Source organism: Triticum urartu, chromosome 7, assembly GCF_003073215.2.
Source record: "Triticum urartu cultivar G1812 chromosome 7, Tu2.1, whole genome shotgun sequence".
NCBI lineage: Eukaryota > Viridiplantae > Streptophyta > Magnoliopsida > Poales > Poaceae > Triticum > Triticum urartu.
In genome coordinates, this window is record NC_053028.1 from 586,270,971 (window position 1) to 586,343,059 (window position 72,089).

Sequence of the window (72,089 nt, forward strand, 5' to 3'; positions counted from 1 at the left end):
TTGCAGCATAAGTTGCCTTTCTCTTTGCACTTAACTCCCCCTTCTCTTTGCTGCATGACCTCCATTCTCACAGTTTGTTATTTTTTCTTGAAGATCGATCGTTCCATCTTCCACTTGTTTCCGATATGTTGCTCACCTCCGTGTGTTTGATTGCTCCATTTGCTCAGGAGTTAAGTTACATTTGCATTCCTTATCACGTTGCCTCCTAGCTGGGTGGTTATCATGAATGACATCAGGCAATACCGCATCATCTTGTCACAATGATGTATAGCTGGACCTAGTTGGGTTGGCTGGTTATACAACAGTGTAAAAACATAATCAGATCTGAATTAATTGGTTATTGATACCGAAGGTACCAGCATATTATATACCTATATATGTAATGCTATGTTGAATCTGACTCCTTCCGTCCATTTACATAAGGTCTATTTATCTTATCAAAAGTCAAACGAGTGAACGATAAACCATTTTCTTTGAAAAAATAACATTATCGACAAAGATTCATATGAGATCAGTTGAATGAAAATATATTAACCATATTCTACGAAACAAAGGGAGTATGTACTATAATCGCAGTGCTGAAACATAAAACATTGTTGATTGTTATTGTGAGGGCAGCCAGATTTTATTTATCATCAACAAAAAAATCGACAAAGGTTCCAAAGTTTGACTTGCATGAACACTTATTAACCAGATGTAATCTGAAACATTATGACTATAAACTATAAAGGTGAGCTGAATCATAAAGCATTCTAACCTGATATCATAAGGGCACGATGATTTTCATCTTGGTGCTTGATGTCTACTACACAACCTTCTTCTTGTAGACGTTGTTGGGCCTCCAAGTGCAGAGGTTTGTAGGACAGTAGCAAATTTCCCTCAAGTGGATGACCTAAGGTTTATCAATCCGTAGGAGGCGTAGGATGAAGATGGTCTCTCTCAAGCAACCCTGCAACCAAATAACAAAGAGTCTCTTGTGTCCCCAACACACCCAATACAATGGTAAATTGTATAGGTGCACTAGTTCGGCGAAGAGATGGTGAAACAAATGGTATATGGATAGTAGATAAAGGTATTTGTAATCTGAAATAATAAAAACAGCAAGGTAACAAGTGATAAAAGTGAGCGTAAACGGTATTGCAATGCGTGGAAACAAGGCCTAGGGTGGATACTTTCACTAGTGTAAGTCCTCTCAACAATACTAACATAATTGGATCATAAAACTATCCCTCAACATGCAACAAAGAGTCACTCCAAAGTCACTAATAGCAGAGAACGAACGAAGAGAATATGGTAGGGTACGAAACCACCTCAAAGTTATTCTTTCCAATCAATCCGTTGGGCTATTCCTATAAGTGTCACAAACATCCCTAGAGTTCGTACTAGAATAATACCTTAAGACACAAATCAACCAAAACCCTAATGTCACCTAGATACTCCAATGTCACCTCAAGTATCCGTGGGTATGATTATACGATATGCATCACACAATCTTAGATTCATCTATTCAACCAACACAAAGGACCTCAAAGAGTGCCCCAAAGTTTCTACCGGAGAATCACGACGAAAACGTGTGCCAACCCCTATGCATAGGTTCCCAATGTCACGAAACCCGCAAGTTGGTCACCTTAACTTACATCAAGTGGCACGTGGTATCCCATTGTCACCACAGATATCCACGGCAAGACATACATCAAGTGTTCTCAAGTCTTTAAAGACTCAATCCGATAAAAATTACTTCAAGGGGAAAACTCAATTCATTACAAGAGAGAAGAGGGGGGAGAAACATCATAGGATCCAAATATAATAGCAAAGCTCACGATACATCAAGATCATATCATCTCAAGAACACGAGAGAGAGAGAGAGAGAGAGAGATCAAACACATAGCTACTAGTACATACCCTCAGCCCCAAGGGAGAACTACTCCCTCCTCATCATGGAGAGCACCGGGGTGATGAAGATGGCCACCGGAGAAGGATTGCCCCCTCCGGCAGGGTGGCGGAATGGGTCTAGATTGGTTTTCGGTGGCTACGGAGGCTTCTGGCGGCGAAACTCCCGATCTATGTTGCGTTCTGGAAGTTTTAGGGTATATGGAGTTATATAGGCAGAAGAAGCACGTCAGGGGAGCCACGAGGGCCCCACGAGGCAGGGGGCGCGCCCCCTACCCTCGTGAGCCCCTCCTTCCTTCCTTGACGTGGGGTCCAAGTCCATCGGGTGGCTTTCATTCCAAAAATAACTTCTCTAGTTGATTTCGCTCTGTTTCGACTCCGTCTGATATTCCTTTTCTTCAAAACACTGAAATAGGCATAAAACAGCAAATCTGGGCTAGGCCTCCGGTTAATAGGTTAGTCCCAAAAATAATATAAAAGTGGAAAATAAAGCCCAATATTGCCTAAAACAGTAGATAATATAGCATGGAGCAATCAAAAATTATAGATACGTTGGAGACGTATCAAGCATCCCCATGCTTAATTCTTGCTCGTCCTCGAGTAGATAAATGATAAAAAGATAATTTTTGATGTGGAATGCTAGTTGGCATAATTTCAATGTAATTCTTCTTACTTGTGATATGAATATTCATATTCAAGACAAAAGTTCATATTGACATAAAAATAATAATACTTCAAGCATACTAATAAAGCAATTATGTCTTCTCAAAATATCATGGCCAAAGAAAGCTATCCCTACAAAATCATATAGTCTGGCTATGCTCCATCTTCACCACACAACATATTTAAATCATGCACAACCCCGATGACAAGCCAAGCAATTGTTTCATACTTTTGATGTTCTCAAACTTTTTCACTCTTCACGCAATACATGAGCGTGAGCCATGGATATAGCACTATTGGTGGAATAGAATGGTGGTTGTGGAGAAGACAAAAGGGAGATGATAGTCTCACATCAACTAGGCGTATCAACGGGCTATGGAGATTCCCATCAATAGATATCAATGTGAGTGAGTAGGGATTGCCATGCAACAGATGCACTAGAGCTATAAGTGTATGAAAGCTCAACAAAAGAAACTAGTGGGTGTGCATCCAACTCGCTTGCTCACGAAGACCTAGGGCATTTTGAGGAAGCCCATCATTGGAATATACAAGCCAAGTTCTAAAATGAAAGATTCCCACTAGTATATGAAAGTGACAACTCAAGAGACTCTCTATATGAAGAACATGGTGCTACTTTGAAGCACAAGTGTGGAAAAGGGAATAGTAGCATTGCCCCTTCTTATTTTTTTATTTTTTTTATTTGGCCTTTCTTTTTTTTGGTCTTTCCTTTTTTATTTGGCCTTTATTTTTTTTATTTGGCCTTTCTCTCTCTCTCTCTCTCTTTTTGGGACAATGCTCTATTGAATGATGATCATCACACTTCTATTTACTTACAACTCAAGAATTACAACTCGATACTTAGAACAAGATATGACTCTATATGAATGCCTCCGGCGGTGTACCGGGATGTGCAATGATGCATGAGTGACATGTATGAAAGAATTATGAACGGTGGCTTTGCCACAAATACAATGTCAACTACATGATCATGCTAAGCAATATGACAATGATGAAGTGTGTCATAATAAACGGAACGGTGGAAAGTTGCATGGCAATATATCTCGGAATGGCTATGGAAATGCCATAATAGGTAGGTATGGTGGTTGTTTTGAGGAAGGTATATGGTGGGTTTATGGTACTGGCGAAAGTTGCGCGGTACTAGAGAGGCTAGCAATGGTGGGAGGGTGAGAGTGCGTATAATCCATGGACTCAACATTAGTCATAAAGAACTCATATACTTATTGCAAAAATCTAGAAGTTATCAAAGCAAAGTATTACGCGCATGCTCCTAGGGGGATAGATTGGTAGGAAAAGACCATCGCTCGTCCCCGACCGCCACTCATAAGGAAGACAATCAATAAATAAATCATGCTCCGACTTCGTCACATAACGGTTCACCATACGTGCATGCTACGGGAATCACAAACTTCAACACAAGTATTTCTCAAATTCACAACTACTCAACTAGCATGACTCTAATATTACCATCCTCATATCTCAAAACAATTATCAAGTATCAAACTTCTCATAGTATTCAACACACTCATAAGAGAATTTTATTATTCTTGAATACCTAGCATATTAGGATTTTAAGAAAATTACCATGCTATTTAAGACTCTCAAAATAATCTAAGTGAAGCATGAGAGTTCATCTATTTCTTCAAAATAAAATTACCACCATGCTCTAAAAGATATAAGTGAAGCACTAGAGCAAACGACAAACTATTCCGAATGATAAAAGTGAAGATCAATGAGTAGTCGGATAATTATGCAACTATGTGAAGATTCTCTAACATTTAATAATTTAAGATCTTGGTATTCTATTCAAACTGCAAGCAAAGCAAAATAAAATGACATTCTAAGAATGGCAAACATCATGTGAAGAAGCAAAAACTTAGGATCAACCGAAACTAACCGATAATTGTTGAAGAAGAAAGGTGGGATGTCAATCGGGGCATCCCCAAGCTTAGATGCTTGAGACTTCTTGAAATATTATCTTGGGGTGCCTTGGGCATCCCCAATCTTGAGCTTTTGTATCTCCTTAATTCCTCTCATATCACGATCTCCCTAAATCTCAAAAGCTTCATCCACACAAAACTCAACAAGGACTCGTGAGATAAGTTAGTATAAACCATTGCAAAAACCTTATCATACTCTGCTGTATCAAATCACTAAAATTATTATTCAACATTGCATACTAAGTGCCTCTGCATATTTAATAGTCCTATCATCAAACAGAATCATTAAAGAAGCAAACATATGCAAATAATGCAAACATAACAGCAATCTGCCTAAACAGGATAGTCTGTAAAGAATGCTGCAACATCCATACTTCCCTAACTCCAAAAATTATGAAAGAAAATTCCCACTGTAGTAAATTTATCAGAGCTTAATATTCAAAAGGTTTCAACATTTTATCACATTCTGACTTTTCTAGGGAATTATTGCAACAGCGGTAAACTTTATGTTTTCAAACAGCAAATGAAGACTTGTAAAATAGGCATTGTAAAAGCTATTAATGCCACTTTTATTGGAATAAAAGATGCAAAACATTGTTCTAAATAACAGTAAGCAAATCCTAACAAAATAAATTGACGCTCCAAGCAAAACACAAATCATGTGGTGAATAAAAATATAGCTCCAAGTAAAGTTACCGATGAACGAAGACGAAAGAGGGGATGCCTTCCGGGGCATCCCCAAGCTTAGGCTCTTGGCTATCCTTGAATATTACCTTGGGATGCCTTGGGCATACCCAAGATTAGGCTCTTTCCACTCCTTATTCCATAGTCCATCGAATCCTTACCCAAAACTTGAAAACTTCACAACACAAAACTTAACAGAAAACTCGTAAGCTCCGTTAGTACAAGAAAATAAATCACCACTTCAAGGTACTATAATGAACTCATTATTTATTTATATTGGTGTTAAACCTACTTTATTCCAACTTCTCTATGGTTTATAAACTATTTTACTAGTCATAGATTCATCAAAATAAGTAAACAACACAAGAAAAATAGAATCTGTCAAAAACAGAACAGTCTGTAGTAATCTGGATCAAACGTATACTTATGGAACTCATAAAATTCTCAAATAAATTTCTGGACCTGAGGAATTTATATGTTAATCATCTGCAAAAATAATTAACTAAATAGCACTCTCCAAATAAAAATGGCAGTAGTTCTCGTGAGCGGTAAAGTTTCTTTTTTTACAGCATGATCAACAAGACTTTCACCAAGTCTTCCCAAAGGTTCTACTTGGCACAAACACTAACTAAAAGCATAAAACCACATCTAAACAGAGGCTATATGAATTATTTATTAATAAATAGGAACAAAAAGCAAGGAACAAAAATAAAATTGGGTTGCCTCCCAACAAGCGCTATCGTTTAACGTCCCTAGCTAGGCATGATGATTTCAATGATGCTCACATAAAGGGTAAGAATTGAAACATAAAGAGAGCATCATGAAGAATATGACTAGCACATTTAAGTCAAACATACTTCCTATGCATAGGGATTTTGTGAGCAAACAACTTATGGGAACAAGAATCAACTTGCATAGGAAGGGAAAACAAGCATAGCTTCAAAACTTTAAGCACATAGAGAGGAAACTTGATATTATTGAAATTCCTACAAGTATATATTCCTCCCTCATAATAATTTTCAGTAGCATCATGAATGAATTCAAATATATAACCAGCACCTAAAGCATTCTTTTCATGATCTACAAGCATGCAAAATTTACTACTCTCCACATAAGCAAATTTCTTCTCATGAATAATAGTGGGAGCAAACTCAACGAAATAACTATCATGGGATTGAAAATTGAAATCAAGATGACAAGTTTCATTGTTATTATTATTCTTTAAAGCATACATGTCATCACAATAATCATCATAGATAGGAGGCATGCTTTCATCATAATAAATTTGCTCATCAAAACTTGGGGGACAAAAAATATCATCTTCATCAAACATAGCTTCCCCAAGCTTGTGGCTTTGAATATAATTAGCATTATGGATATTCAAAGAATTCATACTAACAACATTGCAATCATGCTCATCATTCAAATATTTAGTGCCAAACATTTTATAGATTTCTTCTTCTAGCACTTGAGCACAATTATCCTTTCCATCATACTCACGAAAGATATTAAAAAGGTGAAGCGTATGAGACAAACTCAATTCCATTTTTTTGTAGTTTTCTTTTATAAACTAAACTAGTGATAAAACAAGAAACTAAAAGACTCGATTGCAAGATCTAAAGATATACCTTCAAGCACTCACCTCCCCGGCAACGGCGCCAGAAAAGAGCTTGATGTCTACTACACAACCTTCTTCTTGTAGACGTTGTTGGGCCTCCAAGTGCAGAGGTTTATAGGACAGTAGCAAATTTCCCTCAAGTGAATGACCTAAGATTTATCAATCCGTAGGAGGCATAGGATGAAGATGGTCTCTCTCAAGCAACCCTGCAACCAAATAACAAAGAGTCTCTTGTGTCCCCAACACACCCAATACAATGGTAAATTGTATAGGTGCACTAGTTCGATGAAGAGATGGTGAAACAAGTGGTATATGGATAGTAGATAAAGGTATTTGTAATCTGAAATAATAAAAACAGCAAGGTAACAAGTGATAAAAGTGAGCGTAAACGGTATTACAATGCGTGGAAACAAGGCCTAGGGTTCATACTTTCACTAGTGTAAGTCCTCTCAACAATACTAACATAACTGGATCATAAAACTATCCCTCAACATGCAACAAAGAGTCACTCCAAAGTCACTAATAACGGAGAACGAACGAAGAGATTATGGTAGGGTACGAAACCACCTCAAAGTTATTCTTTCCAATCAATCCGTTGGGCTATTCCTATAAGTGTCACAAACAGCCCTAGAGTTTGTACTAGAATAATACCTTAAGACACAAATCAACCAAAACCCTAATGTCACCTAGATACTCCAATGTCACCTCAAGTATCCGTGGGTATGATTATACGATATGCATCACACAATTTCAGATTCATCTATTCAACCAACACAAAGGACCTCAAAGAGTGCTCCAAAGTTTCTACCGGAGAATCACGATGAAAACGTGTGCCAACCCCTATACATAGGTTCCCAATGTCACGAAACCCGCAAGTTGGTCACCTTAACATACATCAAGTGGCACGTGGTATCCCATTGTCACTACAGATATCCACGGCAAGACATACATCAAGTGTTCTCAAGTCTTTAAAGACTCAATCCGATAAGATTACTTCAAGGGGAAAACTCAATTCATTATAAGAGAGAAGAGGGGGAAAGAAACATCATAGGATCCAAATATAATAGCAAAGCTCGCGATACATCAAGATCGTATCATCTCAAGAACACGAGAGAGGGAGAGAGAGAGAGAGAGATCAAACACATAGCTACAGGTACATACCCTCAGCCCCGAGGGAGAACTACTCCCTCCTCGTCATGGAGAGCACCGTGATGATGAAGATGGCCACCGGAGAAGGATTTCCCCCTCCGGCAGGGTGCCAGAACAGGTCTAGATTGGTTTTCGGTGGCTACGGAGGCTTCTGGCGGCGGAACTCCCGATCTATGTTGCGTTCTGGAAGTTTTAGGGTATATGGAGTTATATAGGCAGAAGAAGCACGTCAGGGGAGCCACGAGGGCCCCACGAGGCAGGGGGGTGCGCCCCCTACCCTCGTGAGCCCCTCCTTCCTTCCTTGACGTGGGGTCCAAGTCCATCGGGTGGCTTTCGTTCCAAAAATAACTACTCTAGTTGATTTCGTTCCGTTTCGACTCCGTTTGATATTCCTTTTCTTCAAAACACTGAAATAGGCATAAAACAGCAAATCTGGGCTGGGTCTCCGGTTAATAGGTTAGTTTCAAAAATAATATAAAAGTGGAAAATAAAGCCCAATATTGCCTAAAACAGTAGATAATATAGTATGGAGCAATCAAAAATTATAGATACGTTGGAGACGTATCAGTGCTTCACGGTAGCTCGCCTTTGAGCCTTTATCTGCTCCTTTTTACCATCAAGGAGCATAGAGGATGGTTGTTCCCCATTAGTGATATCACTGAGAGCGCTCCGTGGAACACTTTGCATATCTGCTTGACGATTGTAGGTGTTGTACTCATTTATCTTCCGATAACAATCATATAGTTGGCAACAAAGGGATTATATACATTCGTCGTAGTGCTGAAATATAGAATATTCGTACCTGATATGTTAAGGGCAGGCAGATTTTCATTGAGATGCTTGACGACGACGTCCTCATTTTTCTTTCGATAACCACCTCGCCTCGGAGCTTTTATCTGCTCCTTGTTTTCGTCAACCTCCTCTTTTTTCTTATGATAGGTTGCCTGCCTCCGCGCGTTTATTAGCTCCCTCTTGTCCTCTACTCATCGAATGAGCAAGATGTGAGTAGTCAATGCAGGAATGCAAGTTGTATTAATTGTTCATCGTATTGATTAAAGCACAAACAATCATACCAGACATTGTAAGGGAAGGTTGATATTCACGCTGTAGTTTTTCTGCCTCCTCTTTTTTCTTCTGATAAGCAGCTCGCCTCTTAGCGTTTATCTGCTCCCTTTTTTCGTCAGACAAGATACCTTTTTTAGTTTGCTTGGAGACATTCATGACAGATCCTGTAGTCATGTACTCGGATGTTGAATCGGATTGGGGTAAAACTTGTAAGGCATCAGGAGTGTTGAATATATTGTGTACGTGTATATTGTGTTTCGGGTCCACCTCCTAGTTTCTCTGTATAGTTGAGGTTGTGGCCCCTTCTGTACTCATATATACGTGTCGGGTGCACCGATCAATGTATTGTGTTGTACAGCCTATTCTTTCCCTTTCACATGGTATCAGTTTTTTAGGTTTCTTTCTCGCTTTCGCCCCCGCCCCCGCCGCCGCGCGTCTCCTCCGCGCCGTCGCCGCTGTTCGCGCGCCTCCGCGCCGGCCGTCGATCCCGCATCTCCCTGCCTCACGCGCGTAGCCGCCAGCTGCCGCAAGCCCTGATCGATCTTGCCTCGCGCGCGTAGCCGCCGGCTGCCGCAAGTCCCGATCGATCGTGTTGTCTCCTCCGCGCCGCCGCCGCCGTTCGCGCGCCTCCGCGCCGGCCATCGATCCCGCTAGCCAATTGCTTGATCGATCTGGCTAGCCTGCCTAGTGCGTATGCCTGCCTAGCTTAATCTCTTCATTTATTCTACTACTACTACACCACGGTGCTACTTCTTTCCCTACACGTTTACAAGCATAGTCTATCATCTACTGGAGTTCTTGCTGGCACGCCGCTCGCGCGTTGGCCCGCTTCGCTCTCCAGGCAGCATCGTCCGCGCCCGCTCGCCAGATCGTCCGAGCCGCCTCTAGCCGCCGCCGCTGCTGGTCCGTGCCGCCGCCGCCGCCGCACCGGGCCGCCGCTGCCGCTGTCTGTGCCGCCGCTGCTGTGATGTCTTCTGCCACGTTGTCTCTTTTTGGCTACATGTACGCAGACGCGCCAGATCCCTTCACCATGCCGCAGATTTTTCCGGCAGGTCATCCGGCCTACTTCACCGTGCCGCAGCAGCCGGCCAATGCCGGCTCCGCGGCTCTGCTCGCCACGCCGATGGTCGGCGGCCATGCTCCGCCTGCCCCTGTTCAGCCCTACGGTGGCTTCACCTCGCTGCCGATCTCACCGCCATGGGACACCACTTCCTTGGCCGCCTTGCACTCGGCCCCATCACCGGCGGCGCTTGGTACATGGACTCGGGCGCCACCGCGCACATGACATCTCATCCCGGTACTCTAACATCCTCCACTCCGGTTCATACTCCTACTTGCATCACCGTTGGCAACGGTTCCTCTTTACCTATCACACATGTTGGTCGTGCTTCGTTTCCTTCCACATCTGCACCTATCACTATGTCTGATGTTCTTGTGTCTCCTGATTTAGTTACGAACCTTGTATCTGTTCGTCGTCTTGCCCGTGAGAATTCCATTACCGTTGAATTTGATGATGTCGGTTTTTCTATGAAGGACGCCCGTACTCGGATGGTCCTTCACCGTTGCGATAGTCCTGACGAGCTCTATCCGGTGCACTCCTCCACCACCCCAGTCGCCCTCGCCACGGGTGTCGACCTTTGGCATGCTTGTTTGGGACACCCGAACTCCACCACTTTGCGTCAAATACTTAAGAGTTTTTCATTCTCATGCAATAAGATCGACGACCATACTTGTGAGGCTTGTCGTCTTGGCAAGCACGTTCGTCTTCCCTTTAGCGCATCTACCACTATTTCCACTTTTCCGTTTCAGTTATTGCATAGTGATGTTTGGACATCCCCGGTTGCAAGCAACACGGGTTACCTATACTATTTGGTGATCTTAGATGATTTCTCTCATTATGTGTGGAAATTTCCTCTTCGTCGCAAGTCCGACGCCCTTGCCACACTCACTGCCTTTTATTCCTACGTCACCACACAGTTCGGTCGTCCTATCCTTGCTTTACAAACTGACAATGAAAAAGAGTTTGACAACGCCGCTGTTCGTAACCTTCTAGCCTCCCATGACACTATCTTCCGCCTCACTTTCCCCTACACGTCCCAACAAAATGGTCGTGCCGAGCGTATGCTTCGCACTCTTAATAATTGCGTCCGCACGTTACTCTTTCACTCTAACGTGCCTCCCCGGTTTTGGCCGGACGCTCTTGCCACCGCCACCCTCCTCATTAACATCCGCCCGTGCCGCCCATGCTGGAACTATGCCCCTCACCATCTCCTCTTTGGTGCGCCCCCATCTTATGATGGCCTTCGCATCTTTGGCTGTCTCTGCTATCCCAGCCTTGCCGCCACCGCGCCTCGTAAGCTTGCACCTCGCTCAGTCGCTTGTATCTTACTCGGCTACCCACCTAGAACCAAAGGATACCGCTGCTACGATCCCGTCTCACATCGTGTATTCACCTCCCGGCACGTTTACTTTGATGAGACGATGTTTCCATTTCAGCAGGTACCTCCCGTCGCCCCGTCGCCGTCGGCCACCGGCGGCCCTCCAGCGGCCCCGTCAGGTGGACAGCCCCGCTCGATTCTTGGACCGCCCCCGGGCTTCGGCGGTCCTCCCGCCGTGGGACGAGTTGCGACTCACGCCCCCACGACGTCCTCGCCGACTCCATCAGCGGCCTCGGCATCGCCCGCCTCGCCAGCATCTTTGCCGGCAGCCACTGCGTCGCTGGCCTCTTCGCTGGCATCTTCACCGGCCGCCCCGTCGCCGGTAACTTCACCGGCCACCTCGGGCGCCGCCCCGTCGCCGGCTGTCTCGGCCGGCCCAGCCGCCTCGGGTGCCTCAGGCGGTGCCCCCGCCTCGCCCGCCCCCCACGCCTCGGGCGCTTCGGCGGCCTCAGGCGCCGCTTCTTCACCGGCCGTCTCGCCGGCGGCTTCGCCGGCCACCTCGCCGGCTTCTTCGCCGACCACCTCGCTAGTCGCCGAGTTGCCATCTCGCCCCATCACTCGGGCTCGAGCCGGCGTTCATCGCTCGAGCCTACGGTACTCCAGCGACGAGTATCTTCTCGCCACCTCCACCAGTGAGCCGTCACCGATCCCTGCGTCCGCTCGTGCAACCCTTCGTGATCCTCACTGGCTTGCTGTGATGCAGAAAGAGTTCGGTGCTCTTCAGCGGAACCGTACCAAGACACTGGTTCCTCGGCCTTCTCGCGCCAATGTCATCAGCGGCAAGTGGGTCTTTCGCCATAAGACCCGCTCGGATGGTACACTTGAGCGCTACAAGGCTCGCTGGGTGGTCCGTGGTTTTCGGCAGCGCGCTGGAGTTGACTTCACCGAGACGTTTGCCCCGGTTGTCAAACCAGGCACGATCTGCACGGTTCTCCAGCTGGCAGTTTCCCGAGGCTGGCCGGTTCATCAGATGGATGTCTCCAACGCATTTCTTCACGGCCATCTTGAGGAGCAGGTTTACTGTGAGCAGCCGACCGGTTTCATCGACGCATCTCTTCCTAGGCATGTGTGTTTGTTGTCCCGGTCTCTCTACGGGCTCAAGCAAGCACCTCGCACCTGGTACCAGTGTATGGCCGGGTTCCTTCAGACACTTGGCTTCAGTGTCACTCGCTCGGATGCCTCGTTGTTTGTCTATCACCGCGGCGACACGATTGCATATTTTCTCCTCTACGTCGACGACATCATCTTGACGGCCTCCTCCGCATCCCTACTTCAGCAGATTACTCTCCGGCTGCGTGATGAGTTTGCCATCAAGGACCTAGGCGCTCTACATTATTTTCTTGGCATTGAGGTCGTTCGGCGACCCGGTGGCTTCTTTCTTCATGAGTAGAAGTATGCGCACGAGCTACTTGAGCGTGCCGGCATGCTCAACTGCCACCCTGTTGCTACTCCTGTTGACACGAAGGCCAAGGTTTCTGCTCTCGAGGGCTCTCCCGCGTCAGATGCTCCGTTCTACCGGTCTATTGTTGGTGCTCTTCAATATTTGACTCTCACCCGGCCGGATTTACAGTATGTTGTTCAGCAGGTGTGTTTGCATATGCACGCCCCTCGTGACTCCCATTGGACCCTCGTGAAGCGGATTCTCCGTTACATCCGTGGCACGATGGCTTTTGGGCTTACTCTCACGGCGTCCACTTCTCTAGAGATGGTGGCCTACTCCGACGCGGACTGGGCCGGCTGCCCCGACAACCGTCGGTCCACCTCTGGTTACTGCGTTTACCTCGGTCCTTCACTCGTCTCGTGGTCATCCAAGCGACAACCTATGGTTTCACGCTCTAGCGCGGAGGCTGAGTACCGAGTTGTGGCTAACGCCGTCGCCGGGTGCACCTGGCTACGACAATTACTTCAGGAGTTGCATCATGACGTCTCCCAGGCTACAGTTGTCTACTATGACAATGTTTCTGCGGTGTACCTTTCCGCCAACCCCGTTCATCATCGCCGGTCTAAGCACATTGAGCTAGACATTCACTTTGTGCGCGAGCATGTGGCCCTTGGACGTATTCGGGTCCTCCATGTTCCGACTGCACAACAGTTCGCCGATGTGATGACTAAGGGACTGCCGAATTCAACCTTCGAGGAGTTTCATTCCAGTCTCTGCGTCTTCGCCCGCTTCGACTGCGGGGGGGGGGGGTTGAATATATTGTGTACGTGTATATTGTGTTTTGGGCCCACCTCCTAGTTCCTCTGTATAGTTGAGGTTGTGGCCCCCTCTGTACTCATATATACGTGCCAGGTGCACCGATCAATGCATTGTGTTGCACAGCCTATTCTTTCCGTTCCACAAGGAGCAGTTGCATTAATGTACACATGTCTTCCTCCATCTATATGAGACACATCTAGAGCCTTTGGAACAACACAAAAGCAATATGATTCTTGAATATCTGCAACACAACCTCTATAAGCATGATATGGTTCACATCAAAAGATGAATCAGGTAATACCATTTACACTTTGTGCTACGTCTGTGGCACACTCGTGTGTGAGACAACTGAGAGGCACAAATGAAGCTTCATTTAATATGAACTAGATCGGGAACGCGCCTTGGCGTGAGGGTGTCGGTCCCGACGTTATAATACATCTATAGTACACTAACTTGCGCTGCGGGTATAATTTCACATAAAAAACTTGAAAATTGGACAAACCATTCACTAAACATGTTTTGCGGGTTCACTTGTACATAAATTGGGTCCGCAATTGCCACATTGGACGCCACATTGGTCATAGTCCCATCCACACCCCAGCAATATTTGCAGAAAAGTCCCCTTTTATATATTGAACTAACTGAAACTAAAAGCACTCTATCTGACAGTAGCCTAATTGAACTAAAAGCACCTAACTGAAACCAAAAAGAGAGCTCAACACTTCACGAGCACGAACAGAGCAGAGCATAGCACGGCGACGCTCCATGCCTCCGCGTCATGCGCCCTCGATGGCCTTGTGTCCTCTGCTGCCACAACCTATGCAGCGTATAGCCGGCGGCAACATGCACTCCTCTGTTGCCGCAGCCAGTCGCCGATGCAGCATACGGCCGGTGGTGAAGACGCCGCAAAAAAAATTAACAGCAAGACATCCTATGTTTTAGCATTATCTATTTTTTAGATCACAGAATACAACAAAACTTTCCAACAACAACATTCCCACGAGCACAGAATTCAGGCATAAGTCATAGGAAAATTATGACATAATTCATAGCTAAATTCAGGAGCTGCAGGAAGTGGTTCAGACAAGATTCAGACCAAACAAAGAATTAAGGTTCAGGCTAAATCTAGAGCAAGCCAAAAGACATGTTTAGATTAGAAACAAACCAACACAGTGCAGGATTTAGAGCATTACAAAATATAAAGTTTATTCACCGTGTGTTGGCATCACAATAGTATTACTCCTCTTGAGTGCTTCAACAAAATGTCCTTCTATCATCCAGCCCACGGAATATGACATTTTGTTCAAACACCGCTGTAAAGAAATTAGAATTTTCCCCTGCAAGTAGAAGTGCACAATTGTTACTTGGCACAAAAAACGCTAACTACTGTTAATGAAAATGCATATTATTTACTGTACAATATTTTACAACAGCACTTCCAAATCTGCACCTAACCATATATCAAGTATTGTTCCTAAACAACTATATTACAGTCCATTCTGAACCTATATCAAACTACACTACACTAATTTCTGAACCTATATCAAACTACAGTACAATATTTTCTGAACCTATATCAAAACTAAAATACAGTATTTTCTGAACGACTGAACCTATATCAAACTACAGGACACATTGATCATAACAGGATAATGCACAGGGGAGCGCACAACGACATCACACATTGATCATAGGCCCAAGCAGGCATATTTACATGGATGAGGTTCATGAGCACATCAGACGATAGACTACAGAGCATGAACGACCTCGGTCGTACTTAATGGGAACCGTGTAACTAAGAAACCTGTGTCCAGCTCAAGTACTACTTTCAACTACCTATATGGCCAATAGTTGTTAAATCTGACTACCTAATCTACAACAAAAATGTGTACAATCTGGAAATTCAACCACTTTCAATACAATTTTCTTTAGGTTTTCTTGTTTTTCTTAGGAGAAAACAAGTAACACAAGTGAACAAATCGAATCAAAGGGGATTAAGGGCTGCTGTAGTACAAGGAAAGACCGAAAGAGAAGAGAGGAGTAGAGGGAGGGGGCAGACCTCCATGGACATGCACATCACCCCATCTCCCTTGCCCTTCTTCTTCTGGTCCTTCTGGTCCTTGCTCATCCATCCCCTTCCTCTCCTTTTCTCTGCACATGGAATTGACATACTAATTCAGGAATTTTTCAAAGAGGAGAGCAATGAACTTTTTTTTGGAGCCAAGTTGATCTTTACGGAAAAGAGTAAAAGTATATTACTTTTTTGTTAGTGAGAGAACCCATAGAAAGTGCTAATGGTAGGGTAATGCATATTCAGTTCTAAATAAAATGTATTTGCCTTGTCAAAACTACATACATAAGTTAGAATCACAAGGCTGGAGCATTATTCATGAAATTAAAGAAATCACATGATTTGTCCATGGGCACATGTCCTTTTAACTCCATATATATACACATAGCCAGGGTGTCCACACACAGTGAGAGAGAGGGTGGTAAAAAATTAGCAGACCTGGATGAACGGTGATCAGGTGGAGTATAGGCAAAGTGGCAGAACGAATCTCCCAGCGTCACCTTGGAAGTCCAGGAGCAGTCAGAGCGATTCCAGTATTTTACTCTGCTAGCACAATCACACTCCTTCCAGAGCTGCCGCAATAAGCAGATTGTCAGGTATGCACGCATATACAAATCATCGACTTTCTATTAAAGATAATGGCATACAAAATAATTTGTTTCCTTCCTACACATATCCACATCTCAGATAGGTTCAGATTGGGGCGAGGACAAATTAGAGAACAAAAGATAGTGGAACCTAGGTGTTGATTCACCTTTGTCGCGACAGGCGCTGAGGATTGACTGTCGAAGCCGCTGGTGTAGGCGGTGCCGAGCAGAGAGAGGAGCCAGGGTTTCGGTTTGGGGATCTAGGTCAAAGATTAGCATCCTGATTATATACTTTACTGAACTGAATATATATATGATGGATTTACTTCGGTTTTTCAGCTGTTGTGGTCAAAAGTTCTAAACTTGGCTGATATTCTACAAAAATATTTACCAGATGTGATCCAGTGTGTTGTTGTAAATACAAATAAATATACTTTTAATCAATATTTGCACATCCCAAACCTCTACGCTCCAGCCATGATGTACTATGTAATTACGAAGTTCTTAGCTTTCTCATCTTTTAGAATTAGAACATGACACTACTTAGATATATCTCCTTGACACAGAGATCCTAAAAAACATCAGGCACATAAGCCTAAACAAAATAGTGGTGGTTACCTTGGAAAAAAAAGCACTTTGACCCTTGTCTTTCTCCATCAATCAATGATCCAAATTCTACTATAGATGGCCACAGATTGCCCATTCATTATAAAATTAGATACTGCAACCATGAATCTCACTCTCGTTCCAAAGTTAAACTAAAGATGAGAGCTAATTATATATGCACAAGCACAAGGCATCCAGAGAATTGAGCTGATTGTTCATAAAGTCAAAACCACTATATATTGATTTGACCAAGCATGATTCAAATCATACTACCCTTCAACCTCCGTCATAGGACCTATTGAGATACAATGATATAATGGCAGAACAAAAGGAAAAGAAAACCAAAAAAGTAAAATCGTGGTAAGAGCATCGAGTTCATATCCTAATCCACGGAAGCATCATGCATACAAAGTCTGTGCATGATGGAAATGTAGAGACTATATATCTCACCTGCTAACGTCCACAGAGTGGCGGTAGAAGAAGCTCGCCGGCTAACATCACCACAAGGAGGAGCTCAGGTTGGCCTTGGAACAGCCTGGTGTCACCATGGAAGTCCAGAAGCAGTCCAAGCGGCGTTGTCACTATGACCTTTTACTCTGCAAGCAGTGGATGTCAGTGAGTACACCACAGGTAATCCTAGAACAAAATGCTGCATTGTGCACGAGAAAGACTTGACTATATAGTAAGCTGGTGACCAGGTCAATTATACTATTCTCAACTTAGAATTAAACGAGTTACAGAGTTCCAACTAAAGGAATCTAGCTGTTGAACCTATTTGTAACAAAGCTATATATATATATGCTGCTGGTGAGCATTGAGAGAGTGCTACTACTACTAAATGGGATTTTTTTTAAATAGAGATCCAAGACACTTCCAAAAAAATTGCAGTTGCACACACTGGAATCTCTTAAACAGTAATTCGCAGATAAAAGCAGTGTCTATCTTGTCTGTCCTGTTTGGCACCTATTGGGCAATCTGCATAACTACAAGGGACATAAATTCTTATCAAACAACAAAAATAGTTTTAGTCACTAAAGATGACACGACACGGTGAGAAAATCCCTTATAATTTTTTAACAAGTACATAATTATAATAGCAATGAAACATAGAGATGCAGACTTGCAAGTAAAAAGTATATAGAACAGTACACCATGGATGCTGAAGATGTTCAGTTATACTCAGAAAGCAAAACACGTGTTCAAACGAGTGCTGAAAAAAGGATCTCACCTTGTTCCAATAGAACATGTAGTGATCCACAAACATAGTTAATGTTCTCTGTATTCATTGGTTCAGATCTCATGGCTCCATAGGATGGTGATGCAAAAGAACACTACTCTTTTGTGAATTTAGTAGCAAACCTGCAATGCACAAAAAAGATGAAATGGTTAATAAATGTGCCAATCATTCTGAAGCTAGCTATCATGCAAAGATAGAGAAGGAAGGTGACAACGGGTAAGGAATGCTATCATGGTCTGAAATAAAATTAAAAACCCTTTGGAATCTCAGAAACTATTATCATAGAGATTAGCTAGCTAACATGCAATAATTTTAGAAAACGAGAGGTATAAGCAATGTGACACAGAAAAGCAAGACAATCATTGACCATGAAAGAAATATATCGGTAACATCTTCCTTATAACATGTCTATTTCTAATGATAAGATATGAACAATAATAACATGTAATGGCGCAATCGTCACCACGATCTACTTCCACACCTCCTCCACACCGCAGAAGGAACACTGGAAGATCAGAATATGATGGCAGCCTGACAAAGCTATAGCCCACCCAAATAGGAGCAAGATTGGTGCCCAACATCAATTGACCTGTCAGAGAAAGGCAAAAAAGACTAAAGTGATAGCCTGACTATAGATGCTAGAATTATGGATCGAGGAATAACCTGAGTTTTATTGACCCTTGACCCCGACAAAGTGGTAGCAGCAGCAACCACATGACCCTAACAAAGCTCGTCCAGATAGGAGCAACTGACCCTGTCCATAGATCTAGATGTAAGAACACTGCAACCACATGAAGCATAGACCGATAATATCTAATAATCTGTAAATCACACTTGCTATTGTATAATTTTTAAGAGATGCATGTGATCTGATTGAGAAAAACACCTTATGTGGCCATTCTGCTTGTGTGGCCACCCCGGCTCCTCACTAATGCAAATATTGATTAAACCATAATTGCTATTCAAGATTTGGAAACTCAGATCATGGCACCCCTGCCTCAGTTATTGTTGAAATCATAGGAGCACAGTAAAAAGAAACAATAAATAAAACAACAAATAAACAAAACCACCAACATTCCATGCACAAAGGTGAAAGGACCAACAATCATAGGCCCTACCAGGATGCAGACAAGGAACAAAAGACATATAATTAGACTCCACTAAAAACAAGCAGTGAAGACAGGAAACCACCAACATCCAATGCACAAAGACATAAATACTTTTGGCTTTTACCGAAAAAGACATGACCGACAATCAGAACAGAGGCGAGGCCAAAAATGCATATTGCCATACAATCCTACACCTAGGTATGGAAAGAAGAGGGGAAAGGAGGAGAAGAGGGGTTGATCTGAAGATCCGTGGAAGAGGATGTGTGAGGCTGCTAATAGATGACGTGCACGCACAGATCGAAGGAGGCGCCTACCAGGGGTTTGACCAGAAGGACGAGAATCAGGTAATTGTGGACCAATCTGCATGAAAAAGAAAGCAAAAATCAAAGATTAGCAGCAGCCAATGACAAAGAACAGAACAAAATAGACACATACCTATGGATCCCTGGACGTGCTGGAGAGGAGGCAGGGGCTGGCCGTCATTGCTCCTTTGGCCGCTCTCCATGGTTTGGGCGGCGCCAGATCGAAGGGGGTGGAAGGAGGAGGACGTGAGGGGAGTTGGTCAGGCGGTGGTGGGGAAGGAGGCAAGGGCGGTGGCGCTAGGGGCGAGAGGAAGAGGAGAAGGAGGCCGGGCGGCGGCATGGAAGGAGGCAGGGGCGGCGGCGCTAAGGGAAAGAGGAAGAGGAGAGGAGGCGCGCGGGAGGGGAGGGGAACGAGTGAGAGAGGGAGAGGATGCGTTCGGGAGCGAGCCGGCTAGGTCATCTCCACGCGAGCCATGGCCTTTTATACCCCCTGCGAGTGAAATGACGAAAATGCCCCCGGCGGGGCAGGCTACTTACGCGCGGTGGCACGAATGAGACGGTAACTATTTTTTATCCGACGGACGAGGTCATCCAGCGGGTCGATCCGACGGCCGAAAATGCATCAAGCAGTACGATCCGACGGCCAAGAGTGCCTGAGCTTTGAGGAGGCTCGGTGGAACATTCTTCTCTTATCTCTTGATGAGGTTGCTGGGTTGTGTGCTTCTCTACTACTATTAAACAAGCAAACATATTCATTGCTAAGTGCACCCACACTAATCTACACAGAATAGTACGGACCAATTGCAGCCTCAGATCAGGATCATTTAATTTAATCTAACGATTAAGATTACACTAAGCCTCACCCCAAACTGTGTTTAGCGATTTTTCTGGGCGGACGAAAACTCTGGCGCCCGCATTGGTTCAGCCATACGAGGAAAAAAAGGCAAGATATGATACAGGAGAAACAACACGATCGGGGAGGCGACGCATCTTCGGAGAGGATAAGAGGACAGTGGAGGAGAAGTAAGGCCTGGTGGCTGCTAAGGAGGTGCTCGCCAGCGAGCGGGCTCCGGCGGCCGCCTAGCGCGCGGAGTTGGATCGGGGCGCATCCCCGCGGCCGTGGTTGTACTCGCTACGCCGCCTGCCCAAAAGAACCGGTGCTCCCCGCCGCCTGCCTCTCTTACCCACGTGAAGCTACCACTCCCTTCCTCCTCCGCCAGCCCCAAGAGTGCCCACCCCGTTGCCCGGTCGGCTGCACCAGCGCCCTGCCGGTGGCGCTCGTCGGCCCTCCCCGCCGGCCCCGCGCCGTACCTGTCGTCTCCTCAATCTGTTGTCAGGGGACATGCCAGGGCCCTCCCAGTGGCCCTCGCCGACCCTCCCCGCCGTCCCCGTGTCGTATCCGCCATCTCCCCAATCCGCAGCTAGAGGACACGCCAAGAAGCTTCAGTCATGAGGCCGTCGCGCCGGAGGTCTTCCATCTCAGATTTGTTTTCTTTACGGTATTTCCTCAGTGATGTGATGCTTCAACTTCTCTTCCAGTGCTTCTCAAATTGATGTAACCAAGAGTATGTCGTGGATCACCATTTTAGATTCTGAAATTTATTGTCATCTACCCGTCGTTCTGAACTTCATTTGTCATTTTTCAGTGATGCACATCTTTACTGTCAGGTTTATAGTCATCAAGCAGTCCTAAATTTTAAGGTTATATCAACATTTATATTCTTGATTACAGGGTGTTGTCAAGAATTTCATCATGGCCACTGCTTTCCCACCGAGGTATTTGCCGCATGCAGCCATGCACAAGTGTCGTCACTTGCATCTCCTCTGTGCGTTCCCGTCATTCCATGCCGCACGAGGCTGCAGTCACCACACCCTTGAGTAGGTAATTCATCAATTGATAGTTTTTGTCCCTGCCGTGACTTGCATCTTTCTACCTTGCTTCAAATTTAATTTGATTGAATGTCAAATAAAGATCAACTTTATCTCTAATTGATTCATGGAAGTGCAAGCTGAATTATATTCAGGATATTCTGATTATTACTTCCAAGTTATATTCTAACACAATGTCTTTGGTTTAACAACTTGCAAGTGTTTCTTGTACTGATGTTAACCTCATAAAAAAGACTCCCAGGTGGACATCTGCTATAAATAATCAGGTACTGCTTTCCATTATCAAATTCAAATGCTCAGTGAAACTATCCAATGGATGGACTGGTTGTTTAACACTGAATCATCAACACTTTATTCTCATCTTATCTCCTCTTCCATTCACTGAAACATCTGCAGTGCACGCTTGTTACTTCTTTGACTGCTTGAACATAAATATTGAGAAAACTCAATTTTCTATGGGCATGAATAATCTTTCGATTCATACATAAAATCAAAATGTGGTTCCAGTTCCAGGAGGTATGGCATGATTTCTCTGCTGGCGTGTGTGTGTGTTGCTTGTTTGTCTGTTGCCGGCTGGATTGCATAGCGGCGATGCCGGGAGCCGGGGGTCATTGGAAAAGTGAGATGCCGACGTCACTCAAAACGATCCTTGCATGGTATTGACAGAATCATCCACAAATTATTTGATGGCATTGACCCTTGCTTGGCATGTGCTTGGCATTGACTGAATCCTACATTGGCGAGCTTGTATCCCGACCAACCTCTTTGTCTTCATTTTTTAGAAGCTAACTCACTTGGTTTGTGCGCTCCAATTTGCATATAGAGAGGTTCAGATGTCTGGCCAGCTAGGCACTGCCTATTTCTCTAAACCTGAAAATTCAAAAATCACTTTAGTTTTCACTAACACAGCTAGGGCCAACACCTGCTATCAAAAGAGCCTCAACAGTGGACGGGGTGGCGGAGTAGTCACGTACCAACAATACAGTAACTGCTAGCTATACTTCTGGAGCAAATTCTTTGTCGTAGTCATCAGGCCGCAGATGGCGTTGCCGGGATACACGCCCACCAAGGTCTCCGGCCATATAGGCCCGTGAGGGATCCAGGGTGTTGCTCTATGCAGCATCATGACCACAATGGTTACTTTGTTTTGAAAATACTATTTGAATGGCATCACAACATTGAGTACACATTTTTTTTCAACAGTTGCTTTATTTTTATACCATGTGAATCTCCCTGGGTTAGAGCTTGAGACGTGCGTTACACACGGTTAATTTTTCACGATTTATTGTTGTTGCTATTTCCCACGAGGTACTTGATAAAAAGTGTTCGGCGTGTGGTGCTCTTCAATGACTTGTTCTCTTTTGAAGAGCAAGCAGTAGAGCATGAGAGTGCCGTGATCCTCCAAATTCCTGCTCGCTTCTATACCCGTATATCTGTTATTTTTGACTGATTTTATTCCCTTGAATGCTACATAAGAGGTGTCTTTGCAGAGCTTAAGAACAATTTATTTGGTTGGAGCTAACTAATACTGTATTGCAAAGGGCCAGACAGCCAACCAACTACAAATGGACTGCCCGAATTTATCCATGTGTTGGAATAGATGATATTTGATGATTTGAACCTTGCAACGGTAGGGTTTCCACATGTATCTACCTCAATTTATTTGGTGATACTTGTTGAAAGGTATTTCTAATACTTTAGTGCATGTGATATATTATTTTAGATAGTAGTACTACTTTAATGTGGTGTGTTACATTTTAGCTGGCAAATGGGTTAAATTCATCTACGCATCAGGTCATCAGCACTTAGTATCTCTGTGTTCTTGACATACAAAAACTATACGTGTGTGAACTCTTGAAGTAAAATACCATATTGTCTGCTTGATTGTTATTGTAGTTAACAAAATGTTTAAAAATTTAGCAAAAACATACAACATCCAATAATATAGTACTTATTAGCATCTATCGTGATTATCAACATTTATATTTGTAAGACATGTGTTGCACATGCATGTTTATACTGTTTTAAGTTTTCAACTGCAGGGGTGTGAGACTTTAGCATGCTCTGTACATAAGCAGGGAGTTCAGGGGCAGAACTGAAGGTAGACTCGGGTGCAGTTATCCACTCCTACTTGCTTTCACTAGAACAACATATTACACTGTGAAAGCAAGATCATGCACTGGCATCGGTTTTATTACTCCACAGATGTGGGTCATCGGCCATGACAAAATATGGGATAACAAATATTATGGATACAAGATGGCAACATAAACTTCGCAATTTTATCATTTGTGATCTCGTAGATTTTTGCCATGCGGAGGACAAATGATTCTGGCTATATGCACTGGAGTTTAATCCATGTATGTGAACTAATTAGATATCGATCTATGTAAATTTGGAGAATCATATGTGTTTGAGATGATTTGAGAGTGCCCTTACCGGCCGTGTAGGTCCACGGTAATTCGATTGTTCTGATTTGTGTTCCATTTTTACTTAACGGAGATGTATTTTCACTATTAAGTGTAATAATTAATAACTATTGGATGTGTTCCGCAACGCGATACACGATGAGTGGGATTTTCCTTGGCATGAGCGGAGATGCCTTCGAATTACTAAGTTTTATTTGGTTGTCTGTTTCATGTGTTAGTTCTGTATTATACCAATGTTCATTCAAATGAAAATGCAAGGTACTACAATGATGAATGTATGATATTTCCATAAAATTAATAAAATATAGGACATTGAAATGTAGGGGTTGAGGTTTAGAGGTCTGCTGGAGTTAAACAAATTGTAAGTGAGGATCTTTATAGGTGAGTCCCTATGCGTTGATTGATGGGAAATGTTTTAGGGGACCTATGAGAGTTTCTCTGACTCCGGTTCATGACTCCTTGGAAATCCTCCCAACCATTCCTGTTTACACTAAAAAACATATTTTGTTACCCTTTTAATTATTATTTTTAAAAATTTCTTTAGTGAATTCAACTTCATCATATAACCGAGTTTTGCTTTGAGCACGCATGACGGCCACACGACAAGAGCTGGGAAGGAGGCAGAGTTCATAAAGTACATGTTCGACCGTGACAACCCCAAGCATGTGTCCGCGTACTTGATGATGAGGTGACCAGGTGAATACGACTCATGAGAGTGCGAGCTTTGAAAGAGGATAAGTAGAACACATATTAGTCGCGAGGGAACGCAAGAATTTTGTTTCTCCTGTTGCAACACACAACACACGAACACATTTACTTGATTAAACGTAAATAAAATTAATAAAACCTTTTTTATATTTGAGAGTCGTGCGTTGCACGTGCATGCTTACTAGTGATGTAAAAATGACCGGTAGTGGACATAACGAGTCAGTTTACTGCTAATCGGAGAGCGTCAATTATTCATTATGTTTGATACTCACATGAGATCAGATGGGAAGGCCGCTGAACATTTGTGATAGGGCCGTACTAGGCGCCGGCGCGCCGGCCCAAATTTGGGCCGGTCTGCCTGCAGCCGTACGATATCGTGGATCTGGATTGTAACCGTCCGATGCACTGCATCTTCTCGCCAATACGAAGGATTCTCGCATCTCGTCTATCCCTTCATCTCGCCGGGGCACACGCTCTATGGATGTCTCCCTCGCCGGCCATCCTCGTCGCCTGTCGCGGCCCTCGCCGGCCGTCCTCGTCGCCGGTCGCGGCCCTCGCCGACGTCCTTGTCGCTTGCTCGTCGCCCCAAGCTGTCTCCCGCTTGCAGGTCTCGTCGCCCCAATCAAGATGAGATTGCAACTGCGCACGCCGACGCAGCTCGCCATCGCCGAATGCCGACGCAGCTCGCCGGTAAGCAAAAAACTCGCCACCGTCGAGGAAACCTAACAGCCGGATGCAGCTCAAATTGTAGCAAAAAATCATGTCGATGGAAGCTTTTGCGGGTGTCAGTTGCAAGTTGCAACAAAAATTGCAGAAACGCTCAAACAGCTTCTGGTCCAGCTCGGGGCTTCGCCGGTAGTAGCAAAAATCGACAATGGTTACAACAAGAAAAACATAGTCATGATCCTCGGTATCCTCATGAAAAAGGATGTAGCAAATGAGAGCGTCAGTAGTAGCAAAACACAAAACTATTGTAGCAAAAAGTGGTACACAAGGTTCCAGCAAACAAGCAAAGCAACAAAATTTTGGTTAGTTCTAGCAAAAAACGAACATGGTGGTAACAAATTGCTATACTAGTTCCAGCAAAAAAACAAACGTAGTAGCAAAATCTGGCTTGATTCCAACAAAAAAATCAAATACAATGGTAGCAAAAATTAGAGCTGGTTCCAGCAAAAAGCCTTCGTGGTTCCAGCAAAAAAACTCGCCGGATCTCCAGCACTTGTCGCCGCCTCCACCTCCGGCAGCTGCTGGTTCCAGCATCGTCGGACTCTGCTCCAGCACCACGGCCCGCCCCCTGATGCGGCAGTCGTCGTCTTGAGCAGTTGCGGATGCAGCTGAGAGAGAAAAATGAGGGTATGGTGCCGGGTCGATGGTTCACTTTGTGGTGCTCATGGGAGGAGAAAATGGGCGAGAGAGACAGAGAAGAGTAGGAGATAGCTCAGGCAAACAGAGGAAGAAGAAAAGTGAGTGGACGAGAGTGATTTGCGGGAGAAGATAAGGCAGAAGGAGGAGCGGTTGCTGGACCCACAAAAAAGCGGTGCGTTTCGTTCGTGTACAGACGTGCGATCTGTTTTGATCGAACGCGCCGTGGGACCGGCCGAACGCTCGGCCGGCGCGCCGGCAGCAAACGTTTCCCTTTGTGATATCACCATCAGTGGGTTGGGGAACAACCGGTTGTGCGGCCTGTTCAGGTATGGACCGATCTAAAGTTGGTTCATACAAGTAACAGAGATATAATTCATCACATAATGAGAATAAAATTATGAGTACTCTCTCCGCACAACCTCATACCTGTACTAATAGGGTAATTATCATCAACGTTTGTCCCCTCCATCTGATCCGCAACAACTTCAGTACTCACAATCTCATTATGCGGATCACCGTCAGTGCATTGGGGAACAACCGGTTGTTCGGCAGGTTCAAGTATCAACCGTTCTGAGGGTTATTCCGCAAAAAAAAAACCGTTCTGAGGGTTATTCATACAAGTCAGTGAGATATAATTGATCACATAATGAGAATTAAATTATGATTATATCCGCATAGCCTCATACCTGGCAAACTTGGGTAGTTCTCATCATCATTTGTCCCATCCAAGATCTGCAACAACTTCAGTACACGAAATCACAATCGGGATGGTGCTTGACATGTATAGCAAGTTTTATAGACGAACATATACCTGGAGGTACATCTAACAATGTCATACGTTCCGCTGCTTTGCTTTGTGGATTCCCCATACGTACCTATAAGTACAGATTTTGAACTCTTAGCGATGGCTTGTGAACTTATTATGCGAATTAACTTGGTGAACTGCTTTTGTCAAGCAGATAAGTACAGATTGCTAAGTTTCTTCACGTTTGATTTTTGGATTCATTTTTGGTGTTTTACTGGAGCAGGTTGAGATTTCGTGTAGATGTGATCAAGTTTCGCGTATGGACAACAGGGCTGAAGTAGGGTATTGCTACATGAGAAACATCTTAAACTCCAAGACCGGTGGGAGTGGAACCACAAGTACTCCCTCCGTCCCAAAATTCTTGTCTTAAATTTGTCTAAATATGGATGTATCAAGTCACATTTTAGTATTAGATACATCCGTATCTAGGCAAATCTAAGACAAGAATTTTGGACGGAGGGAGTACGTATCAAGGCTTATTGTATTGGGAGGTTTACTGTACACAGATACCACATAAGTTGTGATCATACTTTTTTTGGTGGTTTGTTATGAGGCAAAAGCACTTGTGCCCCTGTTTTTTTCTGTTACATTGGGTTATTTGAGTCTGCTTCTTGGACAGGCTGCAGACCTACAGTTCTGGCAAAGTAAGAAGAACAAGCAGCACACTAAGCAGGTCAAGTGAGAAGAATAGAGGCTGTGAATGTTTCCAACAGTGAGCAAGCCAAGTAAGTACAAGCGTGCATGAAGTTGTATGGCAACTTTCATAAACAGTTCGTCATGAAGTTGATGTATGGAATTAGCAGCTCCTAAGCGGTTCCGTGCCAACTTTCTTAAACAGTTATTTCTTGTCATTTTCAGTCTGGGTGTGCCTCAGTTGCTCCGAGGAAGGAAGTCCTGAGGTTGAATTAGCAGGTCCTAAGCGGCTCTGTTCAAAGACGAATGGGTCTTTCTGTGCCAACAGTCGAAAGATGTAGTAATAATTCTGGATGTATATGCACACTAAGCGGATATGTTGGATCCCTAATTTGAGCTCTGTTCTGGATGTAGTGGCAGGTATTTGAAGATAGTACTGTGTGATTATTCCGGATGTATATGAATTCGTGCGATTGTTTCTAATTTGAACTCATGCGATTATTCCTGGATGTAGTGCCAGGTATTTGAAGATAGGTATGAACTTGCAATACCTGCTCCTGAACGGGATCGCCGTCGGATCCTGGGTGTGATCGGCGGCTCCTCAACGAGGATCAGCGCCTGCGCAGGGGATGGGCGTGCGTGTCCAGAAGGGGATCGCTGTCGGATCCTGGGCGTGATCGCCGGCGTCTCCTAAACGGGATCGCGGCGCTGTCTCCTGAAGCGGATCATACGATGGACGGGCGGCGGCTTTGATGTACGAGGGCGACTACTAAGGTTAGGATCGGCCGCTGCTCAGGGATGGATGTCCGGCGGGGGCGAAGGGGTGGATCGGGCGTGCCAAGGGATGGTTGGCGGCGGAGAACGATCTGCTGTGGGCAGGAGGCATCGCTTGTAGTTTTTTTGTCGTACGGTTTTTTTCGTAGGAGGGTTGCGCGTGAGCGGAGGTGGGAGGAGAGACAAAAAAACCAGCGAAAGGTGGGACGAAAATAAACCACGGAGACTATTCACTAACTCAGACATTAGGAGTAGATATATTTAGAAATATAACACTACACTTTCTTCTGATTTTTTAATCGTTTGATTAATGTTTCCATAAGTATTGCCCATGTATGGTATGGGAGACCAATCAATCAACAACATAAAAGTGTTTTCCTGATAATGGGCTGCACAACTTGCAAAGATAATATTTTTGGAACATGCACGCTTACATTTTTGGTTCAAATTAGTGCAGGTGTAAATTTTCTGTGTGTTTCATAGTTTATATCTTTATATAAAGAGCACTCTCTCCACCTAAATGAACTCACTATTTAGAACAGTATGAAGTCGAGCAAATGTTTTCATTGGTCCGTGTTCAGATTACTGGGTAGGTCAAGGTAGATAAGCGCAACTATAGTAAAGTTGTCCAATATTACATACATAGTTTAATAAACTGTCAAGTAAACTGAAACCATAAAGAGTCTGATGACGTGGTACATATATTATATATACTTCAACTTTGATCGATCAACCATGTAGAAAAGTACATTTGTTGAAAAGTGTAGAGATTTGTTTCTTTTGCATTGCTAATGCTCAAATAGTAATTTTTGTGTGTGGCGATTGTTTGAAAATGGGATGAAAAATACTTCTGTGGAACTTTTTATTCAGGAGGAAGCCGAAAGAATGAGCTGTCTTTGAAGATTACTGGCCATGCCAAGGTAAGATATATAAGTGTGCTCTCTCTCTCTCTCTAATTGAATTATTTGGTCATATTAGTTCATTGTAAGTATGCAAATCGGATAGATGATTTTCACAATTACCTCTTCAATTCCTCACCTTCTAATGATTTATTGGCTCTGTAGCCAATATTTATAATCCTCACGTACAAAGCTGGACACCAAACTTGATGTGTCAATTGGACCAATCTACTACTTACAGCTACCAATGTGATACTCACGTTCAGTTTTAGTTGCACCCATGTCCGCAATTTCTCCATGAAAATCATGGGCAGACAGAGATAGGAAAAACCTAGAGTCCTTGAAGGAGGATAAGAGTTAGAGCACATTCGCGAGGGAGTAATCCAAGCATCAGCGATCAGTCGTTTCAACTGAGATAGAGGATAATGCGACCCATCCAGAGATAACTGGAGAACAAGAGGTAATGTTCGTCTTGATGGTGATTTTTTTTTTTCATAGCTACTCTCAGAAATCCTCTTGGTAACTATGTGCACACCTTCTTCGCAGTCCTTTGCTGTTGCTGTTGCCGATTACTCAGGAGTAAAGCATACAAATGTGGTTTGATGAGATGCAGCTGCCAGAGAAGACCGATGACAGTGCTTCTTGACAAGCAAGTGCATGTGACCCCTTTTTGCATAGAAATTTGTTGGAGAAGACCAAAGATGGTGATCCTCGGCAATCAAGTAGTACAAAGTTAAGTTAACCTTCTTGGAAAGAAATCCACGTGATGGTGTCATGGTGATCCTGCTACGTGCAACTGATTTCTTCTCAAATTTTGCATATGGTCAAGCAAAGAAAGAGACCCCCGAGCAACCTGGACTGTGATTAAAAATTCAAGTTCTAACTCTGAATTATGAAATTTAGTATTTATCTCTACCAATGTACCTAAAAGTTAAATTATTTTGCTTCTGAACCATATGGTTAATTATGACAAAACATATCTTCTGCATTTTCTAGATGGTATCAACAGGCGCCAAACTATAAGTAGTAAATTGTCTCACATGATTTTTTTTGCCTTCTCTATGATTTCTCTTTTATGTATAGTCTAAATATAAAGTTTCCGGTTGGGTCTAGATGTCTAGCAATTTGGCACTTCACACATACTCGTGTTTTCTCTATGAACATTCTTGTCATTCAACATGAACTATATTTCGACTGGAACTCATTGAGAGAATGCTATTCATCATGATATACTTGGTGAGGGAGTCCTGGATTAGTGGCTCTCCGGACAGTCGGACTATATCCTTTAGCCGGACTGTTGGACTATGAAGATACAAGATTAAAGATTTCGTCTCGTGTCCGGATGGGACTCTACTTGGCGTGGAAGGCAAGCTAGGCAATACGGATATGTATATCTCCTCCTTTGTAACCAACCTTGTGTAGCCCTAGCCCTTTCCGGTGTCTATATAAACCGGAGGGTTTTAGTCCATAGGACAATATACAATCATACCATAGGCTAGCTTCTAGGATTTAGCCTCTCCGATCTCGCGGTAGATCAACTCTTGTAATACTCATATCATCAAGAATAAATCAAGCAGGACGTAGGGTTTTACCTCCATCAAGAGGGCCCGAACCTGGGTAAAACATCGTGTCCCTGCCTCTTGTTACCATCCGCCTTAGACGCACAGTTCGGAACCCCTACCCGAGATCCGCCGGTTTTGACACCGACATTGGTGCTTTCATTGAGAGTTTCTCTGTGTCGTCGCCGTTAGGCTTGATGGCTCCTATTATCATCGATAGCGATGCAGTCCAGGGTGAGACTTTTCTCCCCGGACAGATCTTTGTGTTCGGCGGCTTCGCACTACGGGCCAACTCGCTTGGCCATCTGGAGCAGATCGAAAGTTACTCCCTTGACCACCAGGTCAGATTTGGAAACTTAAATTACATGGCCGATATCCGCGGAGACTTGACCTTCGACGGATTCGAGCCCCTACCTTGTGCGCCACGCGGTCACGATAAGTACGATTTACCTCTACCATCGGACCGTATTCAGGAGATCGCACCGGCAGCCGCTCCGAGCCTCAATTCGGAGACAGTTGCGCCATCCATGGACGGGTGGATAGACCCCGCCACGGAGGCTGTATCCTCTGCGGCGATCGAGCCGAATATGGACCTTACCCTTCACGAGAGCCGTGTTGCCAAACTGCCAGATCCTTCTCCGGCCACGGGCTCCGAACCGTCTGCGCCCATTCCTATCGAATCCAATTGGGCGCCGATCATGGAGTTTACCTCCGCGGATATTTTTCAGCACTCGCCCTTCGGCGACATATTGAACTCATTAAGGTCTCTCTCCTTGTCAGGAGGATTCTGGCCGAACTATGTCCGACAGGATTGGGATGCGGATGACGAAGAAATTCGCCGCCCACCCACCACCCACTTAGTAGCCACTGTCGACGACTTAACCGACATGCTCGACTTTGACTCCGAAGACATCGACGATATGGACGACGATGCGGGAGACGAAGAGGAACCACTTCCCACAGGGCACTAGACAGCCACCTCATCATACGATATATACATGGTGGACACACCCAAAGAAGGTAATGGCGACAATACAATGGAGGATGACCCCTCCAAGAAGCAACCCAAGCGCCGACGTCAGCGGCGCCGCTCTAAGTCCCGCCAAGGCAAAAGTGGTGATACCGGCACCGGAGATAATAGCACTCCGGACAGTGCCGAAGACAACAACAATCCCCTCCAGCAAGATTTAGGGCAGGAGAATGGAGAAGCCAGCCCTCCAGAGAGAGCGGCAGATGGAGAGGCGGAGGATGATAATTACATGCCTCCCTCCAAAGACGAGGCAAGCTTCGAAGATGACGAATTCGTCGTGCCTGAGGATCCCGTCGAACAAGAGCGCTTCAAGCGCCGGCTTATAGCCACGGCAAATAGCCTTAAGAAAAAGTAGCAGCAGCTTCAAGCTGATCAAGATTTGCTAGCTGACAGATGGACTGAAGTCCTGGCGGCCGAGGAATACAAACTCGAACGCCCCTCCAAGAGTTACCCAAAGTGCAGGTTGCTACCCCGACTGGAGGAGGAAGCACCAAAACCTACATCCCCGGCGTATGACGCGGCTGATCGGCCACCTCGTGGCCACGACAGAGAGACATTCCAGCCAAAAGCTCAGCCCACACCCCGACATCATTCAAATAAAAAGGCATGGGGAAATACGCCAGACCTGCGAGACGTATTGAAGGACAAATAAAAACATGCAAGATCGATCTACGGATCACGAGGGCGTGCCACTATGCGAGACGATAATCGTCATGCCGGATACAGTAAAAGTAAGCCCGGCCGGGCCGAACACAGCGGGCAAGACTCATTCGAGCTGCGTCGCGATATAGCCTAGTACAGAGGTGCCACACACCCCTTATGCTTCATAGACGAAGTAATGGATCATCAAATTCCAGAGGGTTTCAAACTCGTAAATATAGAATCATACGACGGCACAACAGATCCTACGGTATAGATCGAGGATTTCCTCCTGCACATCCACATGGCCCGTGGTGATGACCTACACGCCATCAAATACCTCCCACTCAAACTCAAAGGACCAGCTCGGCATTGGCTCAACAGCTTGCCAGCAGAGTCCATTGGTTGTTGGGAAGATCTGAAAGCCGCATTCCTCGACAACTTTCAGGGCACTTACATGCGACCACCAGATGCCGATGACTTGAGCCACATAATTCAGCAGCTAGAGAAATCGGCCAGGCAATTCTGGACACGGTTCCTAACAAAAAAAATAAAATCGTCGACTGTTCGGATGCAGAGGCCCTAGAAGCTTTCAAGCACAACATCTGCGACGAGTGGCTAGCCCGGCACCTTGGTCAGGAAAAGCCGAAATCTATGGCAGCCCTCACGACACTCATGACCCGCTTTTGTGCGGGAGAAGACAGCTGGCTGGCTCACAGTAATAACATATCAAAGAACCATGGTACTTCGGATATCAAGGACGGAAATGGCAGGTCACGTCGCAACAAGCATAAGCGCCGCATTAACAGCGACAATACCGAGGATACGGCAGTCAATGCCGGATTCAAATGCTCTAAACCCGGTCAGCGGAAAAAGCCATTCAAAAGAAGCACTCCGGACCTGTCCAGTTTGGACCGTATACTCGATCGCTCGTGTCAAATACACGGCACCCCCGACAAGCCAGCCAACCACACCAACAGGGATTGTTGGGTGTTCAAGCAGGCCGGCAAGTTAAATGCCGAAAATAAAGATAAGGGGTCACATAGCGATGACGAGGAGGAGCCCCGGCAGCCGAACACAGAAAGACAGAAGAGGTTCCCCCCTCAAGTGCGGACGGTGACCATGATATACGCAACCCACATCCCCAAGAGGGAACGGAAGCGTGCGCTCAGGGACGTATATGCGTTGGAGCCAGTCGCCCCGAAATTCAACCCATGGTCTTCTTGTCCAATCACCTTCGACCGCAGGGACCACCCCACTAGTATCCGTCATGGCGGATTCGTCGCATTGGTCCTAGACCCAATCATTAACGGATTTCACCTCACTCGAGTCCTTATGGATTGCGGCAGCAGTCTGAATCTGCTTTATCAGGACACAGTGCGCAAAATGGGTATCGACCCTTCAAGGATCAAACCCACAAAAACGACCTTTAAAGGCGTCATACCAGGTGTAGAGGCCTATTGCACAGGCTCAGTCACACTTGAAGTGGTCTTCGGATCCCCGGATAACTTCCGAAGTGAAGAGTTAATCTTCGACATAGTCCCGTTCCGCAGTGGGTACCATGCACTGCTCGGGCGAACCGCATTCACAAGATTCAATGCGGTACCGCATTATGCATATCTCAAGCTCAAAATGCCAGGACCTCGGGGGGTCATCACAGTCAATGGAAACACAGAGCGCTCTCTCCGCACGGAGGAGCACACTGCGGCCCTCGCAGCAGAAGCACAAAGCAGCCTCTTAAGGCAATCCACTAGTTCGGCGATTAAGGACCCGGACACCTTCAAGAGCGCCCGGAGTAATCGGCAACATGACCGCCTGGCACGTTCCGATCTCGCATAGCAATGCGGCCCCCACCCCGATCCCAGCCAAATGGCGAAATCCGTGCCACGCGTATATAATTACGCATTAAAAATACCATGGGCACAGGCGGGGAGGGGGGCATGACTGCGGCACACTCCAAGTCGCGGCTTAAACCGCACTAGGGGCTTCCCGCTTTGTTATTTTTCTATTTCAGGACTTTAATCTCTTGAAACCCTGTCCGGCAGCATGATTGTCGAACACATGATGCAGCAACCAAGGAGGCAGAAAGCTACGTCACACCACGGAACTCCCAGGTGGATTACGATAATGAGTGAAATATTTGCTTTAATACTATTCCTCATCTTGCCCTTGGAAGGGACATGTCAAACAGTCCTACTTTTTGCTTATCGCACTACTTGTATTATTCCGCTTTAACACACCTTTTTGAATAAACAATGCATAGCATTAAGACTATTATTGTATTCTTCCTATATATATATATTCATTCACGACATCTAGCACTCGTACACTCTGGTACGGCCAATACGCTAGGGGCTTAAGCATATCCCATAATACGGCGTGAGAAGTCCGAACACTTTCGACAGTGCGGCACCCCGAACTTATAGCATTATATGCATCAGCTCTGAATCATGTCTTGGGTCAATAGTTGGGTTTGCCCGGCTCCCATGTTTTGGTACCTTACTTTCCGCTATATCGGCTAAGGTAGCACTAGGAGAACTACTGCGATTGTGTCCCGGTTCTGCTGGGCTAAGCACCTCAGTAGAGAAAACTAAAACTGACTGTCATGATAAGGCGAGAGACTGGTCGCTGTTCGAGAGGTTTCGAGTCCCTAAAGACTTATGCCGCTTAGAGCGAGGAGTCGGCCTTGTCCGGCTTAAGGCATGTATCGCGCCCCAAATTCGGCCTTCCGAATACTAGGGGCTTCGCCGAAATTTAAAATTATAGAATTCTATGGCTAAGTGAGAGTGATGATGCATTATAGTCCGATTGACTTGTTCGTTGTGCCGAGCACCTCCCTCGAAGGACCCAATAATGGGAACAAGAGTGCTCAGGTTTATCCCGAACACCCCAGCACTCGTGGCGTGGGGGCAGAAGCCGACGACTAGCCATCTCTCAGATTTGATAAACAGCCGAACATAACGCAATATTTTAAATTCAGACAAGCGTTGCATAGCGCATATGAACAAGTTTTTGATAATACATGATTACATGAGCAAGTTCATTCAAATATTACATATTTTGCACACTCGTCCGCTACAAGACGGGCACCCTTCAGGACACCCTCATAGTACATCTCGGGGTGGCGATGCTCCTTGCCCTCCGGCGGCCCTTCCTTCACCAGATTCACGGCGTCCATCTTGGCCCATTGCACCTTCACACGGGCGAAAGCCCGGCGTGCACCTTCGATGCGGGCCGCGGCAAGCTCGGACTCTCGCGTCTTCAAGTCAAGCTCCAACGCCTCGTGCTTCGTTACGAGAGCGTGGAGCTCTTACTGCACCTCGCCCACCCGAGCATCCTGCCTTTCCCGCTCGGTGCGCTCCTTGGCCGCTTTGTTTTCGGCCTCGGATAGCGCTTGCTTCAGGGTCGCCACCTCGGTCGTGGCCCCTGGCAAATTTACGATGATCCTGTCATTTTGCAATCGCATTCTTTTTATATATATCCATAGACTAGGTACTACTTACCTTTGTTCTCCTCGAGTTGCCTCTTGGCAAGGCCGAGCTCTTCCTTGGACCCTTTGAGGTCCTGCTTCAGTGCGGTGACCTCCGCAGTCAGTGCGGCAGAGGCCAACAGCGAAGCCTGCATACGCATATAGACATACTTATATTAGACTCCTGCGATATTGTTTGATCCTCTGTTCGGCTTTTCTTTGTGAACACCGAACAGAGCATCAGGGGCTACTGTCTATGCAGTAATATTTTTTTCTATATTTCAAAAACTTACCTCAAAGCCTGTTAGAAGGTTGGCACATGCTTCAGTCAGTCCGCTCTTGGCGGACTGAACCTTCTAGACCACCGCACTCATAATAGTGCGGTGCTCTTCGTCGATGGAAGCGATGCGGAGCGCTCCCAGCAGATTGTCCGGTGCCTCTGGATGGACAGAGGTCACCAGCACAGGCGTCTTGCCCCTTTTGGAAGGAGGCCGCCTGCCCGAGTCCGGAACCACTGGGGGTTCCGGCGCGGTGTTCGGCTGAGGGCCGAACTCGGAGCCCTCGGGAGCCTTGCTCCCTCTGCTCTCGGAGTCCGGAAGGTCGCCTTGAGGTGCCTCCGGGACTGTCTCCCCTCGACCTGGTGCCTCTTGAGACAATACCTCGGCGTTGTCCGTAGGGCAAGGGGAGGTGACGGTCGGAAGTGGATCGCTATCCATATCCGACGAGCCCAGCAAGCCGTCCGACGAGGATACGTCGATACGGGCTTGTGGCGGTCTACATAATGATGATTCAGCGTTAGGAGAAGCAGTGCGACAAAGGTAGGCTATGAGTTACTCTAGTATTCGAATACTTACGACTTCGCCAGGGGCTTGGCCCTGAGCAGCCACTCGTCTTCGCCTTCAGCGGCGGTGGTGGAGTAGTCCAGAAGGAGGGTCCTCCCCTTCTTGGACCCTTTGCCCCCCCGGTCGGGGCGGCCTTCCTTTTCTTGTCTCCCCCGACTGAATGGGAGCATCTTCATCCTCCTCCTCGTCTTCGGGGGAGGAGTCGTCGCGGAGTTATCGGACGATAAGTCTGATAACACCTGGCGTCGGGAACTCTTTCGGGTTCCCTTGGCCTTCCTGGTCTTCTCCGGCACCTTGTAAGGAGACGGAGTCAGCATCTCCGTCAGGAGAGCGTCCGCAGTGTCTTCGGGCAGAGGGGCCGGACAGTTAATCTGCCCTGACGTCTCCACCCAGTCCTGTCAAAGGCATGGAGCTCAGACCCCGCACATAGTTAAGCTAGGGGAAATAAATATCCTACCGGATGTATAGAACTCACCGAATGCGCTCGGCGCTTCGCGCTTAGCCCGCGGTCCTCGGTGGGAGAGGGAGGGACCTCGGCGCCCTTGAACAGCACCGTCCAGACGTCCTTGTGCATCGTGTCGAAGAGCTCGCTCAGAGTCTGGTGCTGGGCCGGGTCGAACTCCTACAAGTTGAAATCCCGTTGTTGACACGGGAGGATCCGGCGGATGAGCATGACCTGGACTATGTTGACAAGTTTGAGCTTCTTGCTGGCCATATTCCGGATACATTTCTGGAGTCCGTCCAACTCCACCGATGAACCCTTCTCTTTTCAGGAGGTGAGCCGCGTGGGGATTCCGGATCGAAACTCGGGGGCCGCCACCCAGTTGGTGTCATGCGGCTCGGTGATGTAGAACCATGCCGATTGCCACCCCTTTATGGTATCCACGAAGGAGCCTTCAAGCCATATAACATTGGGCATCTTGCCCACCATGGCTCCGCCGCATTCTGCTTGTTGACCTCCCACCACCTTCTGCTTGATATTGAAGGTCTTCAGCCACAGGCCGAAGTGGGGCCGGATGCGGAGGAAAGCCTCACACACGACGATGAACGCCGAAATGTTGAGGATGAAGTTCGGGGCCAGATCATGAAAGTCCAGCCCGTAGTAGAACATGAGACCGCGGATGAATGGATGGAGGGGAAACCCCAATCCGCAGAGGAAGTGGTGGAGGAAAACTACCCTCTCGTGAGCTTCCGGGGTAGGGACGATCTGCCTCGCAGCGGGTAGCCGATGCGCGATATTCGCGGCTAGGTATCCGACCCCGCGCAGCTTTTTGATGTGTCCCTCCATGACGGAGGACGCTATCCACTTGCCTCCCGCTCCGGACATGTTTGGAGAAGGTTGAGGAGAAGGATGTGGACTTGGGCATTGGAGCTCGAGTGCGCAAGAATGGATGAGTAAGGAGGAAGAAGGCGTGGGTAGAAACAGGTTAAACCTTATCCCTTTATAAGGGCGGCCGAAACTATGCACCCCCACTAGCCTGGTAAAACTCGCTTATCCCCCAAGCGTCGTAATCGATGGCGCGGTTGGGTTACCCACGCCCGTATTGATGAGAATCCCGTAATAAGGGGGACAGGATCTCTTCTTTGACAAGACGTGTCAAGGAACTGCCTCGCGTTATGTGCGGGGCTAGTTAAAGGAAACGGTTCGAATAATCACCGGGCCATGGCATAATGTCATGTTGTCAAAACATGTCAGCAGATTAGATTTGTGGAAATATTATTCTCTCTACGGTGGTATGTGAAACTTATTTTGCAGGGTCGGACACTATCCTTGTATTCAAATTCTTCCGTGGTGTATTCGGAGGAGGAACCCGCCTTGCAATGCCGAAGACAACATTGCGCGCCGGACTCATCGTCATTGAAGCCTGGTTCAGGGGCTACTGAGGGAGTCCTGGATTAGGGGGTCTCCGGACAGCCGGACTATATCCTTTGGCCGGACTGTTGGACTATGAAGATACAAGATTGAAGACTTCGTCTCGTGTCCGGATGATACTATTTGGCGTGGAAGGCAAGCTAGGCAATACGAATATGTATATATCCTCCTTTGTAACCGACCTTGTGTAACCGACCTTGTGTAACCGACCTTGAATATGTATATCTCCTCCGTAGGATAACATACAATCATACCATAGGCTAGCTTCTAGGGTTTAGCCTCTCCGATCTCGCGGTAGATCAACTCTTGTAATATTCATATCATCAAGAATAAATCAAGCAGGACGTAGGGTTTTACCTCCATTAAAAGGGTCCGAACCTGGGTAAAACATCGTGTCCCCTGCCTCATGTTACCATCCACCTTAGACGCACAGTTCGGGACCCCTTACCCGAGATACGTCGGTTTTGACACCGACACTTGGCCTCCTCCATATACAGTTCACTGATTCAGTATTCATGACAACATTTTATCGATGTTCATCATTAAATAGGAGTTTGAATGAATTAAATAAAATTATTACTCTGCAGAAAAAATGACCTTTATTTTTTATACAGAGAAATAGATTATATGAAGGTCCAGTTCTTCTCTACTAAAAGATATCATATGAGTTTATAACCATTATTCCTATGTCAGTACATTATTTGGTTGCTCCTATATATTTCATATAGCAATCAAAAGTCTTTATGATCACAACATCATGTAATATGTACTGAATCACAATTTAATTAAAACATTGGTATGCTCAAAATTCTCACGAAAAAGCCATACAAAGTTTCATTATTTGTATTGATATAGAATTTCATAGAAATTCTAACTTAATTATGATTCTCAATATGTTAACTTCTCCAAAATGATAATAGGATCCATATTTTTATATAAAAGGAAGGTGACTTTGACCACGAAACGCTAAAAAATATATTCAACCATTAATCTGGCAAATCCTGTATTAACTAAAGGATCAAAACCCATAGTTCTTTGTTTTTCATATTTAATACCTAAACACACTGTATGTAATATGATTGCACCTGAGCGAATAAACTGATAAATACTTAATTTCTAAACATCGACAAAGTGAGACATCTTCTAAATTATATGTAAAATGGTTTTCCTATGAATACCCAAACAGTAATAAAAATTTATGGGGTTTTCTCAAGCATTATTATTTTTGATTATGCTATATGATTTTTAAGATGACCATCGTAATGCCCACACCATATAACCAATTTGATTCCTGGAGAATATTAAAACTGTTGTGAGATTTTAAGTTTCAAATGAGATGTTGAGTGCCAAACAATATATTCTCATTATTAATCATTAGAAAAATCATCCCTAAAAAAATCATTAGAAAAATCTAGCCCGCGCATCGAGCGGGCCACTTTCCTATTAATTAATAAAGATAGCTGTATGTATCGATTGATGCGGAGGCCGAGGGTTTAACTTCCTTTTCTAAATAAGAAATAAAAAATATACGTTACCGCCATGAAAAAAAGCTGAAACCACAGTCCAAAGTGCTCATCCGGTTTCCTGGAATTCTATGAACGAGGAATCTTCAGAGAAAGCGGTAGACGTAGGGGTGGAGCCTCCGGGAGAACCACTGCGGGAAGTAGAAGGCCACCACAAAGCCCAGGACGAACCCGACAGCCGCCCCGACACTCGACTCGCCGCTGATTTGCATTCTACTCCTCGCGGAGGCGGGGCAACGACGATCCAACGGAGCGCCACAGAGCCCGTCGTTGCCGGCAAAGGACGCCACCGGAAACCCCTGCAGAAAAGCCGGGATCGGCCCGGACAACGAGTTGTTCGCAACGTTCATCGAGGCCAGAAAACGAAGCCTGGACAGCTCCAAGGGGATCTGGCCGCTGAGCTGGTTGTGCCCAAGGTCGACGTGGGCGAGGAACTCCCCCATCTTCCCCATGCCCGGCGGGATCGGCCCCCGGAAGCCGTTGTACGAGAGGTTAAGAGACGTTACAAACGGGAGCTGCAGCGAGATGTCCTTGGGGATCGGTCCGGCAAAGCTGTTGCTCGACAGGTCGAGGGTGCCGGTCATGCTCGCGCAGTCCCGCAGTCCCCGGGGGAACGGGCCTTGGAGCCCCAGGCCGCTGAGGCGCAGCGACCAGACCCTGTGCTGGTCAGCGGACCAGCACGTTACACCGGTGAAGCCGCGGATGTAACCCTTTGTGGCGTTGTGGAAATTCCACGAGGATTTCAGTGCGCCCCCGGGATCAACCACGGATCGCAGGAAGCTCTTGAGGCAGCGGACGTCGGGCTCGTCGCCGGAGCCGGAGCACGGCGTCGAGCAGCAGCTCATGAGCAGCAGCCAGAGGAGGGATTTCTTCATGCAATCGGACATTGTCTCAGACGTGCTACGTGGAGGAGTGGAACCAACTGCGCTGCGCGGCCTTCTATTGCCTGCTCGAAACTTTGTGTCGGGAACCCAGGATGACCACAGCTCTTAAAAGGGGGAATCCCTCCACGTGGCCTTAGACTTTTCTTCTGTACGTATTTTGTAGATCATGGTACAAAAGGAAACGTTTATAGCCGGCAGTCTGGCCGAGTCTTCCGCCGGACGCGCGCTGTGCGTTTGATCGCTTAGAATCCTGCGACCGTGCGTGTCTAGTGTAAGTTGATTTAGAGTAGTCGATCCAAACAGACACGTGTTTTGTTTGTTTTTTGTCTATTTAGGTCGACCAGACGGATGCACGTGTCGGTTTTTTTTTATTTAGATCGACAGATGCGCCTAACGGGAGGGTGACCCAAATTTGCCCTCGTAGAAAAAAAAACATGTTACAGAAATAAACATATATACAATATAAAATCTCTTACAATCTCTAATATCTGAAGTCAAGTGCCATATGGTATTCTCCGGCTGGATTGATGACGTGGTTAAGAAAGAATCCCGTCAATTCCTCTCAGAATTGCTCATATGAGATCATGTGGTAGGAGTTCATCCCGCATCTGCCAGATCTAAATTGAAGAAGGGGGTCAATACATGTGTACAAATGAAACTCAACACAAATGATGGTAATAAAATAAAAATGTGAATATTTTTGCTTACGCACTTCATATTGTTTTTCAGAGTAGCCCCGCTTATTAGAGGCCGTCGCGTTGTAGATGAACTCGCAAACGTAGTATCCACAGAAATCATTTTCCGGCTTCCTGCCACAAGCACTTTACGAGAAATAGAGGTCAATCAAACTGATAAGCAAGCATGCTAAATGGTATTGATGAAACTAGTTAGAATCAATGGGAGATGCACGGAATTAGATAGTAGTACTTACTTTCGGGTGTTTAAATCGCAGCTCGATCGGCAGTCCCGGAGAAATTACGGTGAACTCTTTCCAAACACTGCGAGACAAAGAAAATAATTACTTGATATAAGGAAATGAACAAAGTTGCCGATATGGTGCGATAATGATCGATCGAACTTACTTCTGGAGCATTCGAGTCATGTTCGCATAGTCTCAGGGATCTTTTCGTCTCGAGACTAAGACAGTTACTTCTCCCTGCTCAAGCTTAATCTTTAGGATAATAAATTGGAAGCTGCAGACGCATGCATAACTCATCAGTTACATTACTATAACCTCAAGTAATAAGAGAAACCGAATGTGCACAAGACAGTAATACTCACTTGAAGTTGTAAGGAAATAGTCTTTTATATTTGCTTTGATTTTTGAGCAACGATTGTAGCAAGTTGTCCTCGGTTTCTGAGACATTGTGTTTAACCGTCCGTTCACGTATGACATTTGGGTTAATGAACCCAATGTCATAGATTTGTGTTTTTTTGCATTCGACGATCTTCAATCTGAATAATATAGTGAGGATAATTATATATACATGCAATGAAAGAGCTGAGCTATATATAGATACTTAATTATAAAAGTAGTACTTACAGACAGTAGCAAGCCATGAGTGATTTGTCGAGGGCCTTTTGATTGTAGAACTGGAAAAACTCGTCAAAATCAACAGTAATCAGATTTTGTCCAACGAAGTCGTGCTCCTCTTTAATTCTCATCATGAAAGCATCCTTCCCAGACTTGCTGCAGGTTTCCATGTACCATTGATGGAATCTTCGCATCATCATCGTTAGAGGAGGATTTCCGTCTTTGACAAGAGGTTTGCCGTACTGGTATCTGAATTGGTCCACCTCCATTGTATTAAACACTATATCATCGCCCAGGTAATCAGCAGGATTGATACCGGGCACCATCCCCGGTAGATTTGCGACGATACCACTAGACACCTTGAGTGGGGGGCACGATTGGTTCGCCTGTTCGATTTTTCCCCACTTCTTCGTTCTGCTAACCTTTTATCACTTGAAGTAGTTCCCGACCGACGCGCATCTTCCAATGTCTTTTTAAGAGCGCGGACATGGTTGTCATCCGGTGGAGGTGGTGGTGGTCGCTTCAGGGAATTGATAGTGCGCTTTGCTTTCACCGGATCTATCATCTCCTTCGGAGGTAGAGATTTCTTTGCAAAAAAATCCCTCACTTGGGCTTCACAGATCTCCGCGTTTTCCTCCACGGTCCTCTCGTATGGTAACTTCTCAGGAGTCTTGATAGATGGACCGTATCTGTATTGCCTCCCGCCTCTGGCTATACTGCTAGCCGCCGGAGCGGCAACGTCTCTCTTCCATTGTTGCTTACGAGGTGGAGAAGGAGGCGGAGTGCTCCGACGCGCCAGAGTAGCCGGAGCGGCGGCGTCTGTCTTCCACCATTGCTGATGAGGTGGAGGAGGAGGCGGACTGCTCGGACGCGCCAGAGGAGGTGAAGTGCCAGCATCACACGCCGGAGCAGCCGGAGAAGGAGGCGGAGTGCCCTGATCACTCGCCGGAGGAGGAGGAGGCGGAGTGCCCCGACTCGCCGGAGGAGGAGGAGGAGGCGGAGGCGAACAGTTCGGAAGCTTGATGTGCTCCTTCCGCCATAGACATGGAGTCTTCAGAGCAAGACCCAGCTGAGTCTCCCCTTCACCTGTAGGGTGGTCAAGCTCGAGCTCCTCAAATCCCTCCGTTACTTCATCCACCATCACAACAGCATAGCCATGTGGAATCGGACGGTAGTGAAAAGTTCCGCCGGGTTGAGGAGGTGCAACAGAGCCGACAACCACCTTGACTTTGAGGTTCTGCCATTGCGTCATAGGTTGGCAATGTTGAGCCTCCGTGATAGCATCCACGGGGTAGCTAGGAGCCGTGAAGTCGGGCTGTTGAACGAGCTCGGTGGGAGCCACACTGTTTCTCCGCTGAGATGGCGGGGTAGCTCTGGCAGCTCGTTGGCTCTCAACTTGTTCCTCTAGCTTTTGTACTCTTGCATTCAACTTCTGCATTTCGCTCTGCTCTAGCTTCCTCTTCCTCTCCTGGGTTTTGTAACCGCCTGCGCCGGGAAACCCAACTTTCCACGGAACTGAGCCCGGCGTGCCTCGTGTTTGTCTAGGGTTCTCAGGATTCCCGAGGGCCTCGGTCAGCTCGTCATTCTCTCTGTCGGGAATGAATGTCCCTTGCTGTGCTGCGGCGATACACTTCTGAAGCTTCTTGACGGGTGTTGCAATTTGCTCGTCCGTCCAAACGCACTTCCCTGTTTCAGGGTCCAAGGTTCCCCCAACCCCGAAGAACCAAGTCCTTGAACGGTCTGGCCAGTTCAATGTCTCTGGTTTGACCCCTTTAGCAAGTAGGTCATTCTCAGCTTTGTCCCACAACGGCCGGTCTTTGAGGTAGCCACCTAACCCCGTGCGATGGTGAAACTTCTTCTTTGCAGCATTGTTCTTGTTTGTCTCTGACATCTTCTTACTCATGTCCGATGTCTTGTAGGCCACAAATGCGGGCCAGTGATCTCTTATCTTCTCAAATCGGCTGGTGAATTCTAGAGTCTTCCCTTTGTCGACATATGATAATTTCAACTCATTCTTCCACCTCCTAAATAGATCTGCCATCTTCTTAAGAGCACACTCCTTGACCAATGGCTCTATAACTGGCTTACCCGGATCCTCCTCTGGCAGTAGGGTGAAATTTTCCTTCAGCGAGGTCCAAAGACAATCTTTCTCTCTATCAGTGACATAAGAAACTTGAGGGTCTTTGTTCTTAGGCTTATTCCATAGCTGGATGCTGATCGGGATGCTGTCCCTAACAATAGCTCTGCACTAAGCAGAAAATGCATCCTTGGTCCGCCTGGGTTCAATCGGTGGGCCATCGTCCGCGATTGCTGTGATCGTGAACCTTTCATCCTGGCGCAACCTTTTCTTTGGGCCTCGTCTTGTTACCGAAGTTTGGCTCGATCCGGAGGGCTATAAAAGAAGGAAGAAGAGTTAATATATGTACATACCAAAACAATTAATGCATCAATTAGCTAGTCAGCACAGGCTTACGGTCACCGTACTTTGCAATAGCTCCCTCCTCCGTTCGGTCACCGGAGCCGTCATCAAGGTCTCCTTCTATAACACCCTCGATGCGGCTATATCTCCCACGTGTCGAAGCACGACTTAGAGGCATAACCGCATTGAAAGCAATGTCGCAAGTGAGGTAATCTTCACACAACCCATGTAATACAGAAGGGAAAGAGATACATAGTTGGCTTACAATCGCCACTTCACACAATTACATGAAAAAATCATTACATCAACCAGATACAATCAAGGTCCGACTACGGAACCAAAATAAAAGAAGACTACCCCAAAAGCTACACAGATCGCCGATCTACCCCAACCGGGCTCCACTACTGATCAACTAGAACGAAGCAACACAAAGGACAAGATCTTCATCGAGCTCCTCCTTGAGCTTAGTTGCGTCACCTGCACGGTATCATCGGAACCTGCAAACTGGTTTTGGAAGTATCTATGAGTCACGGGGACTCAGCAATCTCACACCCTCGCGATCAAGACTATTTAAGCTTATAGGTAGGATAAAAGGTATGAGGTGGAGCTGCAGCAAGCGACTAGCATATTTGGTGGCTAAAATATGCGCAAAAGAGAGCGAGAAGAGAAGGCAAAGCACGATCGAGAAACTATGATCAAGAAATGATCCTACAACAACCTACGTCAAGCATAACTCCAACACCGCGTTCACTTCCCGAACTCTGCCGAGAAGAGACCATCACGGTTACACACGCGGTTGGTGTATTTTAATTAAGTTCAACTTCAGGTTTTCTACAACCGGACATTAACAAATTCCCATCTGCCCATAACCGCGGGCACGGATTTTGAAAGATCAATCCCTGCAGGGGTGTCCCAACTTAGCCCATCACAAGCTCTCACGGTCAATGAAGGATATTCCTTCTCCTAAGACATTCCGATCATGCTCGGCATCCCGGTTACAAGACATCCTCGACAATGGTAAAACAAGTCCAGCAAAGCCGTCCGAATGTGCCGACAAATCCCGATAGGAGCTGCACATATCTCGTTCTCAGGGCACACTCAGATTGTCCAAACTTCCGGTAGGCCAACCCAGAGTTGCCCCTGGTGGCCACCGGCGGCTGACAGGTTAGACCAACACTCAGAGGAGCACTGGCCCGGGGGGGGGGGGGGGTTAAAATAATGATGACCCTCGGAGTGCGACTCCCAAGGGAAAAGAAAAGGCTAGGTGGCGAATGGTAAAACCAAGGTTGGGCCTTGCTGGAGGAGTTTTATTCAAAGCGAACTGTCAAGGGGTTCCCATTATAACCCAACCGTGTAAGGAACGCAAAATCCGGGAACATAACACCGATATGACGGAAACTAGGGCGGCAAGAGTGGAACAAAACACCAGGCATAAGGCCGAGCCTTCCACCCTTTACCAAGTATATAGATGCATTAATTAAATAAGAGATATTGTGATATCCCTACAAAATATCCATGTTCCAACATGGAACAAACTCCAATCTTCACCTGCAACTAACAACGCTATAAGAGGGGCTGAGCGAAGTGGTAACATAGCCAAACAATGGTTTGCTAGGACAAGGTGGGTTAGAGGCTTGGCTTAACAATATGGGAGGCATGATAAGCAAATGGTAGGTATCGCAGCATATGCATAGCAAAAGAGCGAGCAACTAGCAAGCAAATATAGAAGTCATTTCGAGGGTATGGTCATCTTGCCTGAGATCCCGCAAGGAAGAAGATCGAGTCCATGAAGAAGACAAACGGACGTACCCAACGGATCCTCACAACTCTGGAACGGAACCGAAGCTCACAAGAAAGGCAACCTGGAAAGAAGCAAACAACATAGTAAACAACCACTACAACAACATGGCATGATGCACAACAAGTATGATGCATGTCCGGTTTAATAAAGCATGACATGGCGAAGTGCACAAGTAATTCTACAAATTAAGTGGAGATCAATATGCAACGAGTTGCATATTGACGAAACACCACAACAAGTTATTTAGTTCGATCTCGTTTATGTACTTAACAATATTCAATGTTGTTTAGCATGGCAAGGGGTGAAGCAAAACAAAACTACCTATCTAGGCAAGTTTAAATGAGGCCGGAACAACAAAACAACAAGTCTGGAAAATCCTCATGTGCATATTTTGGTTATGGCACTGTTCTGCCCTAAACAATATTTTAGAGTTATTAAACATGCAAAGTGAATGCACCGTGTTAAACTAGGCATTTTCTACCCCAAATACATATAAAGATTATTAAATTTGGAGCTACGGTTAAATAGTTATGAATTAAAACATTTTAGCATGGCATTTATGCAAAAACATGCAAACAACAGTTTAAACATTTTAAACATAGATGAAAGTTGCAAATTATTAAACTAGATGAAAGTCTAGCCATGTTACATATATGACATGTTTTAAATGGATGCATGGTCCAAAAGTTATTAGCAGTTAAAAATAGGGGCAGTTCTGTAAATATGCAATGCTCTGAGAAATTAATAATTCGCTGCCAACTGAAAAAAATGAACGGGCCGAAACTGGCCGGCCCAAAAGTGCACAGGGAATGGGGGCTGCTCACGTCGGGCTGAGGCCCAGCTGAGCCTGGAGGCGCAAGGCGCGGCTTGCGGGCCATGCGCGTGAGGAAGTGGCCTCAAACGACCTGACCGGGTAGGGGCGCACAGGATCTGGCGATGGGGTCAACGCGATTGGACGAACCGGGCTCGTCCTCGACCTTGGACGAAACAGGGGCGGCATCAAGGCAGAGGTCGCAGGCAGGCAGCGGCGACGGATGGAGCTTCTGCTCCGGCGACGAGGCAGTGCAAGAAAAGGAGGGATGCACGGATCTGCGTTAAGATGAGGAGGACGCCGGCGAGCAAGGAAGCAGGGGCTTGCCAGCGGCGTGGCCGGATGCGGCGGAACAGCGCTGGGCGGCTCGGCGCAGGTGGTCTCCTGTGGGCGGCGCCGGCGAGCTGTGGAAGAGGGCCGGCAGCACGGGCATTGGGGACGAGGGATGGGAGGAGATGCGCGGTCGTGGCCTGGTGACCATGTCGAGCGGTGCTGCTGCTCCCTGGACAGCAGGCGCGAGGAGGCAGGGATCCAGGTGCTCGGGACTGCTGCTGCTGCTCCGACGAGGCAACCGGAGGTGATGGTGGTCGGTGAAGCCCTCGGGCATGAGGTCCTTGGCGATTGGGGACGAGGCGCAGAGGGCATCGGGCTCCTCCCGAGCGTGGCTGGCGGCGCAGGGATCGAAAAGTGGCTGGCTTAGGTTGACTGCGAGGGATCCAGGGGATGAGCTGGGTTGGTTGGGTGGAGAAAACGAGGAGGATTTGGATCGGGGAAGAAGCTGGTTGGCTTGGCATTGAAAACAAAGGGAGTGGCGGCGGCGTGGGGATTGGATGGATGGGACAAGGTCCCTAATTTCTAGGGTTGCCCACTATTTATATTGCAAAGGGATTAAGGTAGGGTCTACCATGTCCCTACGATCATAAACAGATGGCTGAGAAAAATATAGGTTGGAAGTCCAATTAATAGAAAGGAGATGTTTTGTAGATGTTTGGGGATGATCCGGATCCAACGGTAACGACAGAGCGGGTCGGGTTCGGGACAACTTTCAGACGCGCGCGAGGGGTCCGATGCACTGTGAAAGGAGGGGTAGGCATGGGCCTAGGTGGACTGTGGAGAGTGGGTTGGTCTGAGAGAAGAGGGGAGAGATGCAGCCTGGCACGGTTTCCGGAGACCGAAAATGTGTGACTTTAGACCGGCTATAATGCTGCTATAGTTTAACGGTTGGGCTATCAAACGAACTCCGAATGCGATGAAACTTGACAGGCGGTCTATCTACACTATAATAAGACCACACGCCAACTTTCAACCCAATCCGAGAACATTTTCCAGCCACTTATAAAATACTATTTCGGACATGCCGCAGGCGCGTGCAAGTGTGTCTGGGCTCAGAACGGACAACGAAGAGAACTAGGAGGCCGGGACGCATGTAAGTTTCGAAAACATGATGATGAAATGCACATGATGACATGACAAGATGCGACACGCAAGCAAATGATAAGGCAACAACTACGAAACACCGGAAGACACCTGGCACAATGGTCTCGGGGCGTTACACCTTCTTCCACCGGCATTCGGTCACCGGAGCCATCATGATCATGTCCTTCCTCCTCCATTGTTCGATCACCGGAGCCTTCACCCTCTCCTTCCAAACCGTCGGTGTCATTGGGATACGACAAGACATCACCTTTGCCGATGATTACGTCCCCCAACAATTGTTCTGTTTCCAAGTCTCTTTGCTCCATAGTTTCTGCCAATATTACAACATGGCAATTAATATACAAACATGAGAGATGGATATATTAGTGGCAAACATAGACCTAGCTAGCTAGATAATCACAACAAGGAATATTAATTAGTGGCCTCGACACTACTACGGTTTAGGGTGGCCTTGACAACGCTTCTAGGGTTTGGGGTGGCCTCGTCAACTCTCTTTTAACTTGGTAAATTTGGGTGGCCTCGACGCTTCTAGGGTATGGGGTGACCTCGGCAATGCTTCTAGGGTTTGGGGTGGCCTCAGCAATTCTTCTAGGGTTTGGGGTGGCCTCGGCGCTTCTAGGGTTTGGCCTGGACCGCTTCTCTCATGAATGTGTGACATCCGGAACGACAAGGGATTTAACAAAATGGCGCCATTCTAGATGTGCAGAAAATGGTCCCTATTTTTCTTGATCTCATCTACCCTTCTATATGTCATGTTGTCTAGTGTCAATGGATTCAAGAAAACCATGGTTTCATCATTAGCCGGAAGTAACAGGTGCATGTTGGTATGAAGCTCTCCAAAGTTATTTTGGGATGGGGTCCTGATAGGATAATTCACTTTTTGGTACGAAGTTCATCAATAGCCGTTCGAATATTGCTATGTGGAAGGCCTTTGCTGAACTTCGTACCAAAAAGCGAATTATCCTATCAGGACTCCTTTCCAAAATAACTTTGGAGAGCTTCATACCATCATGCGCCTGTTACTTCCGGCTAATTATGAAACCATGGATTTCTTCAATACTTTGACACAAGAGATAGATGCGTAGATGAGATCAGGAAAAATATGGATCAACCTAATTATGCACATCCATAATGGGGGCATTCTTGATAAATCTCTTATAAATCTTGAAAGAGTTTGTCGTGTAGGGGCGGGAGGGGGTAGGAGATCGACATCATTTTTTTCCTAGGGTTTGGGTGTCCTTGAGAGTTGGTCGAGCGAGAAGGGGTTGATCGATGTCCCCCTCTCGACCCCTCGGCGATCCTCGACCATTGACCCTCGACCCCTCGACCTCTAACCTAGTACCCGACCCTCGACAGCTCGGCGATCCTCGACACCCTCGTTCCTGATAAAAAATAAAAATTTATAAAGTGCACTTGACATGTTTTGAGGGAGTCCTGGATTAACGGGTCCTCGGATGGTCGGGCTATGTGACTTGGGCCGGACTAATGGGTCGTGAAGGTACGAGATAGAAGGTTTTCCTCGTGTCCGAATGGGGCTCTCCTTAGCGTGGATAGCAAGCTTGGCGGCTAGTCGTATAGTTTCCTTTCTCCGTGAACCGACTTTGTACAACCCTGGCCCTCTCCGATGTCTATATAAACCGGAGGGTTTGGTCTGTAGAGGCAATCATAATCAATATAGGGTGGACTGATATGTCTCCAACGTATCTGTAATTTTTTATTGTTCCATGCTATGATATTATCTGTTTTGGATGTTTATGAGCTTATTTATACACTTTTATATTATTTTTGGGACTAACCTACTAACCCAAGGCCCAGTGCAAATTGCTACTTTTTTGCCTATTTCAGTGTTTCGCAGAAAAGGAATATTAAACAGAATCCAAACGGAATGAAACCTTCGGGAGAGTTATTTTTGGAACAAACGTGATCCAGGGGACTTGGAGTAGACGTCAAGAAATCAATGAGGAGGCCACGAGGCAGGGAGGCGCGCCCCCACCCTCGTGGGCCCTCGTAGCTCCACCGACGTACTTCTTCCTCCTATATATATATATCCATATACCTCGAAAACATCCAGGAGCACCACGAAACCCTATTTCCACCGTCGCAACCTTCTGTACCCGTCAGATCCCATCTTGGGGCCTTTTTCAAAGCTCCACCGGAGGGGGAATCGATCACGGAGGGCCTCTACATCAACTCCATGGCCTCTCCGATGATGTGTGAATAGTTTACCACAGACCTTCAGGTCCATAGTTATTAGATAGATGGCTTCTTCTCTCTCTTTGAATCTCAATACAAAGTTCTCCTCGATCTTCTTGGAGATCTATTCGATGTAACTCTTTTTGTGGTGTGTTTGTCGAGATCCGATGAATTGTGAGTTTATAATCAAGTCTATCTATAGACAATATTTGATTCTCCTCTAAATTCTTTTATGTATGATTGGTTATCTTTGCAGGTCTCTCCGAATTATCAGTTTGGTTTGGCCTATTAGATTGATCTTTCTTGCAATGGGAGAAGTGCTTAGCTTTGGGTTCAATCTTGCAGTGTCCTTTCCCAGTGACAGCAGGGGCAGCAAGACACGTATTGTATTATTGCCATCGAGGATAAAAATATGGGGTTTATATCATATTGCTTGAGTTTATCCCTCTACATCATGCCATCTTGCCTAATGTGTTACTCTGTTCTTATGAACTTAATACTCTAGATGCATGCTGGATAGCGTTCCATGTGTGGAGTAATAGTAGTTGATGCAGAATCGTTTCGGTCTACTTGTCGTCGACGTGATGCCTATATACATGATCATGCCTAGATATTCTCATAATTATTCGCTTTTCTATCAATTGCTCGACAGTAATTTGTTCACCCACCATAGAATATGATATCTTTAGAGAAGCCTCTAGTGAAACCTATGGCCCCCGCGTCTATCTTTTATCATACAAGTTTCCGATCTATTTAACTTTGCAATCTCTACTTTCAATCTATATCACAGAAATACCAAAAATATTTATCTTATTATCTCTATCATATCTCACTTTTGCAAGTGGCCGTGAAGGGATTGACAACCCCTTTATCACGTTGGTTGCGAAGTTCTTGTTTGTTTGTGTAGGTACTAGGTGACTTGTGTGTACCTCCTACTGGATTGATACCTTGGTTCTCAAAACCGAGGGAAATACTTACGCTACTTTGCTGCATCACACTTTCCTCTTAAAGGGAAAACCAACACATGCTCAAGAGGTAGCATGTACATCTAGGGTTTAGCCATTACGATCTTGAGGTAGATCAACTCTTATAACCCCTATACTCATCAAAGTCAAACAAGCAGGTAGATCCTCAGACGCACAGTTCGGGACCCCCTACCCGAGATCGGTCGGTTTTGACATCGACATTGGTGCTTTCATTGAGAGTTCCTCTATGTTGTCGATAGAAGGATTGATGGATCGCCCTGTCGTCAACGACAAAATCACCTCTGGAAGGGCTCTAGCTCCTAGGAAGATCCTCCAGATCGGCAGTTTCACCTTCGGCGCCCGCCCGGCCTTTAAGCCCAAGGTGGTCCCCCAGATCGCTAAAAATTGTCTTCGCATCAACCCCGAAAGCGTCGATAAGATGGATCCGGCAGGTATCTCTTTGAACGAACTGCTAGATCGCATCACCGCCCTGGGGGTCATAACAGATTATGATCAGATTGGGCTTAAACTCGATCAAAGAGAAATCAGATCCCCACCTGTCACCCACCTAGTGACTGTCTTGGAAAAGCAAGTCGAGGATACCGCTCCTCCTATGCTAAAAATGAACTATGTTCGAATCTCAGAGCCCTGCAAGCCGGACACCCATGTTCGAGAAGAGACCATTTGTGTCCGAACAGAGAACCAGGTGTTGAGCCTAAAAACCCCAGGACACTCTGGATCCTGGGCCAGTAACCTCAATAATTCTTCAAAGTTCGGTTTCCACCGTGGGTCAGGGTTCATATTTAAGCCCACCCGCCCACCACAAGCAATACTCTCCAAGCAATTCTAGTCACCCGGACATATGCGACTTAATGTATGTATGAGAGCAACCTCAGGAAACAGTCCATCACTTTTGGGCTAGATTCCTATTTGTTAAAAACAAGCTTAAAGATTGCTGCGATGACGATGCGGTATCGGTCTTTTGCCGCAATTGTACGAATGAGGGGATCCTCAATGCCCTCAACCGGAGCCGCATACTGCACTTTGCAGATTTGGCCCACATAGTACAGAAGTATTGCACAATGGAAAGTGCTTGGAAAGCCCAGACAGCTCGGTGGGAACCACCGGACTTTAAGCCACCCACCGGTCGGGAAAAAAGGATGCACCCTCATGGGGCACCTAATCATCACTTCAGGGACAAGAAAATTAAGCCCTTAACGGGACAGAGAACTGTCTGTAACGCCCTCGATGCGGCTATATCTCCCATGGGTCGAAGCATGACTTAGAGGCATAACCGCATTGAAAGCAATGTCGCAAGTGAGGTAATCTTCACACAACCCATGTAATACATAAGGGAAAGAGATACATAGTTGGCTTACAATCGCCACTTCACACAATACATGAATAAAGCATTACAACATCCAGATACAATCAAGGTCCGACTACGGAACCAAAATAAAAGAAGACTACCTCAAAAGCTACACAGATCCCCGATCGTCCCGACTGGGCTCCACTACTGATCAACTAGAACGAAACAACTTAAAGGACAAGATCTTCAAAGAGCTCCTCCTTGAGCATGGTTGCATCATCTGCACGGTTTCATCGGCACCTGCAAACTGGTTTTGGAAGTATTTGTGAGCCACGGGGACTCAGCAATCTCGCACCCTCGCGATCAAGACTATTTAAGCTTATAGGTAAGGTAAAAGTATGAGGTGGAGCTGCAGCAAGCGACTAGCATATATGGTGTCTAACATACACAAATGAGAGCGAGAAGAGAAGGCAAAAGCACGGTCGAACAACTATGATCAAGCGACTAGCACCCCGACGTCATTCAAATAAAAAGGTATGGGGAAATACGCCAGACCTGCGAGACGTATTGGAGGACAAAGAAAAACATGCAAGATCGATCTACGGATCACGAGGGCGTTCCACTATGCGAGACGATAATAGTCACGCCGGATACAATAAAAGTAAGCCCGGCCAGGCCGAACACAGCGGGCAAGACTCATTCGAGCTGCGTCGCGATATAGCCCAGTACAGAGGCGCCACACACCCCTTATGCTTCACAGATGAAGTAATGGATCATCAAATCCTAGAGGGTTTCAAACCCGTAAATATAGAATCATACGACGACACAACAGATCCTACGGTATGGATCGAGGATTTCCTCCTGCACATCCACATGGACCGCGGTGATGACCTACACGCCATCAAATACCTCCCGCTCAAACTCAAAGGACCAGCTCGGCATTGGCTCAACAGCTTACCAGCAGAGTCCATTGGTTGTTGGGAAGATCTGAAAGCCGCGTTCCTCGACAACTTTCAGGGCACTTACATGCGACCACCAGATGCCGATGACTTGAGCCACATAATTCAGCAGCCAGAGGAATCGGCCAGGCAATTCTGGACACGGTTCCTAACAAAGAAAAATAAAATCGTCGACTGTTCGGATGCATAGGTCCTAGAAGCTTTCAAGCACAACATCCGCGATGAGTGGCTAGCCCGGCACCTTGGTCAGGAAAAGCCGAAATCTATGGCAGCCCTCACGACACTCATGACCCGCTTTTGGGCGGGAGAAGACAGCTGGCTGACTCGCAGTAATAACATATCATAGAACCATGGTACTTTGGATACCAAGGACGGAAATGGCAGGTCATGTCGCAACAAGCATAAGCGCCGCATTAACAGCGACAATATCGTGGATACGACAGTCAATGCCGGATTCAAATGCTCTAAAACCGGCCAGCGGAAAAAGCCATTCAAAAGAAGCACTCCGGGCCCGTCCAGTTTGGACCGTATACTCGATCGCTTGTGTCAAATACACAGCACCCCCGGCAAGCCAGCCAACCACACCAACAGGGATTGTTGGGTGTTCAAGCAGGCCGGCAAGTTAAATGCCGAAAATAAAGATAAGGGGTCACATAGCGATGACGAGGAGGAGCCCTGGCAGCCGAACACCGGAGGACAGAAGAGGTTCCCCCCTCAAGTGCGGAAGGTGACCATGATATACGCAACCCACATCCCCAAGAGGGAACGGAAGCGTGCGCTCAGGGACGTATATGCGTTGGAGCCAGTCGCCCCAAAATTCAACCCATGGTCTTCCTGTCCGATCACCTTCGACCGCAGGGACCACCCCACTAGTATCTGACATGGCGGATTCGCCGCATTGGTCCTAGACCTAATCATTGACGGATTTCACCTCACTCGAGTCCTTATGGATTGCGGCAGCAGCCTGAACCTGCTTTATCAGGACACAATGCGCAAAATGGGTATCGACTCCTCAAGGATCAAACCCACAAAAACGACCTTTAAAGGCGTCATACCAGGTGTAGAGGCCCATTGCATAGGCTCAGTCACACTGGAAGTGGTCTTCGGATCCCCGGATAACTTCCGAAGTGAAGAGTTAATCTTCGACATAGTCCCGTTCCGCAGTGGGTACCATGGACTGCTCGGGCGAACCGCATTCGCAAGATTCAATGCGGTACCGCATTATGCATATCTCAAGCTCAAAATTCCAGGACCTCGGGGGGTCATCACAGTCAATGGAAACACAGAGCGCTCTCTCCGCACGGAGGAGCACACTGTAGCCCTCGCAGCAGAAGCATAAAGCAGCCTCTTAAGGCAATCCACTAGTTCGGCGATTAAGGACCCGGACACCTTCAAGCGCGCCCGGAGTAATCGGCAATAGGACCGCCTGGCACGTTCCGAGCTCACATAGCAATGCGGCCCCCACCCCGGTCCCAGCCAAATGGCGAAATCCGTGCCACGCGTACATAATTACGCATTTAAAATACCATGGGCACAGGCGGGGAGGGGGGCATGACTGCGGCACGCTCCAAGTCGCGGCTTAAACCGCACTAGGGGCTTCCCGCTTTGTTATTTTTCTCTTTCAGGACTTTAATCTCTTGAAACCCTGTCTGGCAGCATGATTGCCGAATACATGATGCAGCAACCAAGGAGGCAGAAAGCTACGTCACACCATGGAAATCCCAGGTGGATTACGATAACGAGTGAAATATTTGCTTTAATACTATTACTCATCTTGCCCTTGGAAGGGACATGTCAAACAGTCCTACTTTTTACTTATCGCACTACTTGTATTATTCCGATTTAACACACCTTTTTGAATAAACAATGCATAGCATTAAGACTATTATTGCATTCTTCCTATATATATTTATATGTTCATTCACGACATCTAGCACTCGTACACTCTGGTATGGCCAATACGCTAGGGGCTTAAGCATACCCCATAATACGGCGTGAGAAGTCCGAACACTTTCGACAGTGCGGCACCCCGAACTTATAGCATTATATGCATCAACTCCGAATCATGTCTTGGGTCAATAGTTGGGTTTGCCCGGCTCCCATGTTTTGGTACCTTACTTTCCGCTATATCGGCTAAGGTAGCACTAGGAGAACTACTGCGATTGTGTCCCGGTTCTGCTGGGCTAAGCACCTCAGTAGAGAAAACTAAAACTGACTGTCATGATAAGGCGAGAGACTGGTCGCTGTTCGAGAGGTTTCGAGTCCCTAAAGACTTATGCCGCTTAGAGCGAGGAGTCGGCCTTGTCCGGCTTAAGGCATGTATCGCGCCCCAAATTCGGCCTTCCGAATACTAGGGGCTTCGCCGAAATTTAAAATTATAGAATTCTATGGCTAAGTGAGAGTGATGACGCATTATAGTCCGATTGACTTGTTCGTTGTGCCGAGCACCTCCCTCGAAGGACCCAATAATGGGAACAAGAGTGCTCAGGTTTATCCCGAACACTCCAGCACTCGTGGCGTGGGGGCAGAAGCCGACGACTAGCCATCTCTCAGATTTGATGAACAGCTAAACAGAAGGCAATATTTTAAATTCAGACAAGCGTTGCATAGCGCATATGAACAAGTTTTTCATAATACAGGATTACACGAGCAAGTTCATTCAAATATTACATCTTTTGCACATTCGTCCGCTACAAGACGAGAACCCTTCAGGACACCCTCATAGTACATCTCGGGGTGGCGATGCTCCTTGCCCTCCGGCGGCCCTTCCTTCACCAGCTTCACGGCGTCCATCTTGGCCCATTGCACCTTCACACGAGCGAAAGCCCGGCGTGCACCTTCGATGCAGACAGACCGCTTGATGACTTCCAGCCGTGGGCAGGCATCCATAAGCTGCCTCACCAGGCTAAAGTAGCTGTTGGGAAGGGCGTCGCCAGGCCACATCCGGACTATAAAGCTCTTCATGGCCTGTTCGGCCACCTTGTGCAGCTCGACCAGTTGCTTCAGCTGGTTGCTCAGAGGCATCGGGTGTTCAGTCCCAGTATACTAAGACCAAAACAACTTCTCCGTTGAGCTTCCCTCCTCGGCCTGGTAAAACTATGCTGCATCCGACACGCTGCGGGGCAAATCTGCGAATGCTCTTGGAGAGCTCCTGATTCGGGCAAGTAACAAGTAATTTACTTTCACATGCTTGCTTTGCATATAAAATGCCTTACCCGCCGCTATCTTCTTCACCGCATCAATCTCCTGGAGGGCCTTTTGGGCTTCGGCCTTGGCATTCTTTGCGCTCTTGAGGGCCGCGGCAAGCTCGGACTCTCGCGTCTTCAAGTCAAGCTCCAACGCCTCGTGCTGAATGCCTTACCCGCCGCTATCTTCTTCACCGCATCAATCTCCTGGAGGGCCTTTTGGGCTTCGGCCTTGGCATTCTTTGCGCTCTTGAGGGCCGCGGCAAGCTCGGACTCTCGCGTCTTCAAGTCAAGCTCCAACGCCTCGTGCTGAATGCCTTACCCGCCGCTATCTTCTTCACCGCATCAATCTCCTGGAGGGCCTTTTGGGCTTCGGCCTTGGCATTCTTTGCGCTCTTGAGGGCCGCGGCAAGCTCGGACTCTCGCGTCTTCAAGTCAAGCTCCAAAGCCTCGTGCTTCGTTACGAGAGCGTGGAGCTCTTGCTGCACCTCGCCCACCCGAGCCTCCTGCCTTTCCCGCTCGGTGCGCTCCTTGGCCGCTTTGTTTTTGGCCTCGGATAGCGCTTGCTTCAGGGTCGCCACCTCGGTCGTGGCCCCTGGCAAATTTACGATGATCCTGTCATTTTGCAATCGCATTCTTTTTATATATATCCATAGACTAGGTACTACTTACCTTTGTTCTCCTCGAGCTGCCTCTTGGCAAGGCCGAGCTCTTCCTTGGACCCTTTGAGGTCCTGCTTCAGTTCGGTGACCTCCGCAGTCAGTGCGGCAGAGGCCAGCAGCGAACACAAAGCGGCATACTTATATTAGACTCCTGCGATATTGTTTGATCCTCTGTTCGTCTTTTCTTTGTGAACACCGAACAGAGCATCAGGGCTACTGTCTATGCGGTAATATTTTTCCTATATTTCAAAAACTTACCTCAAAGCCTGTTAGAAGGTTGGCACATGCTTCAGTCAGTCCGCTCTTGGTGGATTGAACCTTCTGGACCACCGCACTCATATAGTGCGGTGCTCTTCATCGATGGAAGCGCTGCAAAGCGCTCCCAGCAGATTGTCCGGTGCCTCTGGATGGACAGAGGTCACCGGCATAGGCGTCTTGCCCCTTCTGGAAGGAGGCCGCCTGCCCGATTCCAGAACCACTAGGGGTTCCGGCGCGGTGTTCGGCTGAGGGCCGAACTCGGAGCCCTCGGGAGCCTTGCTCCCTCTGCTCCCGGAGTCTGGAAGGTCGCCTTGAGGTGCCTCCGGGGCTGTCTCCCCTCGACCTGGTGCCTTTTGAGACAATACCTCGGCGTTGTCCGTAGGGCAAGGGGAGGTGACGGTTGGAAGTGGATCGCTATCCATATCCGACGAGGCCAGGGAGCCGTCACTCGTCTTCGCCTTCAGCGGCGGTGGTAGAGTAGTCCTGAAGGAGGGTCCTCCCCTTCTTGGACCCTTCGGCCCCCCGGTCGGGGCGGCCTTCCTTTTCTTGTCTCCCCCGACTGAAGGGGGAGCATCTTCATCCTCCTCCTCGTCTTCGGGGGAGGAGTCGTCGCGGAGTTATCAGACGATGAGTCAGATAACACCTGGCGTCGGGAACTATTTCGGGTCCCCTTGGCCTTCCTGGTCTTCTCCGGCACCTTGTAAGGAGACAGAGTCAGCATCTCCGTCAGGAGAGCGTCCGCAGTGTCTTCGGGCAGAGGGGCCGAACAGTTAATCTTCCCCGACGTTGATGACGGGAAAATGGCGGGCGTGAGACACGCGTCCACGCCGTTGATACAGAGTTAATAATTTAAATGCGTAGATGCATACAATAAAAATAGGATCAAACATTAGAGGTACTTTATTTCCAGAACTCTTACATTTACATAAAAAATCTATTAATTACATCTCCGAAGAGAAAACCCCTGATTAAGAATTCCAACATTTCTATTACATAGGATTGCATCACATTCCTATTACAATATACTACAAGAGAAACCCCCTTCGCTGTCAACGACCAACTCCTGCTTGGTGTGCTTGAAGTTTGGTTCCATGCAAGTACTCCTCTTCGATTTTATATATGATGTTTGGGAATATATTTCCTAGCATGCAACCATCTGTGCGTGTTCAACCTCATTTATATGCGGAATGCAGGTTGATTTTGGCTAGGCATAGTTTTATCCTACGTTTGGCATATAGGATATGTATATATTTTTCTTTGGGAATTTTATATGACATCTTTGGTTTTGGTGGCATGGATATATATGACATGCCAATTTTAATAAGTTTTGCATCATCACATTACTACTATCACCGCGCGACACTGATGTGGTGCCCGTGTGTAGCGTAATGAACTGAAGCTTTCTGACACAATATTGATGCTTTTTATGGTGCATATGATATGTGCCATATTTTGTTGACTCTAAGTCCGCCCAGTATCAAGCCCGACCTGAGTGGAATTTGCTTATGATATTTTTGTTTGTTTAAAGCCTATGTGGGCTACATGGAATATTCCTTATCGCGTATTTTGTATGAATTTTGTATGCATGTGTGGATGTGGAGTGAACCTATTTTTTTATCAAGTTCTGCTTTACCTGTATTACTACTAACACCGCGTAGCACTAAGATAATGTCCGCGTGCAGCATAACAAGCAAAGGTTTGTGGAGCCATTTTGGTTGCATGAGTTATATGACATCTATCATTTTTGTTTATGTTTATACCTTACATGGTATTAGCACTAACTCCACATAGCGTCATTTCATTGATGCTCGTGTGTAGCATAAACCAAGTAAAGTGAGTTTGTAATATCCATTTATGACGATGCTAATAGTTTAGGCTCTTATAGCATTGGAGCATTTCATGCCATATTTTATTTGACGTTGGACCAAATATGTGGCCTGAATATTTTGTTTAGTTTTCTCTTACTTGTATTACTACTAACACCGTGTAACATTATGATAATGCCCACGTGTAGCGCAACCAAGTAAGATTGGTTTTTTATGCAACATGTTTTATCATTCATCTTGCATGATTTGGTTTCTAGGTGTGTATCGTGAACACATTTTTTAATTAAGTCTTGCCCTGCTCGTATTACTACTAACACTGCGTGGCATTAAGATAATGCCCACGTGCAGCGTAACCAAGTGAGGGAACATATTTTCATGCTCTTATTTGTATTGCAACTAGCATGACACATAATGCCCGTAGCGCAACCAAACAAGAGATTATCGTGAGTTCAGTTTAGTGCGTCTGTAATTTCATTCCAACTTAGTCATATTCATTTTTTATGATGACCAAATTAGGTCAATTTTTATGAGGTTTTCGCACCTATGACACTCTTGATTCGTATCCATGTATAGGGACCAAACCAAGGAACGAGGCGTTCATCTTGGCTTGTATCGCTAAAGGGACCGAACCAAGACGGAGATCAATAGGACGAAGCGCACACAACATTTAAAGGAACCGTGCTTACAAGAACCATGCATGCTCCTTGACTCATACCGCGATGGCCGAGCCGAAGGCAAAAGTTTGGGCTAGATATAACATGCTCCTTGGTTTGTACCGCAATGGCCGAACCAAGGAAATTTTTTGGGATGAATGCAACATGCTCTTTAGACTGTATCCAAATGGCCATACCAAAGGCAAAATTTTGAGATAGATTAAACCATGCACCTTAGTCTGTACCGCAATGGCCGGACTAAGGGAATCATTTTTTGGGAGATGAAATATGCTCTTTGATTTGTACCATGATGGCCGAACCAAGGACAAAAATTTTGGAAAGAGAGGAAGAATAAAGCTCCCTGGTCTGTACCAAAATGGCCAAACCAGGGGCTAGAGGAGAGCCATTGAATCTCACCTTCAAACTCCTAGCAAGCACGACGCCTGCCTGCCTTCTTTCTTTCTTTTGATGCGTCTGTATGTATTCTATATGTGGCTAGCAGGGAGGAGATGGATGGATTGAAAGACCGAGAGATTAAATGAGTCCAACCCCCTGTACGCTGGACGAGGAAGTATTTATAGGGAGGGAGGCGTGCAGCGCTGCAGCTAGACGCACGCACCCACGCTCCAGATCCTGGGATCGTGCTGATGGATCGTGGGAGCGGGGCTGCTCCTTACCTTTTTTTATTTTTAATCACTAATTAACCGGCAAAATCCCATCAGTCACTCACTTTGCAGACTTGGTCTCCCGTAATTGATACGTATAGCATGGTTGGGCTTGGGCCCATTGAGCCTAATACACATGCATGCATGTGCATGGATCAGGAGGAAAAAGAGAAAATCCATTAGTATCTGGTTATATAGGCCATGTCACATACGTACAATGTATACGTGTATTTACGTACGCACACGTTATCCAATGACTCAATGTTATTATTGGCTTTAGATTATATTTTCTATAAATTTAGTTAATTCACAATGACATTTTGGTAGGGTCGTGCTCATACGTGTTATATTTTGCCCATACCCGCGCCCGTCTAAGATGCCGGGTTTTTATGTTGACATTAGGATTCTACTGCCGGTGACGGTACACGTGCGCAAGCTATTGGTCCTCTATAATTTCCTTAGGACAACAACTTGATGATTATTATTTTTTTGTCACATTTTATAATTACCGGCTCTTTTCGATGTCCGTAATATCAACATTCCGTAATATTATTTTCATCAGCCATTGCTTTGAACCATCGACGATTTTTAGATTGTTTCCTTTCATTATTAAATAGATTTTTGACATTTGCATTTATCTAACTTTTGGTACAATATTTGCACTTTATTTTGTTTTGGTCAAAAACCATGTCAACAGATGCCCCTCGAGGTCTGGGTTCGAAGATTTTTTTTGACTCGGACCCAGAGCTCGAAACTTGAAAATCTATTTTGTGCTTACAGTATTTCCGTACGTGGCTCATGATTTGTTTTAGTATTCTTTTTCAGTACCTGATTTTCTATTCAAATGCATCCCAGCTATACATGGGCGTGCAGTTTTTTTATCTGCACACTGCATTTTTTATTTCAATTTAGGCTCGGAACTCTTTCTTTTTGGAGCGCACGACTTAACATTGGGAGTTTAAACTCGTGAAGATTGGATCAAATTTAATTTTTTTGAAACATGCTTATAGTTAGGCTCATATAGAATTGAGCATTTTTATGTGTGTTCAAAGTTTCACACCACGCTTGTAGTTTAGGCTCATATAGCATTGGAGCATTATATCTCTTTCTCTTCATATATGGCTACTAGTTTATACTCATATAGCCTGTGAGCTTATATTTTCCATATGAAGGATACACATATCATGCTTTTGTAGTCATGCTGCCAGCGAATCATGCTTTGCGTAACATTGATGTATTTTCTGTCGATGTGTTTGCATGGTGCCAATAATTTATGTTGGAGTATGTTTTTTTTTGTTGTAACTCTGATTGTTTGTAGTCATGGGTCATTCATTGGAATGATTTCTATGAGCACCTTTTTCTCCATGGTTTCCTGTGTCGGTGGCTTTCAGGGCCAAGTCCTCAAAAGTGATTGGTCTCCTTGTAAGTGCCAACACACTTGGTAGGAGACTATCCACGGACATCCATATTGTGTCAACCTCAATGAATTGTTCTTCACAATGAGGCTCAAATTCTCCACCTAATAATAACTTGGAAAGCAATTTTGTACAACTTTTCCTTTGCATATGCCGACTTGGGGAAACATGCGATATTTTTTGTTGCAAAATATCCAAGAAGGACATCTTGCAATTTTTTTGCTGAGGCCTGACCAAACATGGCTGTAACTTTATTGTACCAAGGACACAATTAGTTCTAATGAAATTTGAACGTTTGTCGAAAGAATATAGCTTTGCTACGTGTCGAATCTTGGTATGCGACAACTATATGAGCTATATGTTAACATTCGATTGGAAAAGCAGTCAAACTACCATATGGAAGGTATGGTTTGACATACCTTGGCCCATTGGCATGCTATGTCTCCATATATTGAGCCTTAGCTTGTTGGGAAATCACCTATTTTGTTATCTCAAGAGTGACACAAGAAGATACATAATTTTCTTTGCTTGAGGATGTGTTATTTATTTCGAACATATGCAGATTCTTCCTAGTTTTAATGGAGGAAAACATTTAATTGAGACAATTTCTCCTCAACAGAACTCACTCCTCAATATGCAGAATTTGTTCTACATAAAAATTGGCATAACCATATGTAACCTGAAGGTGACGGGGTTTGATGTCTGGTTGCACTACAATGCACCCTTAGCATTATACACCATACGAAAGATCATGGTATGAGCTCATCCACAAATTTTTCGTTGAGAAATTCGGAAGCATGTGTGTTGACATATATATATATATATATGATTATTTTCAACAAATTTTGATGGGTTTGCCCCCAATATTTTAGGATATGGCAAGATTGGATTTATCGCCCACCTGTTGGGAGGATTTTTTTTGCACTAGGTATTGAGTGTGCATTTTCCTTATGTGCCATTGGATATATGCTTCACATGTAGCATCCTTGGATGATGGTGCCCTTGTCCCAATGCTCTTGATTTACCACCATATTTTAATGGTTTACCTTTTGTATGTATTTGTCAAGTTGATCATATTTATTGACTATTATTTTTGTTAATTCACGTGACCCTTTTTTTTGAAATGATGATGCTATTAGTTTCGTTTCTCGCTAGACTCATGAAAGAGTAGGCTTTTTTTATACATAGAATATCCATGCTTATACTTTTATCTTGTTAAGCATTAGAGAGTTATTTCAATGACCTGGCTTATGTTGATATGGCATTGGGTCATATGTTTGAAATTGATTGTTCTTTTACTTTCTACGATTTCATAGAAGATATGCTTTGTTGTTAACATATTTCCGTTCAAAACAAACAACGGAGCATAATTTATCCTTTTTCTGTTTCGGTGGTACTCCCGGGTGGGCTTTAGCCACTTGATTATGAGTGCTTCTGCTATTTTCTAGAAACACTTCTGAAATTTAGATCAATCATTATGTAGGTTGGCAATACAATGATTTTCTATGCATAATTGCATTTCTAGTTTGAGCCCGTGAGGCAAGTTTTGGCGAAATATGATTGATCTTGCACCTTTTGCTCGAGAGAACAATGTATGCTCGCAGTTTTGTCTCTTGCATCATTGGAGCAGTTTTAGACATATGGTTATTTAATATGATGTTAGGAGTATTTACTCCCAGATGCACACGTTTGAACTTCAATTTTTTTATGAATATTTGATTTCCGTCGATTTGTTGTAGCACAGTTTATACTCTTAAGATGTTGGAGTATTTTTTGGCTTCCCTAGTTTATACTCATGAGGATGTGGAGTAGATATTTTTTTCGGTGCCCCAGTTTAGACTCGTGAAGCTATGGAGTATTTTTATTTTATTTGCCCCAGTTTATACTCGTGAGGGTATGGAGTAGATATTTTTTTTGGGGTGCCCTAGTTTAGACTCATGAGGGTATGGAGTATTTTTATTTTATGTGCCTCAGTTTATATTCATGAGGGTATGGAGTAATATTTTTGGGAGCCCCAGTTTATACTCATGAGGGTATGGAGTAATATTTTTTTTCTATCACAGTTTAGACTCGTAAGTTTATTGGAGTGAATTTTTTTGGGTGCCCCAGTTTAGACTCGCGAGGGTATGGATTGCGCTTGATGATTTCTTTTCTTTGCATCACAGTTTATACTCGTAAGTCGTTGGAGTAACATATATTTTATACCACAGTTTATACTCATGAGGTATTGGAGTATGTTTGATGATTTTTTGCATCACAGTTTATACTCGTAAGTTCTTGGAGTAATATATGTTTTATACCACAGTTTATACTCGTGAGGTATTGGAGTGTGTTCCCTTTTTCTGCATCACAGTTTAGACTCATAAGTTGTTGAAGTAATATATATTTGTATTTTTTAATTAGGTGCACATAATGAAGCAACATTTGTATTGCAGGCATTAATGCAAAACATATGTCATTTCTCTTCAGATTCACTTGTCTTCTATGAGAATAAAATTATGATGATACAAGAACATTTTCTTCTCTGCATCATCATATTAAAAAAAATGCACCTAGTGAAATAGTCATAACAATAATATAAAGAAACAATGGTCATGTACATCCTTTTCTTTGATAAAGTCTGAACAACCTTTTTCTTACATATTTCACCTAGGAACAAACATTTCAACATGCACTAAGATAGCCGGTTACATATTTCACTCAGGAACAAACATTTCAGTGGGTCCTAAGATAACCAGTTATGTTGGAATGTCACCTATAAACCTCGAAGCTCGCATAGGCATCCAGACATGCATACTTGATCTGGTCATGGTCTAGGTCGTACTTCTCCCACTGACTGATAGTGATACTTTTGTCCTTGTTAAGACTTATGTTTGCCACCTTCTTTTCTAGTTCCTCCAATGAAGCCAAGTTGCCAACTTTTTGATTATGAACCTTGATACCCAGTCTCTGCACATCGACGGGCTTTCTGATACCCAAGTTATAGAACTTGAGTTTTGCGATGTCATTGCCAATGGCGACACCCGCAAACTCAACTATGTCATTGTCAAGGAAGTTACGGAGAAGTGGAGGGATAAAACTCCTGGCCTAAGCCTGGTGTAGCTGGTAAATTAGACAATGCTTGCCCACACAAAGCTGCAAGACAGCAGCGCGTTGTGGCTCTTGATTGGAGAGAGCAACTTGTTGCTCAAGTGGAAGCTTCTTACGCTCTTTGCTATGGACATATCTAGTGTATTTACAGTCAAGGCCAACAACACGCCACTTGGCGTGATTAAGATACCTTTTCCATATGAACCTGATGAAGGCAACAACTGTTGAAGGGTTGCTAGTCACCGTAGTATGAATTCTTATACCACCCTTGCTGATATGAAAAAGGCAGTCTGGATGATTGTTGTCCACACTCTTGGGTAATTGGACACAGACTTTGCCGACCTTAATATTGTGAAGGTTGACATGGCGAACATTTCTTCGCTGAGGTTGAGGGCACATCGACTCAAAAGATGTCAGAGAGGAATCATATGCAACGGGTATTGATGACGACAAGGGACTTGACAATGTTGGTGTTGGGTTCACATGACATGTTTCATAGCCATGGGAATTGGGGTGCTTTCTCTTGCATTCAAGGGGAAACTTGAGAACCGTCTAAGAGCATTCTTCAATGGATTTATCGGCCAATGGAAGAATAGGATATGAAGCATCAACTTGACCTTTATTCTGAACCTTTGACGTCCTTCCATGAAGAAACGATGAGGAGGGAAATATAATCATGGTATTGCCCCCATTCATAGGTTACTCTGTAACGCCCTCGATGCGGCTATATCTCCCACGTGTCGAGGCACGACTTAGAGGCATAACCGCATTGAAAGCAATGTCGCAAGTTAGGCAATCTTCACAACATCCCATGTAATATAGATAATAAAAGAGGAGATAACATAGTTGGCTTACACTCGCCACGTCAATCAAAGTACATAAATAGCATTACAACATTCAAACACTCATGGCCCGACTACGGCGCCAAAATAAAAGATAAACCCAACATGCGACACGGTCCCGATTGCCCCAACTGGGCACCACTACTGATCATCAGGGAAAGACACGTAGTATCGGCATGAGTCCTCGTCGAACTCCCACTTGAGCTCAAGCGCTTCATCTGGAACAGAATCATCAGGCCCTGCATCTGGTTTGGAAGTAATCTGTGAGCCACAGGGACTCAGCAATCTCGCACCCTCGCGATCAAGACTATTTAAGCTTAACAGGTAAGGCAAGGTAAATATATGTGGAGCTGCAGCAAGCGACTAGCATATATGGTGGCTATCCTATTCGCAAAAGAGAGCGAGAAGAGAAGGCAAAGCGCGAACGCATAACTAAAGAGCAACCTGCGGCAAGTATTACTCCAACACCGTGTCCACTTCCCGGACTCCGCCGAAAAGAGGCCATCACGCTAACTCACACAGTTGATTCATTTTAATTAAGTTAAGGTTCAAGTTATCTACAACCGGACATTAAAAAATTCCCATCTGCCCATAACCGCGGGCACAGCTTTCGAAAGTTCAAATCCCTGCAGGGGAGTTCCAACTTAGCCCATGACAAGCTCTCATGGTCAACGAAGGAATAGACCTCCTCCCGAGACATTCCGATCAGACTCGGTATCCCGGTTCTTCAAGACACTTCGACAAGTTAAAACCAATCCAGGAACACCGCCCGAATGTGCCGACAAATCCCGATAGGAGCTGCACATATCTCGTTCTCAGGGCACACTCAGATGAGCGCTCCATACAACTAAAACCAAACCTCGAGTTTCCCCGAGGGGGCGCTGCACAGGACTCTAGTTTGGACCAACACTCAGAGGAGCACTGGCCCCGGGGGGGGGGGGTTTAAATAAGATGACCCTCGGGCTCTGGAAACCCAAGGGAAAAAGAGGCTAGGTGGAAAATGGTAAAACCAAGGTTGGGCATTGCTGGAAAAGCTTTAATCAAGGCGAACTATCAAGGGGTTCCCATTATAACTCAACCGCGTAAGGAACGCAAAATCCGGGAACATAACACCGATATGACGGAAACTAGGGCGGCAAGAGTGGAACAAAACACTAGGCGAGAGGCCGAGCCTTCCACCCTTTACCAAGTATATAGATGCATTAAGATAACATGGCAATATAATGATATCCCAACATGTAAATAATGTTCCAACAAGGAACGGTCTCCAATCTTCACCTGCAACTAGCAACGCTATAAGAGGGGCTGAGCAAAGCGGTATCATAGCCAATCAACGGTTTGCTAGGACATGGTGGGTTAGAGGTTTGACATGGAAATTTGGGAGGCTTGAAAGCAAGTGGTAGGCATCGTAGCATAGGCATAGAAAAAGAGCGAGCATCTAGCAAAGCAAAGATAGTAGTGATTTCGAGGGTATGATCATCTTGCCTGCAAAGTTGTCAGAGTTGACTGGATCCTCGAAAGCAAACTCAACGGGCTCCTCGTTAGCGAACTCGTCTCCCGGCTCTACCCAAACAATACAAACATGCAACAAGGACACAATCAACCACGTGCAAAGCTCAAACAATATGATGCAAACATGGTATGCTATGCGGGATGCCATATGTGATGCATATGCAAGATTTGGCAAGGAATGCATGAACCTGGCCTCAACTTGGAAAAACAAGTGTGCCACTGGAAATATGAGATAAAAACGCTTGAAAACGATATAAATATCACCGGAATCGGAGTTACGGTTTGAAAATGGCAAGCAATTCAAATATTACCACGTTCTGCGATTTACAGCAAGTAGCCATCTAAATGCAACAAGATGAACATGCTACAACACCCAAACATGGCATCAAAATACATGGAAGGGATCCACTCAAGATGCTTAACAAAAGATGAACACTGAGCTATGGCCAATTCATCCATTAACAGGTTCAAACAAGCATGGCAAAAATGCATTTGGTAAACAGATGTCAGACTTAGTGAAATTAACACTTGTCTGGAATTTCAGATCAGATAGCACTCTTTGGAGCATGAAAACAATATGCTACAGGACCTGAACATGGCAAAGTAAAGCATGGCATGGAGCTACTCAAAGAGCTTAAAAAAAGTCCCTTAGTGACCTTGAGCCAAAAGGGATCAGAAAATACATTTGCAAGCATGTGAACATGGCAAAAACATAATCAGATCACAGACTTAGTGAAAACTAGATTATGCTGAAAAAAGATATCAAGTAGGCATGTTTACGAGCTCGATGCACTCACTACAGAGCAACTCATGACAAGCTAAGCATACACCCATCAAGAATACACAAAATACAAGCTAGACATGGCAAGAACAATAGCATAGCATGCACGGATCAACTACAACATCCTCGGCAAAATTGCTAACAAGTAGACAATCTGCCCAGATTCACGAAATGACAAAAGTAGAGCTCGATTGACTCAAGCTAGGGTGCTCCATAATTGCAAACAAAGACATGGATGGATAGAGCACTACACGATTAACAAAACATCCTTACTGATCATCCTCAAAAGAGGCACGGATCACTAGGAAACAACATGAACATATGGCATAATGAGATAAACAGGTCAAGGACTTAGTGGAAATGCTAAGTCCCTGAAAACAGCATTAACGAATGCTCCACTTTGCAAGCTTGTGCTAGTCACAACACACATCACAAAAATACATGGGTTGCACCTCTGGATAGATGGCAAAACATATAACAAAACTCATGAAGAGCTCAGGGACATATCATGCACACAATAATCATGGCAAAAATGACAAATATCTAATTAGAGCAGCAGATCTGACAATTATCTCAAATAGCATTCTTCTAACAGCATTTCGGGCATCAAGATGAACTCAAATGAAAATGATGCAATGAGATGAAATGATGTGCTCTCTGAGACGAACATTTTGATATGCTATATGCCCAAAACGGAGCTACGGATGCAAAGTTACGACACGATGAATAGGGGCAAAATATTAGGGTTTCGGGCAAAAAGTCAACCGAGATATTTTCAGATCCAGATCCACTGTAGCTTGCAAGGACTTCGAGGTTCGCCGGGAATGACGCCGCGGTGGCCGGACTTGCCGAGGTTCGCCGGAAGGAGCTAGGAGAGGACGGAGAGGGACTTGGGCACCGGATCCGCCGGCAGAGGAGGCCCGGGGCCGCGGTTGGAGATGGCCGGAGCGAGTGCGGCGACCCAGCGACGATGCGGCGGTCCGGCCGCCGGAGTAGAGGCGAGGGCGGCGCCCTAGCGCGGCGGCGCGGAGGATCCGCGGAGGGAGGCGGGCGCCGGCGAAGATGCAGGCGGGCGGCGGGGAACGGGCCGCGCGGGGGCCCGGCTCCGGCTCGCCCGGGCCGGCGGCGGGACGGGCGGCGGTGCCACGTGGCAGCCTGCCACTGGTGCGGGGCAGCGGCGCGACGTGTCCGGCTAGAAACGAACACGTCCGGCGGCGACGCGAGCGGATCTAGGGTTCTAGGGGGTGTTTTGACCCGGAATTTCAAGAGGGTGGTGTATTTATAGACATAGAGGGAGCTAGGAGTGTCCAAATGAGGTGCGGTTTTTGGCCACGCGATCATGATCGAACGCTCTAGATGATGGAGAGGGTTTTTGTGGGTTTTGGGCCAACTTGGAGGGGTCTTGGGATGCAACACACACGAGGCCTTTTCGGTCCCTCGGTTAACCGTTGGAGCATCAAACGAAGTCCAAATGGTACGAAACTTGACAGGCGGTCTACCGGTAGTAAACCAAGGCCGCTTAGTAAGTCTCGGTCCAATACGGAAATGTTTAATCCCCACACATGAAAGAAAGGTAGAAATGACCACCTGAGGAGAACGAAGCGCCGGAATGCAAAACGGACAACGGGGAAAATGCTCGAATGCATGAGATGAACACGTATGCAAATGCAATGCACATGATGACATGATGTGAGATGCATGACAACGACAACAACACACGGAGACAAAAACCCGAACCCGAGAAAATAAAATAACTTAAAGCCGGAAACGGCAAGAGTTGGATTACATGTTGGGAAAATCATATCCGGGGTGTTACAACACTCCACCACTACGAAAGGATCTCGTCCCGAGATCTAGGACTGAAAGAACGCCAGGTATTCAGAACGGAGGTGATCCTCGCGTTCCCAGGTAGCTTCACAGTCGGAATGGTGTGACCACTTGACTTTGAGTAATTTGATTGACTTGTTGCGAATCTTGCGTTCAGTCTCTTCAAGAATAGCAACGGGGTGCTCACGATAAGAGAGATCTTCTTGGAGCTCAATGTCCTCGAAGTTGACGGTGCGGTCAGGAGTCTTGAAGCACTTTCGGAGCTGAGAGACATGGAACACATCATGAACATTTGCAAAGTTTGAAGGAAGCTCGAGTTGATAGGCGAGATCGCCTCTCTTGCTGACTATCTTGAAAGGTCCCACGTATCTAGGGGCAAGCTTCCCTTTGATACCGAAGCGACGAGTACCTTTCATTGGAGAGACGCGAAGGTAAACATGATCTCCGATCTCGAAAGCCAAATCACGATGCTTACTATCATAGTAGCTCTTCTGGCGGGATTGGGCTTCTTTGAGGTTATCTCGAATGACTTTGCACATTTCCTCTGCCTCTGTGATTAAGTCATTTCCCAAAAGCTGACGTTCACCGGTTTCGGACCAGTTGAGAGGGGTACGACACTTCCTGCCATACAGAATTTCAAATGGGGCCTTGCCCGAACTTGCTTGAAAATTGTTGTTGTAGGAGAATTCAGCATAAGGAAGACAATCCTCCCACTTCATGCCGAAGGAGATCACACAAGCCCTGAGCATATCTTCAAGAATCTGGTTGACACGCTCGACTTGACCGCTAGTTTGAGGATGGAAAGCTGTGCTGAAGCGGATGTTGGTGCCCATGGCCTTCTGAAAAGAATCCCAAAACTTGGAGGTAAAGATGCTGCCACGGTCTGAAGAGATCACTTGTGGAATACCGTGCAGAGAGACAATCCGAGAGGTATAGAGTTCCGCCAATTGAGCTGCAGTGATTGACTCTTTGATAGGCAGAAAGTGAGCCACTTTAGTGAGTTTGTCGATGACAACGAATATAGCATCATTGCCACGTTTGGACTT

General features: G+C 45.9%; 2 protein-coding genes and 1 long non-coding RNA gene across 12 annotated transcripts; 1 reads left to right on the plus strand and 2 right to left on the minus strand.

Moving 5' to 3' along the window:
• The first annotated feature begins 20,494 nt into the window (after positions 1 to 20,494).
• On the plus strand, positions 20,495 to 23,983 carry LOC125522324. 9 transcript variants are annotated; one of them, XR_007289733.1, is made up of 5 exons: positions 20,510 to 21,076; positions 21,310 to 21,459; positions 21,667 to 21,733; positions 23,015 to 23,097; positions 23,510 to 23,983. XR_007289733.1 is itself a non-coding variant. In XM_048687386.1 (4 exons), the coding sequence occupies exons 1-4, from the start codon at positions 21,027 to 21,029 to the stop codon at positions 23,564 to 23,566; spliced, it is 324 nt and encodes a 107-aa protein (XP_048543343.1). In that variant the 5' UTR covers positions 20,512 to 21,026; the 3' UTR covers positions 23,567 to 23,983. The 9 variants fall into 9 exon arrangements, 1 of the variants encoding a protein (XP_048543343.1); XR_007289732.1 differs by having other exon boundaries at positions 20,509 to 21,076; positions 21,310 to 21,733; XR_007289731.1 differs by having other exon boundaries at positions 20,512 to 21,076; positions 23,015 to 23,983.
• Positions 23,984 to 24,728: 745 nt separating this feature from the next.
• LOC125522325 lies at positions 24,729 to 28,307 on the minus strand. Of its 2 annotated transcripts, XR_007289735.1 has the most exons (5): positions 27,959 to 28,307; positions 26,781 to 26,844; positions 26,656 to 26,701; positions 26,396 to 26,539; positions 24,729 to 26,287 (listed from the first exon to the last, which is right to left on the minus strand). It is a non-coding gene; the product is annotated as an uncharacterized LOC125522325 (long non-coding RNA). The 2 variants fall into 2 exon arrangements; XR_007289734.1 differs by having other exon boundaries at positions 24,729 to 26,539.
• Positions 28,308 to 40,101: 11,794 nt separating this feature from the next.
• LOC125519118 (inactive LRR receptor-like serine/threonine-protein kinase BIR2) lies at positions 40,102 to 40,902 on the minus strand. The gene has a single exon (XM_048683997.1). The coding sequence runs from the start codon at positions 40,900 to 40,902 to the stop codon at positions 40,102 to 40,104; it is 801 nt and encodes a 266-aa protein (XP_048539954.1).
• Between the last annotated feature and the right edge of the window lie 31,187 nt (positions 40,903 to 72,089).

Bases quoted from the DNA above. Each gene is read 5' to 3' on its own strand.
- LOC125519118 (XM_048683997.1), bottom strand. From the start codon at position 40,902: ATGTCCGATTGCATGAAGAAATCCCTCCTCTGGCTGCTGCTCATGAGC.
- LOC125522324 (XM_048687386.1), top strand. From the start codon at position 21,027: ATGAGGCCGTCGCGCCGGAGGTCTTCCATCTCAGATTTGTTTTCTTTA. The intron at 21,077-21,309 runs GTATTTCCTCAG...TCTTGATTACAG, and splicing joins TCAGATTTGTTTTCTTTACG to GGTGTTGTCAAGAATTTCAT. The intron at 21,460-21,666 runs GTAATTCATCAA...ACAACTTGCAAG, and splicing joins GTCACCACACCCTTGAGTAG to TGTTTCTTGTACTGATGTTA.